This window comes from Sminthopsis crassicaudata, chromosome 1, assembly GCF_048593235.1.
Source record: "Sminthopsis crassicaudata isolate SCR6 chromosome 1, ASM4859323v1, whole genome shotgun sequence".
In the NCBI taxonomy this organism is placed as follows: Eukaryota; Metazoa; Chordata; class Mammalia; order Dasyuromorphia; family Dasyuridae; genus Sminthopsis; species Sminthopsis crassicaudata.
Window position 1 is genome coordinate 694,445,616 of NC_133617.1, and position 60,948 is coordinate 694,506,563.

The following is a 60,948-nucleotide window of genomic DNA, read 5'->3' on the forward strand; positions in this document are numbered from 1 at the left end:
GCATTAGTTCATGTAAGTCTCTCTAAACCTCTCTGTATTCATCCTGCTGGTCATTTCTTACAGAACAATAGAATTATATAACATTCATATACCAAAATTTACCCAACCATTCTCCAATTGATGGGCATCCATTCAACTTCCAGTTTCTGGCCACTACAAAGAGGGCTGCCACAAACATTCTTGCACATACAGGTCCCTTTTCCTTCTTTAATATCTCTTTGGGATATAAGTCCAGTAGTAACACTGCTGGATCAAAGAGTATGCACATTTTGATAATTTTGGGCATAATTCCAGATTGCTCTCCAGAATGGTTAGATCCGTTCACAATTCCACCAACAATACATCAGTGTCCCAGTTTTCCCACATCCCCTCCAACATTCATCATTATCTTTTCCTGTCATCTTAGACAATCTGTCAGGTGTGTAGTGGTATCTCAAAGTTGTTTTAATTTGCATTTTTCTCTGATCAGTAATGATTTGGAACACTTTTTCATATGGGTAGAAATAGTTTCAATTTCTTCATTTGAAAATTGTCTGTTCATATCCTTTGACCATTTATCAATTGGAGAATGGCTTGGTTTCTTATAAATCAATTATCTATATATTTTGGAAATGAGGCCTTTATCAGAACCTTTAACTGTAAAGTTGTTTTCCCAATTTGTTACTTCCCTTCTAATCTTATTTGCATTAGTTTTGTTTGTACAAAAGTTCTTAATTTTATGTAATCAAAATTTTCTGTTTTGTGATCAATAATGATCTCTAGTTCTTGTTTGGCCACAAATTCCTTCCTCCTCCACAGGTCTGAGAGGTAAATTATCCTATGTTCTTCTAATTTATTTATAAGCTCATTCTTTATGCCTAGATCATGAACCCATTTTGATCTTATATTGGTGTACAGTATTAAGTGTGGGTCAATGCCTATTTTTTTCCATACTAATTTACAATTTTCGCAGCAGTTTTTTGTCAAATAGTGCATTCTTATCCCAAAAGTTGGGGTTTTTGGGTTTGTCAAACACTAGATTTCTATAGTTATTGACTATTTTGTCCTGTAAATCTAACTTATTCCATTCATCAAGTAGTCTATTTCTTAGCCAATACCAAATGGTTTTGGTGACCACTGCTTTATAGTACAGTTTTAGATCAGGTACAGCTAGACCACCTTCATTTGATTTCTTTTTTTCATTAGTTCCCTTGAAATTCTTGACCTTTTGTTCTTCCAGATGAATTGTTATTTTTTCCTAGGTCATTAAAATGGTTTCTTGGGAGTCTGATTGGTATAACACTAAATAAATAGATTCGTTTAGGGAGTATTGTCATCTTTATTATATTCACTTGACCTATCCAAGAGCACTTAATATTTTTCCAGTTGTAAACAATTTGTGTGGAAAGTGTTTTGTAGTTTTGCTCATATAATTCCTGACTTTCCTTTGGCACTTAATGTCTTTCCAATTATTTAAATCTGAATTTATTTTTGTGGCAAGTGTTTTGTAATTTTGCTCATATAAATCCTGACTTTCCTTTGGTAGATATATTCCCAAATATTTTATACTATTGACAGTTATTTTAAATGGCATTTCTCTTTGTATCTCTTGCTGTTGGATTTTATTAGTGATGTATAAAAATGCTGATGATTTATGTGGGTTTATTTTGTATCCTGCAACCTTGCTAAGCTTGTGGATTATTTCTAATAGCTTTTTAGTAGAATCTCTGGGGTTCTCTAATTATATCATCATATCATCTGCAAAGAGTGATAATTTGGTATCCTCATTACCTATTCTAATTCCTTTAATCTTTTTTCATTTCTTATTGCCGAAGCTAGCATTTCTAAAACAATATTGAATTGGCAATGGAAAATGGCAACTTTGTTTCACTCCTGATTTTATTGGGAATTGTGGAACACAAGTTTTTGCAAAAGTCAATGTTGAAGGAGAAATACAGAGAGGCTTGGAGAGACTTACATCAACTGATGCTGAGTGAAACGATCAGAACCAGAAGATCATTATACACTTCAACAATGATACTGTATGAGGATATATTTTGATGGAAGTGGATATCTTCAACATAGAGAAGAGCTAATCCAGTTCCAATTGATTAATGATGGACAGAATCAGCTACATCCAGAAAAGGAACACTGGGAAATGAGTGTAAACTGTTACTTTTACCTTCTGAATCCAATTCTTCCTGTGCAACAAGAAATTTGGTTCTACACACATATATTGTATCTAGAATATATTGTAATATATTTGACATGTATGGGACTGCCTGCCATCTGGGGGAGGGGGTTGGGGGAGGAAGGGAAAAAATCTGAACAGAAGTAAGTGCAAGGGATAATGTTATAAAAAATTACCCATGCATATGTACTGTCAAAAAAAAAGTTATAATTATAAAATAAAATAAAAATTAAATTTAAAAAAAATACAAAAAAGTCAATGTTGAAAAATTATACATGTATATATTTTGAATATAAAAAGCTTTAATTAAAAAAAGGAAAAAAAGAAGTTGGTTGGAGAAAACAGGACACTTAACAAAAGCTTTTCTATTTGATTTCTATTTGATAGGCAACTATTACAGATTGTTGAATAGGAGAGTGCAATGATCAGATCTGTACTTAAGGAGAACTACTTTGGTAACAAAGTGAAAGGTGGTGGTACTCTCAAAAGAAATAGTGAGATTTACAAGAAGGATAGATTTATGGCAGAAGATAATCATTCTATTTTGGAATTGCTGAGCTTGAGATTCCCAGGACCTAAAAGAAGAAACATCTGGCAGGAATTTCACAATGCATGAATAGTTTTGCAATGAGATTGGGGCTGAAGATACAGATGAGGGAGTTAGATCCATAGAGATGATAATGGAGAGCTCAAGAGTTGATGAGATCCTCAAGAAAGAGTTGTGCGGAGAAAAGGGCAGAAGAGCTAGGACAAATCTCTGGGAAACACTGTGATTAAGTGGATAAGAGAATTACAATAATTTGGAAAAGGAGAGTGTATCCAGGAAGAAGTGATGAACAGCATCAGAATTTTCAGAGAAGTCAAGTATGATGAGAAAAATCCATGCTATTCAGCAGTTAAGAGATGGTTGGTAGCTTTGGGATGCTAGATTTAAAGTTGGGACTTCAAGAGTCTTTTAGTCCAGTGTCCTCATTTTTTTAGATAAAGAAACTAAAACCATAATACAGAAACAGGGGCCAAACTTGTGGGAAAAGTTGGAATTCTTTTTACTGAACCACAGCAGTTTCCACTGATCAGTGGGTTCAAGAGCCAGATTACAAGCAGTGGAAAATAAGTGAGGAGATAGAAAGTGAATGTAGATGATTCTTTCTAGGGGTCTATCACATATGGGATAATAGCTTAAAAGGGTTGAAATGATTACTTGATAATGCAAGAATTTTCTCTCCCAGTCCTGCCCAGAAAGTCTAAAAAAGAATGCCCTAACACTACCCAGAATCATCTTTGGTGGGAACCTCAACCAGGTCTTTCTCTTTTTTTTCAATAAAACCTCACCTATTCTGTAAATTATGAAAAGGACACAAAACCATGAGATAATAAGTTGGATGATGGAGGCAGGATCCAATAGGATCTCAACAACCAAGAACAACAGATTGAATTTAAAAGGAGAAAATTTAATGAGAATAACATGAAACTCTAGGTTTCAAAAGTGGCTATTGCACAAGTACCAGATGATGATAGTGTCCTTTGATCATATTTCATCTGACAAAAAGGTCTGTGGATTTCCTGGGCTGTGAGCTCAATATGAATCAACCGTATGACATAGAATTCAACAAAGTAAATGCCCTAATTTGCATCGGGAACCATAGTATCCAGAATAAGAGAGGTTCACCATCACCTGTTCTGGTAAGAATATTTTCAGATTATTGTGTTCAATTCTGGTTACTACATTTTAGAAAGTTTTTTTGGAAGACAGCCAGGATGGTGAGACTCCTAGAAATATGTCTTAAATGAATTTGGTCAAAGCAACTGATGTTTAACTTGGAGAACAGAAGAGTAAAGGGTGTCTGAAAGTATTTGCATGGCTTTTTTGTGGAAAGAGGATAAAATTTGTTCTGTCTGACCCCAGAGGGCAGAAGAGTAAAACTTTTGGGTATAGAAACATATTTCCATATAGATATAAACATATTTCCTGGATATGTCAGGAGAAAAAAAACAACAACAACAAAAACTAAAAACTTCCTAACAATTACTCTTACCCCAAAATGGAAGAAAATTTCCAGAGATATAGTGGGGTCTCCTTCACTGCAGGCTTTGAAGCGGATGATCCCCTAAAAAGGAGGTTAAGGAAGGATGGAATTCTTCTTCAAATAAAGGTTGGATGTGATTGCCTTTGAGGTTCTTTTTTATCTCAAAATTCTGTATTTGTTTTCTTCTGAGTCAGCTTCTTAGTTAATTTCTTCTTTAAAAAGCTATCTTATAGAAGTGTTCTATATCTAAATATAAAATACTTTTCATCAGGGAAACACAAATTAAAATAACTCTATCTCATATCTAACAGATTGTCCAATTTGACAAAAAAGAAAGTGATAAATGTTGGAGCAGATGTGGGAAAATTGGAATACTGATGCAGTGGTGGAGTTGTAAACTGATCCAAACATTCTGGAGAACAATTTGGGACTATGTCCAAAGGGTAATCAAACTGTGCATACTCTTTGAACCCCAATATTAATAATAGGTCTGTATCCCAAAGAGATCACTCCTTTTTGTGATGGGACAAATATTGGAAATTGGAGGGATACTCCTCAATTGAGGAATTACTGAACAAGCTGTGGCAAATGAATATAATAGAATACTATGGTGCAATAAGAAATTATCTACAGGTAGATTTCAGAAAAACCTGGAAAGACTTGTATGAACTACGAAGTAAAATGAGCAGAACCAGGAAAACATTGTACACAGTTCAGCAATACTGTGAGATGATCAATTATGATTGACTCAACTGTTCTCAACAACACAATGACCCAAAACAAGTATAAAAGACTCACAAAGGTAAATGTTGTCCATAAGCAGAAAAAGAATTGATGGACTCTGAATGGAGATTGAAGCATATCTTCTTTCCCCACTTTATTCTTGTTTGGTTTTTTTCCCTTTTGATCTGTTTTTTTTACAACTGTGATTAATAAGGAAATATGTTTTGCTTGATAATAGATGTATAAACTATATTAAAGTGTCTACATCTTCAAAAGAGGGGAGGAAGAAGAGAGGTAAAAAACTGAAACTCAAGATCTTATAAAAATGAATGCTAAAATTTTTCCTAACTTGGAACTGGGGAGAAAATGAAATACTATTAAAAATAAAATAAAATAAAAAGCTACCTTATAAACTAATTCACACTCGAGTGTTAACAGCTAATGACCTGAAATAAATTGAAAGTTATATAATCATTCCTTGGACTAGATTCTATACTCCAGTCCCATAAAACATGATGCTTTAACCCAAAGGAAGAAATCTTGAATGATGCTAATTTTATAGGACACATAGTTTTGTTTCCATGCTGGTGACTATTTCACTTACACATGAGACTAGCTCTGATCATAGTTAATACTCATCAGCAAAATGTCTTTGGCTGGGGTCACCTTCACTGTCACCACCAATTTTATCATTATATTCCCTATAATTCTCTATTTTTATTAATGTCATCATTTTTGCCATATTGTTGCCATCACTGTGTCTTCTGTCAGGATCACTGTCATCATTAACATAGCTGTTATCACCATAATTATCACCATTATCATTAGCACCTTGAGCAATACTTGTTCCATGGAGCTAAAAGTAGGAGATTTGATTTTGGAGCAAACACTTAGGAGTTTTATGGAAGAAATGAGACTTTAATTAAGCCTTGAGAAAAGTGGTCTCTGAAAGGTCCTATTTTAGAATCTACACAACAGCGGTCTCAGAACATCACTGATTACAAACCCTTAAACCAAGAAACCTTTCCATCCCACCAACCAAGTTACTATTTGCACTAATATCCCCAAGATGCAGAGATGTAGGCATCTTTATTAATCAGCCATTACAACAAGTCAGCAATTGAAAAAAAAATATGCCTTTGATCGTCCCTTCTGGCAGGCTGTCAGGGATCATTCCCCATATTACACATTTATTTTTCCCAAACAAGGTCTTATTTCTTTCTAACAACATTATTTCCAACCCCAAAAGTTTTACATCTGGAGGTCTTAGGGACTAGTTGTTAAAAAATGTTTTCCATTTGAATGTCTTTTGGTTCAATTCAAACCTGCTGTGACCCAACACCAAATGACTAAACACCAGCAGCCAAGCTGTGGTTAGGGATCTCTTATGCTGACTCTGTACAAAGGTAGGTGGGAAAATCAACTGGCCTTGTCAGCTCAGCCCTTAATACTTGCCAGTATTAAGCCAAGGAACCATAAGTAGAAATCTATCTCATAAAACATTTCTTTTTTAAAAAGATAAATTATCTTTAAGCCATTAAGATAGGATTGTCCTGAATCATTTTTCCATGGAGATTTCACAACTGAAGAAAATTAATTCATAGAATACCACACCTACTGTAAACTATAGTCCCCACCAAACAATTCATTTTTGTTTCACAGTAATAGGTGTTTTGCAGTGGGTAGAGTATTGGTCTTGGAACTGGGAAAATTCATCTTCCTAAATTCAAATCTGGCCATAGACATTTACTAGCTGCGGGAAGCTGGGCAAATCACTTAATCCTGTTTGCCTCAGTTTCCTAATCTGTAAAATGAGCTGGAAAAGGAAATGGCAAACCACTTTAGGATTTCTGCCAAGAAAACATCAAATGGGGTCACAAGTGACAGGACAGGATTGAAATGACTTAACAGTAAACTTTAAGTCTTCTGATTGTTGGAGTCTTTCTCCAACCACTTCAAACTAAGAATTCTTAAGGCTCTCCAACTCTTTAGCCATAGCTCCAAGAGCTTTTGCTTTCATTTTTCTTGCCTTGCCTGGGGATTTATCACATCTATTAGATACCTAATAGATGTGATAAATCACATATCAGAAAGTGTCACCAGCAGCCACCATGTAACACATGACTTATTCTACTATGAACATTCTTTTTTTTAATTTGGAAATTCCTATTTCCATCTAATAAATGAATTACCTCTTTGCCAATACTAATAAATTCATTATTCCCCTTACAAAGTTTAAGAAATTTTATTGATGTCTTTTTTGCTAGATCAAATTCATTTGAAATTATATTCTTTGGGCGCAGCTAGATGGTGAAGTGGGTAGAGCACTCGTCCTGGAGTCAGGAAGGCCTAAATTCAAAGCTGTCCTCAGTGTGGTCCTGAGCAAATCATTTAAGTCCAATTGCCTCAAAAATATGTATAATTTTCTTCTTCTTTATATCAAGTTTCCTTGAATTGAGGATAAATATATAATTCAACTTTCTTTACTCCTTCAGGAGAAAATAATAGAAAAGAACTCCATAAATGTTTATCAGGCTAATGGACCTACTGCCCATGGATTCTCTACGTTATGTTCATGTGAATAATTATTTGATTAGTAACTCATCAGACTTTTTCAAATCCCTAGATAACTTTAAAAGGTTAGAAAGCACTTTCTCATATCTTGAGGTAGACAGATCAAATATTATTATCCAATTGTTTAGAGGGGGAAAATGAATAAACCAAAAGTCATAGGAGATAAACAAATTGCTAAAGATTATATAGCCAGTTAAGGGCAGAATCAGCATTCAAATATGAGTCTTCTTATGACAAGTCCTGCCCTTTTTTCTCTATTCTGTCACTTCTCTTGTTGAAGCAACATAGAAAAGTGCACATCCTAATAAGAATACTTATCCACAATGGCAAGATCCAAAATGGCATCCAGCTAAGCAGCTTGTTATTCTTCAGCCCAGTCAATAAGTATTTACTAAGCACCTACTATGCGTCAGGCACTGTGTTGAGTGCTTGGGTTACAAAGCTCTTACGGGGCTCACCCCTCTCTGTCAGACTCTGGCTCTTCATTTCCTGGCTATTTTAGTACTTTGGTCCCTAGCCCACATCAAAGAATTGGAGCTCTGTTTGGAATCAAGCACACTAAAACCAGAAATAAACTTACAAATGAAAAGTTGAGAGAAACTCGTCTATCCCAGCCACCTTCAGTTCTCTGAGCTCAAGAAAGTGATAAAAATGTGAATTGGAGAAGCAGGAAGTGCTGATAGTAAGAGTCCCAATAAGATAAAGATCCCAAGTGGCAAAAGCTATGATGCTTAAGGTGGGTTCCAGGCCCTTCAATTTTCTCCAGCTCCTTTCCTGAAAATAAGTAATTTCCATATCTATTTGACACTGTGGAGACCCCCATATGTAAAGAATATAATAATTTTCCTTTACTGCTAATGACTTCTTCTGATCTTGGGTTTTTGCTATGCCACAGCAACTGGCAAATATTTAGAACCTTGATCCTTTGTGGGGAGGAACACTGAGCTCCATTTGTTAACAAATGAAAAACATTCACAAGCACAGTCAATGGGTAAAATTATAATTACCATCTTCAATCTATAGCCAGCACAATCATGTCTGAACAAAAGGAAGTACAAGTAATCCACTTATATGTTTCCAGCCTAACAAAGTGACTTAAATCTGTAAATAATACTAAAAGTATACTGACCATTTCTTTCAGTTCTCAAAAGCTGGGATGTTTGGATGTTTCCCTTGCCCCCAGGATTAGGGGCAGCCCCTTTTATTGTACAAACGATTTTGGATTTTTTTTTCACATCACACTCACTGCTGAAGAAGTCTTGAACATGGGCTCAAATTCTATCTCTGACACTTCTTATGTGTGACTATGCTCCAGTAACCAAATTTTCTTGAGCCTGAGTTTCCTCATCTAAAAATGGGATACTAATAGCATGTGGGAGAGTGTGTACGGTAGTTGGAAGTTTTGTGGCATATTGGAACCATCTGAATATGGTAAGAAGAACTGATTGCTAAATTTTCAGTGTAAGCATCTATACCTTGGAAATCAGTAGATAGTATAATTCAGGATTTGATTTTTAGTTTTGTTGATTTTCTAGACTAAGGAAGTGATAAATAAAATGTTAATAATGCAGATTTAATTTAAAAGTATGTTGTGGCTACTTTTGGTTTCCCCCCACCTCAAGAGCTGCTTAAATATTTACATTGCATTCCTAATGGAAAGCCAGTCTCAGAGTCAAGAAGACTTGGATTCAAAAGCAGTCTCTGGCAGACATACTGGCTGGCTGTGCACCCATGAATAAGTTTATTGGACTTCTCAATACCCACTGTCAGTTTTCTTAAACAGGAAGTTATAGACAACTTGTAAATGTAATTCTCTGCACAGACAGAGAAAATTTCCACACAGGTAGTTTTCCATGGTAATAAAAGTGTAGGATCACATTTCTAAAATATATTGTGTACAATGCGATGAACCAGATCAGTTCCATTTGTCCAATAATGAAGAGAACCAGCTACACCCAACAAAAGAACTATGGGAAATGAGTGTGAACCACAACATAGCATTTCTACTCCCTCTGTTTTTAATATGCTTACATTTTTGATTTTCTTCTCAGGTTAATTTTAGCTTATTTCTAAGTCTGATTTTTCTTGTGCAGCAAAATAACTATAGATTGTATACATATATTATATTTAACATATACTTTAACATATTTAACATGTATTGGTCTACCTGCCATCTAGGGGAGGGGGTGGGGGAAAGGAGGGAAAAAGTTGGAACAGAAGGTTTTGCAAGGATCAATACTGAAAAATCACTCATGCATATATCTTGTATAATGAAAATAATAAGAATAAAATAATCAAAAAATATATTGTGTAAGTGTTGTTGTGACATATATGAAGGGCTTTTTAAAACTTTAAAACACTACATAAGTATCAATTATTATGCTAGATCCTCAAAAAATGAAAAAAAATTTAAAAGAAAACATTGCTTTAGATGACCCATTGTTCCAAATGAACTTATAATACTCTTATCAGGTCAAACAATCCCTCCTTCTGACTTCTCATTTTTGTTAATGACCCAGTCACTCTTCAAGAGCCAAAACCAGAGTTTGGCTATTTTCTTTCCCTCACATCCCACGGCCAATCCAGATGATTCTACCACTCCAATGTCTCGGACGCCCATTCCATATTTTCCATTCCCATTGCCAGAGCTCTCAATCAGCCCCTTCTTACCTCTCTTCTTAGACTATTGTGACCAGCTTCCCAACTGATCTCCTTACTTTCGATGTTGTCTTTCTTTTCCAAATGTATTATCAACAGAACCAGCATTTATAGAGTACTTTGGGGACTGCAAAGTCCTTTAAAAATATTATCCATCCCATTTTATACTCACAGCAACTCTAGGAGGTAAAAGCTATTATTATTCCCATTTGGTGAATGTAGTGAGTCAAAGGCAAAGTAACTTACCCAACATCACACAGCTAAGAATACATGTCAAAGCTAGACTTGAATTCCAGGTACAGGGCTCTGTCCACTGAACTACTTTGCTGCCCCTAGTATGATATTATAAAAGTATCTCTGGACTTGTCGTCAGAAGATTTGGGTTGAAATCCTGGTTCAGCTACTTGGACATAATCTTGGACATGTTGTTTAGGTTCTCTAGTAATTCAGTTTACTCCTCTATAATGTGTGTGTGCACGTGTGCACATGTGTGTAGCTGGAAATAGGTTCTAAACACTATGATTTGTTTCTTCTGTTTCATCCTACACACCCTTCCAGATGTTTTTATAAAACAAAACTCTTGTCATGTTACTCCCTTTCTCAAAAACATTCAAGCTCTTCATCTCACAGAAGAAAATCCCACACTCCTTAATCTAGTGTTCAAGGCTCTTTATAACTTGGCGTCAGTCCACCTTTTTCCCTCCTTTCACATGTCCTTGCACAGATACCATGGGCAGCACCACAAAACTCTGGGAAATGGTTCTGTCAGCCAGGGGAGTTCTATCCTTCCCTTTGAAGCGGGGGCCAGCTGGATGAGTTGTGTATGCATGAACTCCCAGGTTACTGAACTCATCTTCCCACTGTAGTGACTCATGGCTGACAATAGTGAATCATGCAGAATAGTGTTTGCAAAAAAATTATCACTGGAGACAAACCAAGAATGTCTCTCCCCTCCATGGAACCCCCATTCTAAATCTGGCCATTATTCTCACAGACAGCCTTTGGCAAGAATTGTTTCCTCCCATATCCGGCTCCATCTTTCAGCCAAGAGCACCAACTTTGGGAAAGCAGAGAACATACCATGTGTCCTACAGTCTGATCCTATGAGATAGACATCATCTCTCTAACCACTTCACAACCGTGGGCCAGAAAGTCCAATAGGGCATGCCCGCTGGACACCCTGGAATTGGCTTTACAATTAAGATAGAAGGTTATCCCATCATTTGGATTAGTAGAGAGTAAGGTAAATGTGGAGAGAACACAAATCTGTTTAATCCTGTCCAAATTTCTCCTTGTAAAGAGGATCTTTGAAAGTCCATACAGGAATAATGATGGAGTCATCTTTGAATCAGAATTTCTATTTCCATTCCGATGTCAGCTGTGACTTTGAATAGTGAGCTGAAACTTGAGTGGGAAAATGTAGGTTCAAATCCCACCGCGAAATCATAATCAAGTCATTTAAATTTTGACCTTCAGTTTTCCCATTTGAAAAATGTGTGAGGGGCAGCTAGATGACACAATGAACAGAACGCTAGCCCTGAAGTAAAGAGGACCTGAGCCCAAATCTGGATTCAGACACTTTACACTGATAAGCAAGTCACATAACTCTTTCTCATTAAATAGTAATAATAAGGGATAACACCAATTAATATGGATAAGATGCAGCAAAGGTAGTAAACTTATGGCCAAGTGGCCCAGCTTGTATTGCCCAAACAAGACTAAAATGTAGAAATATTTAGCAAAATTAAAAATGCAATGTAAAATAGATAATATTAATTTGTGGTATTCTAAAGTCAATATGTGACTCACCTTTCTATATTTGAATCTGACATGGCTGAGATACAAGATCCTCATGGATCATGGGATCCACATAGTTTAAACATGGATCAGTGGTTTCTTCTACAAAATAGAGGCCTGAACCTTATAGTAATAATTCATATTCCTAGGTTTATAAAGCCTTCTCCCTACAATGACTTAGTGAAGCAAGAACTGCATTAGCTTTACTTTACAGAGTATCTCTAAGGTTCTTCCCATTTTCTAGGATCCACTCTGATGATTTCATGATTCAGATTAAATATGGAACCACAGCAATTATTCAGCAAACATTTATTAAACTATTATCTCAATGCCTGAAAGGTACTGGACATGCAAATACAGAAATAACAGTCTCAGCCCTCCAAGAGCTTACTCTTTACAAGACAGGACCCTTTGGCTCAAATACAGTGCTATGTAGGTTAATAATAAGGGCAGTTCCCAGGTAATAGCAAGGGCATGCTCCAATGGGACACCTCCCTCCACTCCCCATCCCTGCTATTTGTTGACTCTCTGCAATTTGAAGTGGAGTTAGATCTCACCCAAGGGACCCAGCAGTCACATCTGGCATCGAGACAGGTGGATTTTGAAGCTAAAAAGAATAATGTTAGTCAGGTGGTTATGCCCAAGAACAGTACCAAGGGCCAAAAATTGGGCACAACTGCTACCTCCTTCCCATTCCTTCCAATGTTCTTTCTCCCCACACAGAAGTGCTGGAGATCTACAAGCTATATGCCAGATACTACAGACTTCTATGAATAGCAGGGGTCTGGGGACTACTTGCCAGAGGGTTAGGCATCTGGAAGGAAAAGGCAACACCATTCCGCCCACTCCCCAGAATAATACAAAGTAGCCAGGATCAGTTAAAATTATTTTACTGATTTCCAAAAGTGACAGAAACAAGTTAACCACAAAGCCAATTCCCACTCTCCCCACCCCACCTATGAAAGACAAGACGGTGCTAGCATTGCATTTTAGCTTTATATAAATAACCTTATAAAAAATAACAAAAACTCATCAAGTACCACGAATCTGACAAATCTAGAAAACAAGTTAACAGGTCTCAAAGTGCATTGTACGTGGCCAAAGTGGGGAGTGAGGAAGTGAGGGAGCAGGGGAGAGGGCAGGTACCAGTTGGTGCCCAAAGCCCCTCCTGCATGATGGGAGCAGGAGTCTTTGGAACCTGGCACACTTCTGGCCAGCTGTCCACAAGGGGTCCTATCATCACGAGCAGAAAAAACTAAGTAACCCTATTATTAATGATATTAAAAATAATACCTTACATTTAAATAGTGCTTTCTTGTTTTTCAAAGTGCTTTTTAAATATTATTACTATTTAATTTGCTTCTTGAGACACCCCTGCAAAGTAAGTAGAGCAGGTATTAACCTCATTTGACAGATGAGGAAACTGAGGCTCAAATAGAATTAAGTGCATTACCCAAGGTTACATGGTGAGTTGGTGGAAGAGATTTCCAAATTTCTTGATAGGCAGCAACACCAGAATCTTATTTAAGAACTAGTGTAACCCTCTCTTTTTGCAGATGTTTCTTACCCCAGGATGGGCAGTCTCTCAAATCAAAGCAGGTGCTCTCCTTCATTTAAACAACAGCCATTCACCGGGTAAAGTCATACTTAAAAGCTGCCAAAATCAAGTGCTCAAGGAATTCCCCAGTGAATGGCGATAAGGAGATAGCTTAGAGTACCCTCTCAGGACCAATCTGCCTTCAAATGCCCTCATTTATGTTGAGGGGAGGTCACAGTATCACAAATCTAGAACTTGGATGAATCTCAGAGACCATCTGGCATTTGACAGTTGAGGAAACTGAGGCCCTGGAAAACAGCATGGTTTGTTCAGTTTCATCTTTTCTAGATGCCTCAGTATAATAGCTTCTACATCCCCCTCAAGTAAATATCCATCAAAGACAATAGATTATGGAACCTTGGGCTGCTATGGGTCCTTTCTCTGGATCTCAGTTTCCCCATGTGTAAAATGATTATTCAACTGGATAATATCCAAGGTCCCTTCTAACTCTGGCATTCTATATTCCAAGTTCTCCTCTATCCTGAACTTTCCAAGGTTTTTGATGAAGTCCCAGGTACATGCCCTGTGAGCACATTGGAAAGGAGCCATTTTCCAAGACCCTTTCAGAGGAAACACTTCTCTATCGGTGAGCCTTTTTCCTTCTTAATAGCCAATAAATGTGTCTCTGGTACTCTGGTAAGAAATCAGAGGTCTAGGATTGCCTTAACCTTGAGCTTCTTTCTCATCTGGAGAACACCCAAAGATGAGGCCCTATCCCAGAACCACTTTTTCAGGTCTTTAGAGATATTTTTAGCCATGGTACAAACCCCATAATGCACATTCTTTTCCCCCAAAAAACATTCTCCTCACCTTGGATAGGTGAGAGTATATTGGAGAGTAATGCCTTTACATTCTCTCTCTCCCTCTCTCTCTCTCTCTCTCTCTTTCATCTCTGCTATAGCTAAATACATGAGGCTGGAGAGAGTTTTTACCTTGAGCTTTGTCTAAGACTCTGTTGCCTGCCACTGATCCATTTTAACAGGAAGTCTGTAGGAATCACATTTCAACCTTCTCTTTGGCTCGCTTTGGGCAAAGGAGTCCCCACCCAATGCCCTCACAACTCTCTCTTGATTCAAGAACAAAGTCCCAGCCCAAACAGGTATCCAATGGACAGTTAGAATCTCATGTTAGTCCAGAAAACAAGATGTAAAATCCAGGGGTTCTGAGATTGTGACCAGACCCCATAACTTCAGTTTGCTTTCTCTAGTGTCTGCAATCATGGAAGGGAGCCTTGTCCAAAATGGGAGAGACTGAGATTTTCCAGCTTCTTCTCTACATTGGGAAATACCCCAGTTTTACCCCTTCCTTTCTCAAAAAACAAAACCAAAAGAAAACAAAACCCTAAGAACTCCCAAATCCATTTTATTCTCTTCTTTCATCAGAAGAGTTGATGAGACAAAAAATGAGGGTGGGGAGAAGGAAAAGGAAAAGAGAGATAAGGACAACCAAAGAAGGAAAAATTAAGAAAGAAGGGAGGAAGGAGGCAGGTAAGGGAAATAAAAGGGGAGTGCAGATTGGAGGAAAACAGAAAGAAGAGAGGGAAGGAGATCACTGATAGAAGGGGGCTTTTCCCTACTACCAGTGGTCTCCTAATTCTTGGTTCCCAAGAAGGCTTCACAGGAAATTAGAGCTCTATTTCTTCCTATATCTCACTTTGCCCCTGCCCCTCATGACCTCCACATCTTTCCTCACTACTTACCCATGACTCAGCTGCAAGCCTGATCTTGGACTGTTCCTTCCACATGCCTTTCCTTTATTCCCTCATGTAGTTTCCAAAAATCTAAAATTGGATCTTACCCCACTGTCACTGTCCATTTGAGGATTCTCTGGCAAAGGCCCTGCTCTCTCTCTTATTCTCTCCACCTTCCCTCTCCTCACAATCTTCTCCCTCTCTCCCTAGTCAGCTCATGCAGCAGTCACCTTACCTTCCAGTCTGGGATTTTACCACAGGCCAAGAGACAGAGGGAAAGGAGAAAGTGTAAAGTTGGCAGTCCCTCTGTTCCTCCCCCAGAGACTCAGACAAGATTCAAGCTATCCCCCAGAACAAGATGGAGATCTACGTGGAGACAGATCAGCCAGAACAGGTCCTTCCCCTTCTATTGTCTTTAAAAATGTTAAAAAAAAAAAAATGAATTTTACAGGGCCCTGGCTTCAGATCTGTTGTATTGCAGCTGACCCTGACACCAGTCTCGGGTTAAAGTGTTGCCTGTTGTATCTGATTTTTAGAAAACAAAAATTTTCCGGGAGAGGGATGGCAAAGGCTGCCTGTTAGATGGTCACAGTCATTTACACGGTGCTCTGGGCTCCTCAGACTGCATCAGTATGGTCAATGAGGCCCAAGTTGAACAGGTTGAGGATGGAGTCAGCTATGATCCGTGCTGACTCTTTCTGGTAGCCTCCTGAGGTCACCATGAGGATAGGGATATTGTGCTTTCGGGCAGCCTGGAACACCAGTTCATCCCTCTTCACGATGCCCTGGAAAGGGATGGGTAGGAGAAGTCTGACATTATTTGAGAGAGGGGACTCGACTTAGGAGAAAGATCAGAAAGATTAGAATACTTATTCTGGAAATAGCTGGATTGCAACAAAGGAGAGTCATAAACTGCCCTTCCTTTCCCTCCAAAGACCCTCAAAAATGTATACTCTTTTGAGGTCACAATTGTTTAACTCTGGGTTTATTTTTCTTGTGCAAAAGGAAGTAGTTGGATGAGATGGTACTGAAATTTCTTTGAAATTCTAAGATTTACAGCCATAGGCTCCATAAGAGCACACCCTCCATTCCAAGTGCCTTCAGGGCCCAGGACACTGCCCTTTCCAACATGAAATAACATCACTTCACTCCCCAGTGATCTCCTTGTCAGTAGTGCCCCAGGCCAAATTCTCTTACCTTAGTAATTCCTGCTCTGGGGTCTCCAATACTGATTAGTGGTTGCCTCTGTCACCCACTCCATCTAGGTCCGGATCCAGTCACCTTTCCCTGGATGGCCATCTCTTTTCCAGCCACCATGTTCTCCACCCCCACCCTCTTTCTAATTCTGAAACCATATACAAATCAACTCTATCATTACCCTTATGGAGAGTCAATTTACTTCCTCCCAGCTTCACTCATCATCTCAGTAATCTCCAAGTAAAATGCTTCTCCTGACCTTATGGGTGTCTCTCCCACATAAGAAAGTCAGTCAATAATCAGGCAATCAATCAATTTATTAATGTGCTGGGCATTGTGCTAAGTGTGAGGGATACAAAAAGAGGTGAAAGATAGTGCCTGCTCTCTGGGAAACAAGAAGGAGAAACAACATGTAAATAACTATGTATCTACGAGATGTATACAGTGTAAAGGGAAGATCCTCTCAGAGGGAAAACACTGGCATGGAAGTTGTCTTAGAGAGGCGAAGGCTGCTTAGGATAAGTAAGATTTGAACCAGCTCTTGAAAAAGGGTCAGGGAAAAGCTATTAGACAGAGGGGAAGAGAGGGAACATTTCACTTTGGGGCACTGTCAAGGAAGAGCAAACAGACCAGGGCAGCTGGACTGTCAAATATTTGCAGGGGAGTGATGTGTAAGAAGTTCAAAAAGGTGGCGTTTTCGGGGCCAAACAGCAAGGAATAGGAAGTCACTGGAGTTTACTGAGGACAATCTCTTTCACAGCTGAGGGGAGGAGAGCATGGACCGTGGTGGAAGGACGTAAGTTCTCTGAGGGAAGTGAGTGTTTTTACTTTTGTATTTGTATTCTCACCATTCAGTACAATGAACAGCATATTAAATGTTTCACAAATGCTTCATTCATTCATTCATTCATTCCTCCCTCCATATCAGTAAGGTCTTCTTTAAAGGTAATGCAGAATGCCCCACTGTTACTTTAAATCAGTTATTTGGTCCTAATCCTAAGGGGAAATATGACTGCTTTTCAGAGACCTCTGAAACCTTCTGGACTAAGCCCTGAGGGCTGGGACTCACCCTGGCAGAAACCGAGAGTCCTCCCAGAGGGTCACCCTCCAGGACGTCTGTGCCCGCATTGTAGATCACCACATCAGGCCTGTGCTCTTTCAGCGCCTCTTCCACGTGTTGAGACACCTTCTGCAGGTACTCTCTGTCTCCTGTTCCCCACTCTAGCTCAATCTTCCGTTTGATGGCACCTAAAAATCAGGGACAGCTAAGAGAAGCTTTAGCAGAGGCCGGGACTGCATGTGGTTAACACAATCATCTCTGCAAGGTAGACCAGGGGCTTGCTGACCAGTTTCATCCCACTGGCAGCAAAATGTCAAGGTAGCAAAGATGTGCCTCTGGCACCTTTTCCTCCCCACCTCAACTCCAGGTGCCCTTGCATCCTTTCCTTGCACCTCCACTCAGCAAAACTTTCCTGTCTGATCACCCATCCCCTTGGGGCGCTGCCTTTTGATAGAGGAAAGGAAGGGAGGGGGTGCCCCAAAAAGGCACCAAGAAGCCAGAAGGAGTAGTACAACACAAAGAGAACTGGGTTTGTATCTAAAGGTGGGGACTCAGCTTGGCCATTTAAGCACTTTTCAGGGCCTTAGTTTCCTTCTCTTTAAAATGAGGGACTGTGGGGGCAGCTGGGTGGCGCAGTGGATGGAGCAACAGCCTTGAATTCAGGAGGACCCGAGTTCAAATCTGGTCTCAGACACTTAACACTTCCTAGCTGTGTGACCCTGGGCAAGTCACTTAACTCCAGCCTCAGGAAAATAGATAGATAGATAGATAGATAGATAGATAGATAGATAGATAGATAGATAGATAGATAGATAAAGTGAGGGACTGGATAATCTCTAAGGTTTCTCCTAGACCTGATATATACTGTGTGTCGAAAGCAGCAGGTAAAATAGGAAGGGAATAAGCATTTATATAGCACCTACTTTGTGCCAGGTTCTGTGCAAAATACTTTTTACAAATTGGATCTCATTTGTTCTTCACAACAACCCTGGAGAGATAGATGCTATTATAATCCCCATTTTACAGTTGGATAAACTTAGACAAGTAGAGGATGTGTCATACAACTGAGAAGCATGAGGTCACATTTGAAGTTAGGTATTCCTGACCCAAGGCACGGCACTTTAGCCATTGTGCCATCAGCTGCCCAAGCAGGGGGAGAGGCAGCTTAGTGGAATGGATAGTGTAGATTTGGGAGTCAGGAAATTTGGCTTCAAATCCATCCTCACTTATTGTGGTTCTGGACAAGGCACTCAACCTTGTTGCCTCAGGTTCCTCATATGTAAAATGAAGCTAATCAGAGCAAGTACCTCAGAGAGCTGCTATAAAGATCAATAATATATGCAGCGGAAGTGTGCCAGAAAGAACACTGGATTTTAAATCAGAGGACCCAGGTTCCAATATCAGCTCTGCTATTTACTACCATGTGATACTGAGCAAGTCTCTTCTCCCTCCGGGCACATCTATAAAGTGAGGCGAGTGAACAAAAGGATTTCTATGGTCCTTCCCAACTCCAGATCCTATATTCTCATAGATGGTAAACCTATACCCATCTGAGCTGTATCAGCTGGAATTGCTCCCACTTCACAGTCCCAAAAGAAAGTCCTACTCAGCATAAGGAGGAGGAGAGGCGATGATGCCTCTTCCCATCAGGGAGTCGGGAAATGCCATAAAAGATCCAAAAACTAAGGCTTTAAAGCCTAAGATGTAAATATCTACTGCTTCCCTACAATATGCTCACATGTAAATAAAAAGGGAATGATCCAGAGCAGGGGATGGGAAAAAGATTTTCTTCTGAGATGTAGCGACAATGAAGCGGCAAGTACACTTCCTGCCTCCCAAATTCCCAGATGGGACTTAAGATATATTCTCCCACAGAAACAATGAGAAGCTCTAATAGCAACAGTCAAGTATTTCATTTATAGTGGGACTAGATGTCTCTAGGGGATCAGGTGGGGACCTGAATAGCCCCTCCATCGTTATTCCCATGGGAAAATGAACTCAGAGTTCCAAACAACTGGCCTACAAATGACCTTTCACACCCCAACCCAGTTGGGTACATGTGTTTGTGGGAGCATAGGGGAGAGGGTGCCTGTGCACTCGTTTTTATGAATTTTAAAAATATACATTGGTCTTTTTTCCCAACCATACTTTGATATTGCTACCTTATGCCAGTACCACAGCGCCTCATCCACAAAGAAATCACACTCCAGGACTCAACAATTTAGCGGACTTACGTTTAGCAAAACTATCTCCTGGATAAATGTTGCGATTATAGATATCCATGATGTACACCCGACTGTCGTCCATGAAATCCCTCTCGTGGCCATTCCCCTAGGGGAAAACACACCACTAGTGATCTTCTGGAAGACCATGTCAACAAGTCAGCAATGCCAAGGCCAAAATGGAGAATACCAAAACGTACAGTGTCAGCCTTCTAGGTTTGTTGTGAGAATCAGATGAAAAAATGGGCATACCCAAGGAAATACTAAAGAAGGGAAAGGGACCTGTATCTGCCAAAATGTTTGTGGCAGCCCTTTTTGTTGTAGCTAGAAACTGGAAGATGAATGGATGTCCATCAGTTGGAGAATGGTTGGGTAAATTATGGTATATGAAGGTTATGGAATATTATTGTTCTGTAAGAAATGACCAGCAGGAGGAATACAGAGAGGCCTGGAGAGACTTACATCAACTGATGCTGAGTGAAAGGAGCAGAACCAGAAGATCACTGTACACTTCAACAACAATACTGTATGAGGATGTATGCTGATGGAAGTGGAAATCTTCAACATAAAGAAGAGCCAACTCACTTCCAGTTGATCAATGATGGACAGAGGTAGCTACACCCAGAGAAGAAACACTGGGAAGTGAATGTAAACTGAGAGCATTGGTTTTTTTTGTTTTGTTTTGTTTTGTTTCTCTTCCCAGATTATTTTTTTACCTTGTGAATACAATCCTTCCTTTGCAACAACAACAAAAAAAAAAAAGAAAAGAAAAGAAAAAATGGGTATAAAGTACCTCACAAACGCTAAAGTTCTGTTCAAAGAGGAGCAGCCATCACCATCATTGTTATCATATCATTATTATTATGTATAGGGATGGGGGCTGCAATTTCATTGGCATAGGGCAAAATTTCTTAAAACCCTCACATGGGGTCATGTAACTGAATGCAGGGGACATGAACTTATGATTTATTATTCATAAATGTTTAATTTATATTCCTATTTTATACACCTGGGGCTGTGAAAGATTTCTTGGTTGCGAGTAGAAAAAGTTTAAGAAGCCCCGGCATAGGGCATGAGCAGGTACTTGCAATCCAGCACCGCCCTTGCTTGTTGTCAGAAGGGAACGCCACACTTGGATGTAGATGGTGACCAAAGATGGTGAGCCCAAGCCTTTCTCCGGCTCTCCCTATGACATTCGGCAATGTCTCATCCCTGGATAACCCGATGCCTTCTGACACTGTGTAGGTGTGTGGACAGGAGTGTGTTTGTGTGGAAGTTGTACTCTCCTGATAGTGCATGTTGATGGGGAGAAAGGATCATGGGAAAGCATGAACTGTGGAGACAGGACACTGATACCCACGTGGGATAGGGCACCCACCTGGTGTGCATCCAGGTCAATAATGGTGGCTTTTGAGACTCCTTCCACTCGTTCAAATAGAAACTGCCAGGACAGAGGAGGGAGAGAAAGGGTAAGCAGAGAAATAAAACATTCACCAGGCAAATAACTGAGTAGATGATCATTTAAAATCCCCAGTAGTTTAGGGAAAGCTCTGGGCATTACATCCTTGACCTTATAAGATTCTTACCTAAGAACTGAATGGCCAACACTTTCAGTGAGATGTTCAATCTGCCAGTGGCTTTCCTTTGGAGGCTTTGAGAGGGCATTTGGGGAAAAGACCCTCTACTAATAATTCATTGACAGAATTCAAATCTGAATGTTTCAAAGCCTTGTGTTCATAGAGGGTGCTATATACATACCAGCTACTATTATTATTTTCCCTTCTAGCCTAGAACCTAGTGAAGACTCAGATCCAAAATTTTGGCTTTCATCAGCTTCCAGCTATACACAGCATAACAATGAGAGTACTTTTTAACCAAAGGCATGTTCTCTATCTCACAAGTTATGATTAAATCCAGAGTTTCAAAGAATTAAGAGGAGTTCATTCTTTCTAGACTTTTTTTTTGAGGGGGGGGAAGGTCAGATTTGCCTTATAGCCTCTTTCCTGTGTCTTTATCTCTTCTTGAGAATGCACTCCTGCCTCCTCTAAGCCAGTTTAAATCCAACACTTCCCAAGGCCTCAGCGAACTGATGCTGGCTCAACTACTATGTTCTCTAGGCCTATTTCAATCACTGTTGGATAAAATGCTTTTAAGGTCCCTTTAGTTCTAAGCCTTCTGATCCAGATAGTCCCCTTCCCTGTGGCTTTCATTGAAAAGCATCGTCTCCACAATCTTACCTTGATAGAGAGTGAAATATCAGCATAGGCACAAAATCCCCCTCCCCTGTCACTGGAGCAGTGATGGAACCCACCACCTGCAGGGAAAAAACCCATCACTTAATTGGTGGTTCTCTTTGGTGCCCTTGTTCCCTGCTGCCAGAAAACATCCCTCCCTCTCCTACCAGCTCTAACTCCCTAGTACCTCAGTTTCAGATAAGGGTCCTAGGAAAGGAGTAAAGGCTTTTCTAGTTACACTCTTGCAGTATTCTCATCCCTTTTCAAGATCCTCTCCTCTCTAAATGGCACTGGCAAGTTCCATTGACTGATCTTCCATGAAATGAATGATCCATGCAGAAGAAAACTTGAATACGGTCAGGGCAAATAGACCTCTCATAACCTGGTTTCCCTAAGTTATCTCAACAGTCAGTCAATAAGCATTGATTAGGCACCTGCTGTGTTCCAGACACTCTGGCGAGCATTGAGGTCACAAAGAAAAGCAAAAGAAAAGCTCTCAAGGAGTCACATTCAAAGTGAGGTGAGATAAATGCAAAACTATGTACTATGTACAAGCAAGACACAGAGATACAGACATGGATATATGACTATATGCATATGTGTACATGTATATGTGTGTTGTGTATATGTATATGTGTGCACAGTACAAATGGAAGGAATGTCAAAGGAAGAGAAGGCATTAAGCAGTGGCTAGGGATGGGGGGAATCCTCACTTCTGGCTGTTCTCCACTGCAGACTACCCCATCCAGAACAGCCATTCTCCTTATTCCATCTTTTCTACCTCTAGCCCTTTTGCACACTATTCCTCACTTGTTCTATCCCCAAGTGACTATTCATAACATTTATTTCTAATTTCACATATAATAAAGTATTAGAGTTGGCGGGCAGGAGAATTTATTAAAAGCAAGAAGGAGCCTTACAAACTACCTAGTCCAACCTCTTCCCATTACAAATCAGTAACGTGATAAAGGATGATGACCCACCAGGTCACATAGTCATTCACATGCTTCCCACTCTTCAAAGCCCAGCTCCAGCAGTGCTTTCTGCAAGAGGCATTTTCTGACTACTCCAGCACCCACCGAGCTCTCTCTTCCTTTACTCCCCATCGCATTCATAGCCTATACCTTGTGATCCAGCACTGGCGTTGTCTGTGGATCTTACCAGTCTGACAGACAAGCTCTTCAAAGGCAGGGTTTATGGCCTCTCCAGTCCCCATGATGCAGGCGAACAAAAGGTTGAGTATCCAGCAAGTGCTCCCCAAACACTTGCTTACATACCATTCTTTCTATGACTGGGCCCCTTTACACATTCTACAATCTGGGCAAATTGTCCTTGCTGATGCTACTCAAACGGGACACTCCTGCTGCCATCGTCTCCCCACTCCCATATCCTTGCCTTTGCACTAGCTTTCCTACAAACCTGAAATGTCCTTCTATCTCATCAACACCTCTTGGAATCTCTAGCTGCCAAATGAATTCCAAGATTCAATGTAAGATATCCCAAATGAAACCTTTCTTTATCCCACCTATTTCTCATGGCTTCTTCACCAAATGCACCTTTTATCTATTTTTGTCTGAGCCTATATATATAAATGCTGTGGATTGGAAGTTCCATAAGAGAAGGGGCTGTCTTGTCTTTGCCTTTGGATTCTTAGATCCACAGTATCTAATGCAATATCCAGCACATAGTAGGTACTTAAGAAATGTTGGTTGAGTAACTAATGAGGCAGCACTTGATATAATTGGAGTAGAAGGGCCAGGAGACATCTTGGCATCTGGGGGTAAAAGGATTTCCTCATGCCTGAATCCTCCACCCAATCACCGTGACAAGGATGGAGGAGAAGGATTCTCACTCAAGCACCGCTGCTGTGAATCCCAGATTTCAAGTTTGCAGCCCAAGCTCTCGGTACCTAATCAGGTCAATAATGGGCAGACAAAGTGCACCCTCTGGTGGTCTCACTGATCTACAGCAGCACTGCAAGCCATTTAGTTTAGAGGGGAGCTTGTGCAAGCACAGGAGACCAGAGTCACCTTCACTTCCTAACTTTCTGTCCAAGGCCAGAATAAAAGAATCAAACCAACCAAAATCTCCATTCCTCCCCATCTCCCTTTTTCCCAGTGCAAATGATAACAATAATAATAACTTCATATTTATATGTTTACATAAATATACACATATTTATATGGTGCTTCACATTTACAAAGAGCAGTCAGTGAAGACTCAAACACTGTGGAAACATTCACTTTACCTCTCTCTAAACCTCAGTTTCTACACCTGTAAAACGGTAATATCTGCATCACCTAACTCACAGGAGTGCTCTATGGAAACTCCATAGAAGTACTGTAAGTCCAGTACATGTACTGGAAAAACTCCAGTAAACAGCTACATAAATTGAGCTCATTAGTAGTAGAAGTAGTAATATTCAAGATAACAAAAGACAACCTATTGGGTCTTGATTTTAATTACTGAATAATAGGATGAATCATCATCAGAAATCCCCCTACACACACCTTGAGGGGGATAGCAAAAATATATCCAGTCAACCTGCCAAGATTTTAAAATATTGTTACATCTGACACTGTGGCCCCACTTGGTTTTCTTGGCAAACATAACTGAAGCGGTTTGCCATCTCCTTCTCCGGCTCATTTTACAGATGAGGAAACTGAGGCCAACAGGATTAAATGATTAGTGAGTATCTGATTTTTAAAAGTACCAATGTGGGGGCGATAAAAGGGAAGGGGAAAAAGGCTTATGAATATTTCACAACGAGGCATTCATGAAGCACTTACTCAGTATTACTGTTTGAAGTGTAAATGTAGAAAAGACACTGACTGGAAATCAGAAATGTGAGGTGCAACTCATTATCTTCTACTTGCTTCCTGCGTGACCCTTGGCTAAGAGATGAAGCATCCATCTCTCTCGATCCTAGCTTCCAAATCTATAAATGAGGGGATGGACTAGTTGCTCCATAAGATCCAGGTCTAAACCCCATACACAAAGCCAGACATTGGAGAACTGGTTTAGTGGATAGAGGGCTGAATTTGGACTCGAGAAGCCCTGAGTCCCAAACCTGCCTCACCTATTAGCTATAGTGATTTTGGGAAAGTCATTTAACTTCTCTCGGGGTTCAATGACCTTATATATAATGAATACTGGGAAAATGAATCAAACAAGAAAATATGTAAAGCACTTTTCAATCCTTAAAATGTTGTATCAATGCTATTTTTATTATATTAATAACCTCAAACTCTATTGCAGTGCTACCATATTAAAGTTAGCTCTGAACTCTCTATATATTTTTTAAATACTGTATTCTTTTCTCACTTGTTAAAAATGTGGTATAGTAAAAAGCTCTTTATTACCCTAAAATGTGTTATTCTAGTGACTGACCCAAGGTAGACCAAAGAGGAGGTGCCAATAGTTTTGGATGGAAAGTGCCATCCATATCCAGAAAGAGAACTATGGAGACCAAAAGTGGATCAAAGCATGTGATTTTTTTGTTGTTTGTTTGCTTGGTTTTTTTTCTTTCTCAGTTTTCCCCCCTTTGATCTGCTTTTTTTTTGCCCAAAATGACAAATATGGAAATGTTGAGACGAATTAAACATGCTTAGCCTGTATCAGAATGCTTGCTGTCTTGGGGAGGAGGTTAGGGAGGAAGGGAGGGAGAAAAATTTGGAACACAAAGTTTTGCAAAGGTGAATGTTGAAAACTATCTTTGCACAATATTTGGAACAATAAAATACTATTTTAAAAAACCGGAATAAAGAAGAGGTATCTCTCCTGGACATAAAGACAGAGAGAAGTTGATAACAGTAATCATATGGGGAAATCCTCCCAACCTTGCAGGGAGCCTCAAGAAACAACCCAGAAATGTGGTTAGGATTTAATCCTCTCCAAGGTCTTGTTTCCTGCTGATGACAACAGAGTCTTCCCCAAATATAGTTCCAGTAGATAAGAAAGCTCTAAAGGACACACTCTCAAGATATGATATTAATTAGTTAGCTTAGCCTGACCCCACAATTCATCTTCTCTGCCTGCTTATGCAACCTGATGAATTCTTGCCAGAGCCACAGTTCAACCTGAATGTTCAAATAAGAAAGAAGCAGCAGTTTCAGGCTCCTCAAGAAGGAAATTTCAAATAAGTCAGTGACAATAGATGAGTACGGCTTCCCTGTGGTGAAGAGCTGACCTTAAAACAAGAGGCCAGTCCAAGCTCCAGTCCAGATCACCAGAGCTGCTGCTGGCTTTGCAAGCTGGAATGATGGCCTTCATTGGAGAGAGACTGCAGCTGATGACAAGGGCAGGCTCCTCTGTGACAGCTGCTACCAAGAGCACTCACGTACGTGTGCATCCTTGGCAACCGCTGCATCATTCGCCCCTCTGGAGTTAGTGTGCTTTCCCCTCGTCCCTTAAGTCTCTGCTACTCTTCCAGAAGTCAGACAATTATTAAGTATTTAAGTGGTTACTTAATATGCCAGGCAACATACTAATAAGCATTGTACAGACATGAAAATAACTATTTACATATTAGATATATTGTGTAAATGGAAGGTCATGTTAGAAGGAAGACATGAGGGAAGAGATGAAGGCTGGGAAAGACTCCTACAATTTGAATGAAGTGAGGAACTAGAGGTGGCATGGGGGGCAGGCAATGAAAAGGCATGGGGTCATACCTACATTAGATCTATGTAGCTGAACTATTCAGTATGTGGAGAGGAAGGTATGAGAAGACTGAAGGACAAGAGGGGTCCAGGTTGTGAAGGGGATTAAAAGTCAAATTTTATATTTACATTTTATATTTGAATCTAGAAGTAATAGGGAACCACATGAGTTTATTGAGAGGGAGCAGAGAAAAGGTAACATGGTCAAACCACTTTAGGAAAATCACTTGGCAGCCAAGGGAAGAATGGATTAGAGAGAAACCGGACTTCGCGCAGAGAGGGCGAGCAGCAGGCTGCTGTAACTATTATAAGGGCTCAGCCAGGAGAGAGTGGAGGCCTGCAGCTGACGAGAAGGGGACATACACAGAGGTGTTGTGAGGGTGGAAATGAAGAGCTGAGTGTGAGTGAGGGGAAGAGGATGATATTGAGGACCCTTGATAAAACAGGAGGGGCTTTAGAAGACTGGAGAATATTGTGGTTTCAGATCTGGGAAGGAGAGAGTTTCATCCTTCTCCACCTGTTGTGTGGCCATGGCTTGTGTGTGTGTGTCCTCCTACCTAACAGAATGCATAATCTAGGATGATCCTAGCTCCAGAAAGCTTTTAAGAAATGACAGTAAGAGGAGGCCTTCTAGATTTCATGACAAACTAATGGGGGAAGAGACCTTTGGGCACAGGGATCTTATTGGGCCCCACAAATTATACGTAGGTGGTGGCTCATTCCTCCCACATATGAAGCCAAGCCTAGTGGCAAGAGTTATCCATGAGCATTTGGGGAACAATACTATTTATGGGAAAGAAGCCTAGGCCAGAATCAGAGGGCTCCAGTTTGATTCCTGGGTCTGTGTGACCTTACCTCTCTGGACCTGTAAACTATACTCCCTGAGTACCTGTAAACTCCCCTAGTACTGGGATTTTGCAAAGGGACCACTCCAATAAAAGCTCCAAACTGTAACCTCTCTAGAGTCCTGAAAGTCAACTGACTGAAGGAGAGACAGGGACACACATACTACTCTCTCTCTCTCTCTCTCTCTCTCTCTCTCTCTCTCTCTCTCTCTCTCTCTCTCTCTCTCTGTCTCTCTGTCTCTCTCTCTCTCTCTCTCTCTCTCTCTCTCTCTCTCTCTCTCTCTCTCTATATATATATATATATATATATATATATATATATCCTTCTTCTCTTTCTTTCTCTCTCTCTCTATCTCCCTCTTTCTTCTCTCTCTCTCTCTCATACACACACACACACACACACACACACACACACACACACACACACCCAGAGTCCCACAACGAATTCCCTGTTGTACTTACCTATATTGATGGCCCATCCTCGTTCAACAGCCAGTTTCCCAGCCTTTAGGAAGAAGCACAAAGAAAGAATGAATATCAAGACATTTTACACCAAGTCTGCAGGCGCTTCTCCTCCTTTACCCAACAATCCAGAAATGGCAATACTCTAGGCCTCCTGGGCAACATTCTTGGCCCATTGGTCAGAGAGCAATGGTGCACAAAGAGGGGAGGTCTAAAAGGAGCTCTGGATTGGGTGTCATAACACCTAGTTTCTAAACCCAGCTACTGATTAGCTATGAGTTGGGGGCAAATCAGTTTTGCTCTTATTAGCCTCCTTTCTTTGTCTTGTTTTGCCTTCCTTACAGGATTACTGTGAAGAAAGCTCTTTGAAAGCCATGAACCCCTAACATGATGGTAAATTATTATAATATTTTAAGGGAGAGATGGAGGAAAGGAACAGAAGACCGGCCATAGAAAGAAGCCACCATTGTTCATTCCAAATCCTTCAAAGAGAGAGAAATGACTACTCATTAGTATCTGCCTCTATTGGGAACTACTTTGTTCTCCACTTCCCTTAGGATAAATCTACTGAATTTACCTAATCCTGAAAACTATGTAACCCTTTTCTGATTTAGTTAAATGGATATTAATTGAAGACCTATTAGTACAAGTCCTGGGCAGATAGCACAACAGACAAAGAGCTATAAAACATAGTCCCAACCCAAACAGGGATTGCAGACTAGTAGAGAGAAATAAGGCATCTTATCTTTGCTGAACCAACTGGGTGACCTTTGGAAATCATGCTATCCCATCTATGATTCTCATGAAAAATGGGAATACCTAATCCATGGGAGGTTGTGTGGGTCAGTGGAAGAATATCAAACCTGCACTCACATCCTGGCTCTTACACTTATTTCATGTATAAACTTGGGGAAAACATGTGACTTCTCCGAGAATGTGTAAAAGAAGGAGATTGGACTGGATGAACTCACAGGTCTTCCCAGCTCAAAAATCTATGATCCTGCAACTTATCCCACAGGGCTGTTGGGAAGTTTATATGAGATCATATAAATGAAAAGAATTTGCTTCCCTTTTAAGGAAATTGTTAGTATTAGAATTATCCTGATTAATCAGTCTGTGCTATATAAGCATGTTTAACTTGTATTCCCTAATTATAACTTGTACATTTACTTTATCTCCCCTCTAAGTTTTTTGAGAATAAGCAATGTGTCTTCCCCTGAACATAAAGCTGAGGAGGGAGTAGATGTTCAACAAGTGCTTGACAAATCCATCTAGCCCAAAAGGAACACACACCTTTCCAGGTATCCAAAACACTTTCTGCGATGGCCACAGACTCAGAGATAGAAGAGAACCATCCATATCCAGAATCTCACAATTCTAGAATCTCTAGACCAGAAAGGCTTACAGGCTCACAAATATAGACTGCAAAGGACCTCAAAGGCCATTTGGTTTTATTTCTATTATAGGTAAGGAAACTGAGACTAAGAGGTTCAGAGATTTGCCCAGATTCACAGAGGTGACTCCCCAGTGTCAGAGGGGAGATATGATCCTAGGTTCTCTGACTGCAGAGACTTTCCAGTGTACCACAGCTGGTCATCTAATCTAATCCAGCCTACAGCAGGATTCCTATCACATCTCTCTCACAGCTTGTTCTTCAGCCTACTGTGGAAGAGACCTCCAGAGACAAGGAACTCATTACCTTCTGAGGCCCATTCAACTTTAGTTTAGACAACGGGTTTTTGGCTCTCCTCTTCCACATAAAAAGGTAATTAGTATGGTCATTTATTCCTTAAGGAGCTTCCAGGTTCTAATACTTTCGAAATTCTAGTTCAGTGGTCCTCAAACTGTTTAAAGAGGGGGCCAGTTCCCTGTCCCTCAGACTGTTGGAGGGCCGGACTGTAGTAAAAACAAACTTCACACTCTGTCTCTGCCTCTCAGCCCATTTTCCATAACCTGGGGGGCGCCTAAGTGTCCTCAGCAGCTGCATCTGGCCGGCAGGCCGTAGTTTGACAACTCCTGTTCTAGTTGTTTCCTGTTGGGTATCTACCTTTCTTCTCAATGGGCCAAAAATGATGTCACACAGCTGCTCAGACCTGCTGATACAGCACAGCAGGAACTCATCTGCTTGCCTTCATGCCTCATGGACAAATGGTTCAAGACTTCACCCAGACATTGGGAAAACAAGGGATCTGTGCTTTGGTCCCAAGTAGCCCAAGAGCTGAAAGTAAAAGGGAAGATCAGGTGACATCTGCCTCTTCTTTCTAGCACCATCTTCCTCCTCATCACTGAGCCCCTAGTCAACACCACTACCACCTATGAGAAGGCAGAAAGAGCACAGGTTGATCTTACCATAATGGTTCCTCCTGTCTGGGTCCTTAGCGGCCTAAGAACATGTCTCTGCACCAGGAAATTAGGAAGACAGATGACTGGTGGAATCTCCGTGATGGTTGCCACTACAAAGGACCACTGGAGAAAGAGACAGAAACAAGGAGCATGCTCAGTGCTTGATGAATGCTTAAAGACTGTGAGCTAATTTCTCCCCAGATTCAGGCTAGTGAGGAAGGAGTTCTGCTGTCTGCCAAAAGATGGTTTACAACAGCAGTGCTCCACATGGGCATAAATGAAAACTGAATTTTTATAAAATGAACTTCCGAATGCTTTGGAAGAACTGGCTATGTAAAGATGTCACATCCAGAATGTTTACTTAGCAAGTTGGATGGTTCCTTTGGGGATAAAAATAATGGCTTCCCTCCCTTCAATTTACCTGATTTGTAACTGCTGATTTGACATGGCAGAATACTCTAAAGTGAGTTCTACCCACTCTCCCGAGGCTCTGAGGTTCCATCTAGATGTACCCCTAAGGTTCTGGACTAGTTACAAAAACTTTCCAAATGGCCTCACTCCCATGAAATAGTATCATGAATACAGAGCTAGATGGGTCCTTCAAAGATCATTGAACCTAACTCCCTCATTTGACAAATGAAAAAACTGAGACCCTAAGAATTTCAGCATCACAGAGACAGCACATATCAGAACCAGTATTTAAACTTGACTCTCTTCCAAATTTATATCCCTCATCCCAAAACAATGTTTTCCCTTACAAATTTTCCTCCTAGGAAATAGCAAAGCGCAGGAAGTGAGGTAAGAGGGTTGCCCATTATGAGGGAAAGGAGATGATAGATCAACTATTTCCATGTAGAAATGCATTTCCAATATTCACCAAATGACCTCTGGGTGCCTGGATCAGGCCAAGGCTTTGCTCTGAGATGAGAGGAGCCCACTCTTCTGATGCTACAGCATTTATATAGATTTTAAAGCAGAAGATTTAGAGTGGGTATGGATCTTCAGGAGTCTTTGAATTCAAGTCCCTCATTTCACTGGGAAGGAAAGTGGGTCTTTGAGGAGTGGGGAGGGAGTATATTCTCTTCCCATACAAATAACAATGACCCAGAAAGACACAATTTTTTCCAGGTGTTGGATTGGATGGGATTGTCAGGGATTGATCGGACTCAAGAATAAGTAGATTGTTTAGGTCACTCAAGGGCATCAGAGCTGATAATATGTTCAAGACACACACACACACACACACACACACACACACACACACACACACACAATCCAAAACTGATATTACACTCCATCTAAGACTAGCCAGTTACATTAGCTTAACTTCAAAACAGACAAACAAACAAAAACAAAAAGCTCAGATCCTTTAAAAATATTAATTGTTAGCTTACATCACTGCCTCGTTACAGAACTTCTGGGACAAGGTCCATAAGAGAAGCCATACGTTCTCTCCCAGGATCCAATCCCACATTTCTAACTGCCTGCCAGAGATCTTCACTGAGGAGTACCACTTGTACTTCAGATTCATCAGGTCCAAAACCAAGTTCTTCATGTACTCCCTCAAATCTGTTTTTCTTCCTGACTTTCCTATTTTTCTAGATGGGATCTCTAACTTTCCAGCCTCTGTCTCTGGGAATTATCTTTTATTCTTGACTTTTCACATCTAATCATGGCCAAATGCTAAAAATTACATTTTCACAACATCCCTTATGATGATGCTTGTTCCCTGCTCCCATCTCAGTTCAAGTTGTCATTACTTCTCACTTAGATAACTACAGTAGCTTCCTAATCTTGTTTTCCCTATTCCAATCTCTTCCTTTGCAATGTTTTGACTCTCACTACCTACACTCCCAACCTATATGACCTCAGGAAAGTTACTGAAGTCACTGGGTGTGTTTCCTGGTATAAAATGAGGGTGCTGGATATCAGATAACCTTCAAGGTAGCTCTAGGGGAGACAGCACTGGGCCTAGAATCAGGAAGACCAGGATTCAGATCTAGCATAGACACTGCCACAGGTTATTTATCCAAGAAAATCAGGAGAAAGATGAACACAACCAGTCCTGGGCACCCAACTTAGGATCCCCCATCCTGTAACATTATCATGAAGAATTTATAGAAAGGAAGAGGTAAGGATCCATAATTACTTTAACCCTTCAGAAAGACCTGGACATCATCACAGTGAGCACTCCCTTCGCTAACACAAGAAGTGCAACTACTCCATATGCTATAAGACAGTTTTCAGGAATTGTTGTGGTCAAAAACAAATCATCATGGTGGTGGATCTTCTGGTGATGAGCCTCTCAACATCGCATTAGGCTGATCCCATCAACAATCACATTTGATTACCAGGGCTGTCCTCTGAACCTTTCCAACGTAGTGGACCTACCAGAGCATTCTTTATGTCAACATATCCTTCTAAAGTTCAAGGTCATCTTTATGTCAAGACAAAGTACCAGGAGGAAGACTGGAGCAGAAGAACTTGGGGTATTTCAGAAATAGTCATCTCCCTTCTCCATGTCTCAGCTTCCTCTTCTCTAGGATAAAGAAGTTGAGATAATATCAGGTGTAAGGCACCCTCCAGCTCTAAATCTAGGCTCCTGAAGTATGGACACTTGTAGTCCCTATCATTAATGAAACAGGAAGAGGAGAGTTTCATTTGATAATGGATAAAAGATGTATTTTACTCAAAAGATCACAGGATTTAAAACTAGAAAAGGAATAAGGAGATCTTCCTCGTGTAAAGATGAGGTGGAGGTCCAAAAGGTTAAATTTCAGCCTCAGGTGACACAGCTCAGATCCAGGACCCCATTCCAAGTCCTCTCCCTCCCATAGCCACTATCCAGAGCTCTTTGAGCACTATCTATGAAGAGAGGGCATGATTGAAGTCTTGCCAATCCTCCAACACATACCTGGAGAGTAAAGATGAACTTAAGAATCATGTAATGTCAGAATTAAAATAGATCCTAGGATTGAATAAGAAAGTGAGGGTCAGAGAACTTAAATAACTTAGACTGCATAGTGAAGGAGCCTGTAGTAGGGTCCCCCTTCTCTTGGCCCTCTTTTTATTTATTTATTTATTTATTTATTTATTTACTTATTTATTTATTTATTTTATAATTATAAATTTTTTGACAGTATATATACATGAGTAATTTTTATAATATTATCCCTTGTATTCATTTTTCCAAATTATCCCCCCCTCCCTCTACTCTCTCCCCTTGATGACAGACAATCCCATACATTTTACATGTGTTACAATATAACCTAGATACAATATATGTGTGTAAATACCATTTTCTTGTTGCACATTAAGTATTGGCTTCCGAAGGTATAAGTAACCTGGGTAGATAGACAGTAGTGCTAACAATTTACATTCACTTCCCAGTGTTCCTTCTCTGGGTGTAGTTATTTCTGTCCATCATTGATCAACTGGAAGTGATTTGGCTCTTCTTTATGTTGAAGATTTCCACTTCCATCAGAATACATCCTCATACAGTATTGTTGTTGAAGTGTACAGTGATCTTCTAGTTCTGCTCGTTTCACTCAGCATCAGTTGATGTAAGTCTCTCCAGGCCTCTCTGTATTCCTCCTGCTGGTCATTTCTTACAGAACAATAATATTCCATAACATTCATATACCATAATTTACCCAACCATTCTCCAATTGATGGACATCCATTCATCTCCCATTTTCTAGCCACTACAAAAAGGGCTGCTACAAACATTTTGGCACATACAGGTCCCTTTCCCCTCCTCAGTATTTCTTTGGGATATAAGCCCAATAGTAGCAATGCTGGATCAAAGGGTATGCACATTTTGATAACTTTTTGGGCATAATTCCAGATTGCTCTCCAGAATGGTTGGATTCTTTCACAACTCCACCAACAATGCATCAGTGTCCCAGTTTTCCCACAGCCCCTCCAACATTCATCATTATTTGTTCCTGTCATCTTAGCCAATCTGACAGGTGTGTAATGATATCTCAGAGTTGTCTTAATTTGCATTTCTCTGATCAGTAGTGATTTGGAACACTCTTTCATATGAGTGGAAATAGTTTTAATTTCATCATCTGAGAATTGTCTGTTCATGTCCTTTGACCATTTATTAATTGAGAATGGTTTGATTTCTTATAAATTAGGGTCAGTTCTCTATATGAAATGAGGCCTTTAACAGAACCTCTAACTTTAAAAATATTTTCCCAATTTGTTACTTCCCTTCTAATCTTGTTTGCATTAGTTTTGTTTGTGCAGAAACTTTTTAGTTTGATGTAATCAAAATCTTCTATTTTGTGTCAATAATGATCTCCGGTTCTCCTCTGGTCATAAATTCCTTCCTCCTCCACAGGTCTGAGAGTAGACTATTCTCTGTTCCTCTAATTTATTTATGATCTCATTCTTTATGCCTAAATCATGGACCCATTTTGATCTAATCTTGGTCTATGGTGTTAAGTGTGGATCCATATCTAGTTTCTGCCATACTAATTTCCAGTTTTCCCAACAGTTTTTTTCAAATAATGAATTTTTGTCCCTAATGTTGGTATCTTTGGGTTTGTCAAAGATTAGATTGCTATAGATGTACCCTTTTTTGTCCTTTGTATCTAATCTGTTCCACTGATTTACCGGTCTATTTCTTAGCCAATACCAAATGGTTTTGGTGACTGCTGCTATATAATATAGCTTTAAATCAGGTACACTTAGACCGCCTTTCTCTGACTTTTTTTTCATTAGTTCCCTTGCAATTCTCGACCTTTTATTCTTCCATATGAATTTTGTTATTTTTTCTAGGTCATTAAAAGAGTTTCTTGGGAGTCTGATTGGCATAGCACTAAATAAATAGATTAGTTTGGGGAGTATTGTCATCTCTTGGCCCTCTTTTTACTGAATCATGTGGTTTCAACTTATAAAAGAAGTCATTTGGTATCAACTGCTTATACTACCATACAAGGAGGGTATAAAAGCAGTAGAAAAAAGATACATTGCCCACCTTCAAATTTCTATGTGAACCTAAAGTCCACATACAGAGACATCAAGTTCAGATGATGGAATAGTTGAAAAACAAATTTAAGCATCTTAGGAGAAACTACATAAATACGATACCTAAATGTGGAGGGAATCCAACATAAAAGGAAACATTGCTATAGGTTGGGGATTAGTCAAGTTTGCAAAGATTTCATGGGAATAGGTAGGATTGAGGAGATGCAAAATATCTGAATTATTAGGGGGAAAGGGAAGACCTTATGGGTAGGAAGAACAGCATGAGCAAAAGTACAGAGGTAACATGAACTTAGTGTGTTCAAGAGAGAGAAGAAATTGTCTTGGCCACAGCAGAAGGTCCATATTAAAAAGTAAGAATGCAATGGATAACATGCCAGGTCTGAAGTGAGGAAGACATCTTCCTAAACTCAAATCTGGCTTCAGACACTTAGTAACTGGGTGACCCTGGGGAAGTTTGCCTCAATTTCCTCATATATAAAATCATCTGGAGAAGGAAATGGCAAAACCCACTCCAGTATCTCTGCCAAGAAAACCTCAAATGGAGTCAGGAAGAGTTGAACATTTCTGAAAATGACTCAAAAACAACAACACATAAGGTTGTGTGAGATGAAAGTCATGTCTGTCCAGATGAATGGAGCTTGAATTTAATGTGGTAAGAATAGGGATCCATTATAGATTCTTGATCAGAAAAAAAAAATTGATATTTTAGAAAAGATTAGCAGCCATTTAGAGTCAGAGGGGAAAAGGACAAATAAAATTTGCAAAGATCATAGATTTTTATCTTAATGGTCATTTAATCCCAATCCCTCTATTTAACTGAGAGATTGAGGACTGAGTCCCAGAAAAGTTAAGGAAGGAGTCCAAGAACACAAGGGCATGTGACAAAGCCAGGATAAGAATCTGATACTTGAATACTAAATAGAAATTCTGAATCAATCTACTTTGTAACCACATAAGAAGCTGTGGGGCAATTCAGGCTTGATCTAGAAGTTAGTGACAGTGGAAAGAGCTAGAGTAAAGCACAAATCACAGCTGAATGAAGATAGGAATAAGAGAGTGAAGAGTCAGCAATGCCGGTAATTACAAGTTTGAAGGACTGGGACTGGTACAACTGATAACCAAGGAGAAGCTGAGACTAGAAGGGGTTTGGAGGAAAATGAATTAAAAGTTTCAAATAATAGCGAGATATCCAAATACACCATGTGTCTTAAAAGTTTTATTGACATTTTAAGCTTTAATACCTCAATTAGAGCTATTTGTAACATGCTGTACATTTGGGAGTCAGCAGTACATAAAATAACCTAAATTGTGAATGGAAAACATTTCTGACAGTGAATGTTGGTTTTGATCCTTCATTATTGAAGAGAACCAAAATGACATCACCATGTTAGAATCAAGTTTCAATGTGTCTGCCTGTGGCTGATCAGATCAATATAAGCTCGGAATGCTCTACCACAGGTTCACAAATAGTCCCCGTGGACTTCCTAAATTTATACCTCTTGCATTTCTTTGAATCTTCTTCGATTCTGCTTTGTTCCTAGAGCATAGCACCTTGTCCACTGAAGGTATGCTATGCTAGGTATCAGCGTTTCCCATGTCGTACAATCAATTCCAAAATTCTTGAGACCTTGAGAGGGTCCTTGCATCACTTTTTTTTTTCTGACCACAATGAGAGTGCTTGTCTTGTGTGAGTTTTAAGAAAAAAATCTTTTTTTTTAATTAATAATTTTTTATTATATATATATTTTTATAATATTATCCCTTGTATTCATTTTTCAAATTATCCCTCCCTCCCTCTACTCCCTCCCCCCGATGACAGGCAATCCCATACATTTTACATGTGTTACAATATAGTCTAGATACAATACATGTGTGTGAATATCATTTTCTTGTTGCACAATAAACATTAGAATCCGAAGGTACATGCAACCTGGGCAGACAGATATTAATGCTAACAATTTACATTCACTTCCCAGTGTTCCTTCTCTGGGTGTAGCTACCTCTGTCCATCATTGATCAACTGGAAGTGAGTTGGCTCTTCTTTATGTTGAAGATTTCCGCTTCCATCAGAATACATCCTCATACAGTATTGTTGTTGAAGTGTACAGTGATCTTCTGGTTCTGCTCATTTCACTCAGCATCAGTTGATTTAAGTCTCTCCAGGCCTCTCTGTATTCCTCCTGCTGGTCATTTCTTACGAAAAAAATCTTTTAAGCAAACATACATTTGGCATCCAAACAGCATGGTCAGCCCATCACAGTTACACTCTCCACAATAGAGTTTGGATACTTGGCAGTTTAGTTTGGGAAAGGTCCTCAGTGGCTGGTGCCTTATCCTGCCAGGTCATCTTCAGAAGCTTCCTGATAATTCAAAAGGAAGCAAATCAGTTTCCTGGAATGGGGCTGGTGTGCTGTCCAGATTTCATAGGCATCCAGCGATAAGGTCAACACAACAGCTCTGAAGACCTTCAGATGGCAGTCAGTCTAATACCTTTTCTCTCTCATATTTTCCTTTAAAGGGGCAGCTAGGTGGCACAGTGAAAAGAGCACCAGCTCAGGAGGACATGAGTATTAAATCTGGTCTCAGACACAACCCTTCCTGGCTGTCGTGACCCTGGGCAAGGCACTTAACCCCAATTGCCTCAGGAAAAAAAATTTTTTTTTTTTGGAGCTTCTCAAACACTGAACTAGCTCTGGCAGTGCAAGTATCAACATCATTGTCAATGTGAACCCCACCCCCCGCGGCCCGCCCGCCCCGAAAGTATACTGCCAAGGAAAACTTATCCACGGCATTCAAAACTTCTCCATTCACTGTAACCAATGGGTCTACATATGGACAGTGTGATGCTAACTGATGGGGAGCACCTGTGTTTTCTTGGTGTTAATTGTTGGGCCAAATTTAGCACAAGTAGCAAACATTCAATCCATATTTTCTTGCATCTCAGCTTCAGAATCTGCATTAAGTGCACAATCACCTGCAAACAAAGAAATCATTTATCATGACTCCTTTCACTTTAGTCTTGGCTTGTAGCCTCTTCAAGTAGAATGATTTACTGCCAGTGTGATAGCTGACCATGATGCCCTGTTCATTCTCCCTGAAGGTGTTTGACAAATGGCTCCCAAGCTAAAAGCATGGGAGCAAGCACTCCATTTGGTGACTGGGGAAGTGCAAGAATATAATCCATTATCTACAATCTGGGCAAGCACGGCATCATGAAAATTAATGCACTATACTGATGAACTTCTTTGAACAATCAAATTTTGACATAATTTTCCATAAGCCCGACTGACAGCATCAAAATCTACAAACATGGTGTATGATCTGCTTCTGGCATTTCTCCCAGAATTGTCAGGCAATAAACCTGATATTGACCATTCTTTAACCATTTCTGAAGCTTCACTGGCTCTCAGGTAGATAACCATCTTCCAGGTAAAGGATCAACCTATTAAAGAGGACTCTAGGAAGAATCTTGCCAACAGTGACTGAGAGAAAGACCCATCTGTGACTGTCACAAGACAATCTATTTCCTTTACCTTTTATAGAGATGTACAGTGGAGGCATTTTTGAACTCGCTGGGAATAACCTCTTGCCATATAACCCAGAAGATTTTAGTGTCTTTTATATGAGCCATCCTTATAAATCTCAGCTGAAACCGCATCACCAGGAGCTTTGACATAGGAGAGGAGCCTAATAGCATTCTAAATTTCTTCTGCAGTTGGAAATTTGTTGAGAGATTGACTTCAACCTGAGGTAAATGGTCAATTGATTTAATTATGATCTGGTTAAGAGCATTATGGAAGTGTCAACCCAATTTCCCAAGTTCATGTCTTTATCATTAATCAACTCGGCTCCATGAGCACTGAGTAGTTGAGATGTGCCATATATCTTTGACCCATAAATAGCCTGCAGGGCATCATAAAAGTACTTTGGATTGTTATTATCAGCATAAAACTGAATTTCATCTGCCTTCTTACTGAGCCAAGAATCCTGCATCTTTCTAAGTCTCACTTGTATTTTACTTTTGACAAGAGATAAATACTGCCTTCTTAGAAATAGATGAACTGCTCTGCTGGTAATTTCTTTGGAGGTCTCATTTTTCATTAAGCAGCTTCTGAATTTCATCATTTTTGTCGAACCAGTCTTGATGTTTGCCAGTGTTCTGATCCAGATAAGCAAATGCAGCACTATACACCAAACCTCTGAAAGCTTCTCACTCCTTTTCTGCTCCACTGTTTCCACAACCTTCCCTTTAAGTTAGCAGAGAAGGTCTAATCTATTGACATGGAGTCTACTAATAATCATTTTGCTTTGTCACTGCTTTTGTTGAAAATGAATATTTAGCTTAGAGAGGTTAAATCTATGATGAGACTAGCACTCTGTGTCACTCTCATATCTTGTCTGTCTCTTCTCCTTATAATCACATAGTTTATTAAAAAAAATTATGTTTGCCGCAAGGATGAAACACAAAGTTTTATTGCATTTAGGTAAATGGAAAATAGTGTTGGTAATAGTGAAGGTCATGAGATGCACAAGTTTTAGATAGTAAGTGACCACTGATTTTGTTGTTTCTGATTCTATTCCTCCCAAGGACTCCCTGACATGTCTGATAGTCTGTGCCTACCCCAGCATTAGTCACCCAGAATTATAAGTTTGTCCTCTTTTAGAATATTGATGATGAGGATCTCTAGGTCTTCATATAATTTTTTTTTTAACTTCATCAAGGTGGGATCAGAGGCATTGACAATGGGAGTATGATGTTTTCCTGAAAGTGGTAATCACATTGTCATGAACCTGTCACTCATTCCTTTTGACAAGAATTCAAGCTTGTTGATTAAATTAGTTTACATCTCAAAACCTATAGCAGCTTGATGGCACTCCACTTCACTGTAGCCACTTAAGAAAAATATGTGTCCAGCTCTGACTTCAGTAAGCTAGACTTCATCTGTCAGCCTTGTTTTACTCAGGGCTGTCTGCTATTTGAATGCATTATTTGTTAATTTCTCTCACAAGAGCTGTTCACCTTTCAAAAATATTGGATTTTATGTCTAGATCCTTCCTCATGTCAGGAGGTAAGCAGTGCCATCCAAAAGGCTGCTCAGACACATGGGAGGCTGCCAAATCCTACTATTGCTTCCAGTGAGAAGATAACCCCATGGTCTGGGTCACCTGAGTGAAGAATTGTGAATACAGCTCCCAGTTGTCCATAGCTGCTGTTTCATCACTTGCCTGTTACCACAGAATTTTGAGATAGGTAAAAATGGTAAAGTGGTATAAGTGATATCTTTTGATTCATGCATTAATTGGATTTAAGTGAGGTAGGATTCCAGCATCATAATCAGTGGCAGGACAGAGTCAAGATAAATGGTGATAGCTCAAAATGCAGTGAATGACCTTGGGATCTATGATGAATAATGAAGCTTTATTATACTCTGCTGTACCTATTGCAGCTGCCTTCGTGGCTATTAGAACAAATCCTTCTCATCTGCCTATTCCATTAGGGGAAGTATTCACATGTTTGAGGTAGACACTTCCCTAACTCACTGATGATTTTGAAACCCCTCAGTTACTTCAAACTGTTTTAGCCTATCTGCTGAAATAGTATGTTGGGGTGTGACTGCTGCCTTGCTACAGCTTCTTGGAGTCACAGAACAGAGATGGATCAGGTAGACACCAAAGGTGGAAAGTGTCTCTGAGTCAGCAGCCCTTACACCAGAGGTACTAAACTTTCTTGATAATACTTTAAATCCCAAGACAGGAATGTGACCAAGGTGGGATAGATAGGGAGTGAATTTAGGGAATATTCAAACTAGAAGGCCCCTACTGGAGAGAAAGGGGGAAGTAGTTTTTGAATAAATAAAAGGAAATAATCTTCTATTAATCTCTATTTCCAGATCCTTGCTTTGGCATGACTCTGGACTCTCAAAAGTTATGACTGTGGAATATAAGTTCTGGAAAGTCCTACTGAGAGATAGAAATCCAATGATGGGCCTGTTTTCTTAAACTATGTTAGCAAAGGTTTATCAACAACAAGATTTCATTGCAACAATCTCACTGTTCTTCTCATCTCTTCTTCCAATAGTGATTCTCCAAGACTAGCTGTTAAGTTAGGGTGGGATTGTGACCCACAGTTATGGATGGAACACCCACATCAATGACTATAACATCTCCCTAAAGATTTACAGTAAAAGGAAATACAATGCAGAATGGGAATACTTAGAGAACATATTACTCCAAGAGGTTAGCTATAGCTTCAAAAAGGGTTGAAATAAAGTCACGAGTGATAAGAAGATGCAATAATACATTAGCATAGGGAAGAGAGAGCTGGATATTTGAGGAAATATCTATAATTTCTGAACTAGACATTAAGGAGAAAAGTCAAATTTTCCCAACACATCCTTGACAAAAGAATGAATGAATTCCAGAAATTAAATTTAAATGAATAAACATTAAGCATATAACACTGTCAGGAATGTTAGAAAAGGAAGATGGCATAATAGAAATACTCTGAATAAAACTAAACCAAGACAATTAACAAAATGGAAATCAAGTTGTATTTGGACACAGGGATGGGGTTCAAATTTGATCCCTATGGGATTTGGGTTGTTATTTCTTATTCTCTGGGATTTTATGAGTTCATCTGTGGACAGGTTTTTCAGAATTCTGGATGTGACCTCAGGTGGACCTTTTGATGATTATTAACATTTTGATTAACATTCAAAATCTCCTAGCCAAACCTCCAAATGTATCAGTGGATGAACTCTACTGTGGAAAATCCCCAGATCTTAACTATACTATACACACACACACACACACACACACACACACACACACACACACACACACTCTTAACTATACCAGACCAGTGCATAAGTACCTAAACAGGCTTGTTAATTAATTAAACATCCTCCTCTTTGGGACAGGAAAGAGAGATGATTACTGGGATTTTCTCTAGTATATTCATCTGATCCCTTCATCTTTTATGTCACCTTCCTTCCTAAGGTATCCCCCTAAAACCATTAAGTAAACCACCCACCAGCCTTCTGAATATCTTTCCAAAAAATTTAGACACCTGGGGACAAGGCTATGTATAGTCCAAAGTGATCAGAGATTAGGATCCAGCCATCAAACATGTTTCTATTCTGTCACAAATCTAAAAAGCAAACATAGAGAAAGGCCATATCTTCAGGGCAAGTAGTTGAAGGAACCAATAAAGTTTCATTTCAGAGTTTGTTTGGTTCTTCTTAATTCACAGCTGCTGAGGTAGTAGGATTTCTATTAAATTATAATGGGGAGAAAATATGAAAAACCAACACTACATCCACCTGACATCTATTTTATGTTTGATTGTACATATGGGTACACAGTTAGGAGTAGACAGGAGTAGGGATAATGGATAAACTGCTATGGGTACAGCTTTAGCAGGTGATAAATGAGAGTAGGAGGGAAAAAGAAATTAGAACAAATTGTTTTTGTTCTGATGGGATTTGGGATCTTGGACCTTGGCTAAAAGAAGCCTCAGGAACTATTTAGTTTAACACCCCTCCTCATATTACAGATGAGGAAACTGAGACTCCAAAAAAGGGTAGTTCCAAGGACACACAGGTAGTAATATTGCCAGAGGCAAAATTTGAATCCAAGTTGAACCAAAATCTTAAATAAACAAATGCAGAATATACCTCCAAATCTGAGTCTACCAGAATTTATCCTCCTGATTTTTGCCCCTAAAATCTCTTCTTTTAGGTCCAGAATTTCTGCCTTCCTAGTTCCAACACTTGAACTCTTTGTTTTTCTCCTATATATCCTTGGATGGTGTGTTCCTACTCCTGATAGTGATTCTTGCTATTCATGGACAGAAACAAAACTGGGGCTGAAAAAGCCTTTGAGAAGCTGTGAATTTAGAGTCAGGACTCTTTCAACCAACAAAACTCTCTGGATTTTCTAAGTCTTCAAGTCCTTGTCATGTGGTTGACTTGGCTTCAAAGGGAATAACAAAAAGTACAGGGTAGAAATTACAAAAAGAAAAAAATTAGGCTTAATATAAGGTAAAATTTTCTGATAATTACTGGTACCCAAAAGTGGAATGAGCTGTCCTAGGAAGCAGAGAGGAGGGAGAAGAGATTGGAGACCTTCAGGGTAAAAGATGGATGACCATTTTGAGGTATGTTGTAGAAGAAAGTTTCTCCTCAGTGAAATTCTTTAAACAAAGGTTGGATGATTTACTTGTCAAGTAAACAGTAGCATTTTTTTAAAAAATTTGGATATAAGCTAGGTTAGAGTAGATGTCTACTGGGATCTGTTTCAAATATTTTGAAATTCTGTGGTTCTGCTAGGATTTTTCAAACTAACTCTGAAAAAGCCACTATTTAAGGGTGGTTATATCAATATCTATCAACACCCTTTCTCTATAATCACCCTAGAAAAGTTCAAAAGTCTAAGAGAACACCAGATTCTAGACACTGCCCAGCCCCAACTTATATCACAAACCATAGCTAATTCCATTATATTCCAGTCCAACTAAAGAATATAGGTAGTAGTTTGGTGGAAATCATTGTTATAGCATTTAAGTCTTTATATCAAAGGAACTGATCTTCACCAGGACTTGGAATCAAAAGAAACTATTAAAAAAAAAAAAAAAAAAAAAAAAAAAAACCTTGGTCCAGGTGAGATCACTAGACTCATTACAATGAGCCCCCTTCCTCTCACTCTCCCTCTTGAGTTTTTACCCTCTCTTTCCTGGATTTAAGAACACCAAATTCAAGTTCCTATTCCCCCAAAATTCCCCCACATGTATGTCACCCATAGCAGTAAATATAGTAAACTTTACTTATCAACCAAAGGCCAGAGCATGTCGCTGTCCAAACCAAACCATCACTGTAGGATTGTTTTCTCAAAGGCAAATTCCAGTATCAATTAGGCTTTTATTAATTCTTTTATTACCATTGTTATTTAAGCCCTGAATACAACACCAATTCACATCACAAACAAAACAGCCATGCAGGGAAAAATCCAGGCGAGCCAACTGCTACCAAGCTGAGAGACCCATGAGATGAAGGACAGCCAACAGAATTTTGTATCTCTCTCTCTCTCTCTCTCTCTCTCTCTCTCTCTCTCTCTCTCTCTCTCTCTCTCTCTCTCTCTCTCACACACACACACACACACACACACACACACACACACAGACAAAAGAGGGGGGAAGAGAGAGAGAGAGAGAGAGAGAGAGAGAGAGAGAGAGAGAGAGAGAGAGAGAGAGAGAGAGAGAGAGAGCACTCAATGGCCTGCATGGGATTGTGATAGCAGCTTGATTTGTATTCCCCAAAGGGAAGAGGATATACAGAATAGAGACATTTTCAATCATGGGGGTACTTCCAGAGAGCTCTCAGAATAGAGTTTTGAGTTCTACCGAAGGCGGGGGGAAAGTAAAAGAAAAAGACATTCAAAAATCTGGAAAAGATAAAAACATCATGTTCTAAATTGACAATTATTTAATTAAGGAGATCAGATATTATGACACCTGCTGAGATACCCAGAAATGGGAGTCATTCGGCACCAATTTTTGAGTGTCACTGCACTTTCTGCCTTTGTATTCCCAGTAAATTCTATCCACATGTGCACATTGGTTTTCATTAACCTGGCAGGTTTTCCTAGCCTTCCTTCCTTCTCTGCACATGGAATTCTTGTCATGTGCCATTTCAGCCAAATACCAGGCTGCCAGCCAAAGAGTTGCAGGTCTTTTTCAAGAACTAAGCTTCAGTCTCTTCTCTTTCATTTTTAATGAGTTTTCACGGTAGTTGGCCCATCTAGAATTCTCACAGCTACTGGCCAACAAAGGAAACTAGTTGCTGCCACCAGGAAACTAAACAACAGAACAACCTGACATAGAGCTGGGAATGCTATAAATATTTCTAAATATCCCACATCGTATTTCTTTTGACTGAACTCCAGTATCCCAACTCTGACCAGCATATTTGTTATCCTGAATCTTTCATTTTATGTGAAATAGAAAATCATCAAAAGTACTGAGAGAGAGAATGTGAGAGAGAAAGAGAGAGGAAAAAGAGAGAGAGAGAGAGAGAGAGAGAGAGAGAGAGAGAGAGAGAGAGAGAGAGACGAGAGAGAGAGAGAGAGAGAGAGAGAGATGCTGAGTTCTTGCAGTCCTAAATAATAGCTCTTCTCCTAGGAACAGAATTACAGCTCCATGTACCTATGTACCAGTTGGTCTCATTGGAGAAATTGGCCCTTTTGTAAACCAAGCCATAGATAATTCAGAATTCGAGTTGAGATATTTTTCTTATTAAAGGAAAAACTCACTTCCCAATCCAGGATCAGGCTACCAAGGGAATATAGGGGGCTTAACCTCTCTTGGAAGCCCTAGTAGAAGCATTGGTCAAGGCTGGCCAGAACATTATTTTTTTTTAATAATACTTTTTACTTTAAAAATACATACAAAAATAATTTTCAATATTCACCTTTACAAAACCTTGTGTTCCAAAATTTTCTATCTCCTTCCTCACCTTCCCCTTCCCCTCAACAGCAAGGATTCCAATATGGGTTAAACATGTACAATTTTTCTAAACATATTTCCACATCTATTATGCTGCACATGAAAAATCAGATCAAAAATGAAAAAAGAAAAAGAAAAAAAGCAAGCAAATAACAACAAAAATATGAAAATGCTATGTTGTGATCCACAGTCAGTCCCCATAGCCCTCTCTTTGGATGCTCTCTGGGTGGCTCTCTCCATCACAAGTCTATTGGAATTGCCCAGGACATTGTAAAGAATAAATGATAATAGTACTCCTGGACAGGACATGAGATATCTTCTTCCCCTACTCTAGATTTTTTTCTGAATTATCTCCTCTCAACCATAACTTGGTAAACCATTTTCTCAAAAACCACTAAATGGACAAATTCAACTTCTTATTTCTGCCTTAGTTTCCCTCCCCTGTATAAGGAAACAACATTAGTACTTCCCTATCAAGGAAACTAAGGCAGATGACAGAGTTTAAGTAGATCCTCATTATTTCTCAGCTAGATTAATGCAAAGATTTCCTTATTTTTCTCTCTGATTCAAATCTCTTCTCTTTCATACCCATAGATGCCATAGCTTCTTTAAATGGAGATCTAACCCCTAGTCAATAAAAACCAGTGACTTTCTATTGACTCTAGAATACAACACAAACTCTTCTATTTGATTTTTAAAGCTTTTTACAATCTGGACCCAACTATATTTCTAGTTTCACTGCTTATTTCTCCTTATTTAAACTTTAGCATAAACATCTAGAGGGCACAGTGGACAGTGGAGAGGATACTGGGCCAAGAATTAGGAAGATTTCTCTTTCTAAGTTCAAATCTGGCCTCAGACCCTCACTAGCTATGTGACCCTAGACAAGTCACTTAATCCTTTTTGCCTCAGCTCATCAGTAAAATAAACTGGAGGAAAAAATGGCAAACACTCCAATTACTTGACAAGAAAACCCCAAATTGAGGCATGAAGAATTGAACACAACTATAAGAACTCAACAATAAAACTCTAGGATCCAATAAACTGACAATCTTGCTGATCCTCTTATAGCTCCCAATCCTACCTCCATGGCTTGAATGCACATTTCCTTCCCCTCTACCCCAACAACTCCCTCTCTTCTTTCAAGATACAGTTTGAACACTAGTTTCTACATGAAGCCTTTCAACTTCAACTTAAGTTCCTTTCCTTCCAAACTCATATATGATGTGTTTGTATGTATGTATGTATACATATATAAACATATGTATTATATATATATGTTTATTTATTTATACACACTTTTTCTCTTTATATTTATTCTGCGTACATTTCCTTATGTACCTATTGTCTCCTCCAGTGGAATGTTAAGTTCCTCCATAATAGGAAATGCTTCATCCTTTGTATTTGTATTTCTAGCACCTAGCACAGTGTCTGGCACAAAACAGAACCCAATACATGCTACAATACATGAGAAGACCTAAATGCATCCCTGCTTCTCATCTTCCAGAGATATCTCTCCAAACCCAACTAATAAAATTCCCATCTTTGGGTTATGGCAGCAAAACTGCCTGTTCAATACATATATTAAGGATAATGTACCACAAGGTTTTATTAGCTACTTTGTCTTAAATATTATTAGTAAGTTATTATTAGCAACTTTGTATAAAGTAATAGTACTTTGGAAACAGAAAAATTTATCAGATTAGTCTTAAGAGAAATAAGGAAATTAAGAGGATTGGATACAAGGCCAGGAGTTTTGATTAGAGGTTCAAAGATCTGGAGATTTTGATAGTACCCAGGTAATTAATCTATGCAGAAGTGAAATAGAGGAAAGACTGTTGAGGAAGAAGAGGGTAGTGAACACACTAAAAGAAAGAAAACGTTAGAAAGTCAAATTTTATTTTTTAAAATTTATTTTTTGCTGAGGTAATTGAGGTTAAGTGACTTGCCCAGGGTCATACAGTTAAGAAGTATTGTGTCTAAGACCACATTTGAACTCAGGTTCTCCTGATTTCAGGGCTAGTGCTCTGTCCACTGTGCCACCTAGCTGCCCCAGAAGAATTGGCCAAGGGATAAAAATCGCTTTGCATGTCTATCTCACTTCTCTCCTCCTCCTCAGCCTTCTTCTCTTTCATTAGCAGTTAATGCTACTGTCATCCATTGTCCTCAAACTATTGTGGGAGAGAGAAGGGACTGATCCCAAGTTCCCAAACAGAATTATTTTAGGACAAAGACCCTTCTACCACTGCTACCCCCACACCACAGAGGTGTGAACATTCATTCATTCATTCAGTAAGCCTTTATAAATTGCCTACTATATGCCAGGTACTGTGTTAGATACAGCGGATGCAAGTCAAAAATTAGACAGTGTCCACATTAAACAAGTTTACATTCTATTGGGGAAGAAGCAAAACATGAACAAATAAATAAATAACATATGCAAAGTGTTTCTAGTGAATGAGAGTAACTAGAACCTGGAAAACAGGTATTATTTAATAAAGACTTGCTGATTAAATTGATGACTTTCACCAATGTTGACAAACCTTCTCTTCTACTGAGTCTAACAAGTTAAGGTGACTGATTCTCTCAGAAAAGTCAAGTTCACCTACCTACCATCTATCATCACTATTTCAATTTCATTGCCTGACCTAAAACTATCAATTGGGACTAGGAGGCTCTTTTCAAAAAGTTTTTTCTATCTGTACCAGGAAAATGCAAGCTTCATTTTCAGACACAAAGAAAAGGAGGCTTTCCCTTTTACAAAATTCTTTTCTGATTCCTTACTATATAATACTGATGACCCAGGATTTTCAAAAGCTATTTCAGGAGGTGAGTCTGTCTAATTTTTATCTTGGATCTACTTTCAGACCACTGAGGAGCAGCATTCAATTAAAATAAAGGATAAAGATGAGAAGACAGCCTTGAGAACATATTGCCTGACCTCTACAAATAAGATGGGGCCAAAAAAGGTAAATGAAGAAAAACAAAAATTTTGACTCTAATTATTACAATTTTCTACAAAAGCTTAGCCATTGTAAAGTAGTTGCCACAGTGAAGAGGCCAAAGGTACCCAGAAATTGCTAAACATTTGTAGTTAACAAACATATGTGCCTTTGCCAAAGGGCTTATAGAAGCTAAGGGTAACAAGAAGTTAGCTTATAAATTCATTTGTAAAACAAGGAAGGAAGGTAATGGAAAATAACTAGCATTATGACCTCTTAGAAGCAAAAGCAAGTCTTCAAAAATTTGGCATGAGCCCCAACTAAACCACACCAATCTGAGAGCACTTAGGGGTAAAACTGGCTGCGTAATAATGAACAGGGGGAAAAAAAAGGAACAAAACTTCCAATGTTTCCATGATGATCTATTTTTATCATCATCAGTGACTCCACTTAAATCCTATCCCCTCAGTCCTTAACTACACAAGGAAGTTGACATGGCATTTAAGACATATTAGAAGAAACAAAACTTTGAAATCCTCAAAGGATCATTTGACAAGATATTTCAGAGAGGGAAAGAAGATCAAAACAATGGAAAAATTAATGGACACTTTGACTATCCAAAAGAAGCTGTCAAAGTAACCCTGGTAACTAACAACTCATATAACTACATTCTCTTTATAAAAATCACTAAGAGAATAATCTACAAACATACAAACATCATACAAACATAAAGGATAATCTTTATGAAAATATAAGAAAGGAATAAGCAGACTTTCAGAAGTAGTAATGTACCACAAAACATAGCTCATAACTTTACACTTACCCAATTCTCTGAAAGGCAAAGAGAAAACAAGATATCTTGCTATCTTTTGTATTTGTTAACTTACAAGCACATAAACAGGCACACACATCCCCCACACAGAGACTTAAAGGCTCTCATGTAACAAGGAATCCTCAAGTGTACATTAAAATCATATAAAAGTCCTTGGCAAATGTTAACCACAGAGGTAACTGTTCAATGGCTCCCTGCTTATAAATATCAAATGAAGCATAAAAAAGAGAAATGAATGATTATCAAAGTTGTCTTTCCTACCATGGAGGATGACCTATTCAAGGTTCAAATTCCTATAGATGGCAAGGTCCTTCAGGTGCAACTGTTTGCAGATAACATTGGGCTGATTGTTATCCAGTCCCAGAACATTACAAGAATTCCTCACTGGGAGCCATAATTACTCAAAAGATATAGATTTCCATCCATATAGAAGAATTAAACAGATGAAAAAAATTATCATCTATACAATTCCAGTTAATTCTTCAGTCTCTACATCTGAAACAAGTCTATAGAAGTACAAAAAAATCTGACTTCAGAACTGGAGGAAGTAGGCAGGCTAAATGATACATGGGATAGTGTGGTACTTTTAACAATCACAAGCTGCTCTTTAGTGCAAAAACTCATCTTTTAAATACAGTTATTCTCTTGGTTATCAAGCTTGCAAAGATTACAAAACTCGGAATACCACAATCTTTAAAGATCTAAAGTTGAGAGAGACACAAAGCATAATGAAGAGATATGTTTTGGGGATAAGTACTCAACATATCTGTAACAGTGATTCTGCATGTAATAGAGACTTGATAAACATATGATAAGTTAACTATATATACAAGAAGTGCCATAAGGAATATCTTCCAGGAAATGTATAATTATAAAAAGAGGTCAGTCATGTGTTGAGAATAAGGAATAATAAATGACCTAGGGACTCCCCTGGGACCCTTAGAATGTACAAATACCTAGAAGGAAGATCTCTAGCATAGTAGATGAAAATCATATATTGGAAGGAAGTCTAGAAACTCAATCCCTGGAGAGAGAGCAGACTTCAAATACTGAGGAGACCAAAAGCAGATTGTCTCCAGAGGAATCCCCTACCTAAGGGGGATAGGAGCTGCTCCTCAATACAAAAGAATCTCATAGAGGAAATCAAAAAGGCTCTCACAAGAGAGCTAGAAGAGAAATAGAAAAAGGAAAGAGAAGCTTGAAAAGAGAGCCTGGAAACTCAATCCCTCTTAATTACTCACTTCCTTATATATCTATGAACTCTCATCCTATTTCCTAGAAACACACCTTGAGCTAGTTCCTAAACAGGAATCTATTATCACTAGTCTTTGGTACACCTTACTGGACAAAGGTCCCAAACTACTATAGAGTGTGACCAGATAGTGCTCTGAGTTACCTGTGCCTTTTAGGCACTCCAAAAACCTGCTGTATTGAACTGAATCTTTTTAATAGGCTGACAGAAACTTCATGCCAGAACTGTTAGATGTCTGTGTGATAAGAAAAAGGTGGCTGATTGCTCAAATAGAAAATTAATGGCGGATGAAAGGGAAGGAAGCTCTTATTCAGGGAAAGTTGCCTCTTTTGAAGTAAAGGAACATGAAGTCCCTGTCTGACAGCTATGTTTGGTGACTAACAAGTTATTTCTAAAGAAAGATCTCTTTAAAATAGGATGATGCAATGGGTTACATTAATGGGCAACATATATGGCTCCTGGGATGAACCTTGTCCTTCATTCATTTCCATCCTCAACTAGACTATAACTAACTGTAACTCTTTAGGGTCTTTCCAAGATCTCAAGAAAGAACCTCAAACATTGCCTTTTCTCAAGTCAGACCTCAAACAATAGCTAATGGAATAAAATACAGGAAAGACCAAAAGAATCACTTTAACTTTGGTCTCAATCTAAAGTAACTACCCATGGTGTCTCAACATACTGGACACCCAAAGGAAAGGATTGCCCAATTGTAGAGGCTCCAGGCCTTCAAATTATCTCCTTCCCAGACTTGGAAATTAGTGGGGAAATAGAGAAGAAAGTCAAGAAAGTACATAGGAAATAGCAAGTGAGATTCATGCCTGGAAAACCATTCCAAACAGGTATGGCCAAAGGGACTCCATTCCTCCTTACCTTCAGCTTATTCAAGTATCTTTGTGTGTGTACCACCCGCAGGTCTTCCTCAGTAGCTTCTCTAGCTTCCACAATCATGACATCAGTAAGGAAATTTTCTTCTGTAACCAAGATAATAAATCACATCCTTTATATTCTTTCAAATATCAACCTTAGAGGAAAATGCCCTTGGCTTACCAGCCTAACACCCCACTGGCCACATCCTGGAGGCTTTCAAATCAGCCCCCAGTTTAAAACAGCTGTTATTATATATACATGAATTGAAGTGCAGAGACTAGATCCACAGGCTGCTGATTCAATTTGATTCAAAGTACTTATTAAGAGCCTGCTACAATACTTGTTAGGGCTGAGGATATAATACAAAAATAAATAGTCCCTTACCCTTAAAGTTCTACTTTTACTGGAGGATAGTATCACATTCAATAAAAATAAGACACTGATGTTCTCAGTGACAGGCAGGAAGGACAAAAGAGGTGATATAGTAAAAGGCAACAAATATTTACTAAATATCTATTGTTTGCGGAGCATTTTATTGGGAAAAAACATAAAATTTCTAGCTAGAGAATTTCAAAACAAAGTGTTGTATAGAATCTAAGGGGGAAAGTTCTCACCAATAAAAAAAAGGGTCAGAGAAAACTTTGTGGAGGATATGGCATTTGAGTTGGGTATAAATGAATGATTAGAGAAAAAAAAGGTCATTCCAAGCAATAATGCTGGCTGGCTATTGTTAGTCAATAAATATTTATTAAATACTTATCATGTGCCAGGAACTGCACTAAGCATTGGGAATACCAAAAAGAAAAAAAAAAAAGAAAAAAAAAAAAGAAAGAAAGAAAGAAAGAAAAGAAAAGAAAAAGGGAGTACGTGGTCTCAAGATGCTTATATTCCAAAGGAGGAAACAACATGTAAATTAGAAGGTACAAAAAGAAAAGAAAAAGAAAATAACATACAGAATAGATGGAAGACACAGAGATAAGAGGAACTGTGCAAATAGGTAAATGTGCAGTGCTCTGTCTATAGTGGGTGTTTCATAAATGCTTGTTGTTGCAAACTTTTGCTATTTCATCATTTTCAGTCCTGTCTGACTCTTTATGACCCCATTTGGGGTTTTCTTGGAAAAGATCTTGTAGTACTTTTGCCATTTCCTTCTCCAGCCTATTTTACAGATGAGGAAATGAGACAAACAGGATTAAGTTACACATCTAGGACGTATCTAAGGCTGGATTTGAACTCACAAAGATGAGCTTTCCTGACTCTAGGCCCAACATCCTATCCACTGCAGCACTTAAATGCCCTGTTGTGCAAAAATCATACTTCAAATATGGGTGAATTTAAAAAGAATACAGGAAAACACATTGAAAAGAAAGATAGAGATCACTGATAACAGATTCACCTGAATTTTCTATAGTTTTGCCTTGGATTACTCTGATCATGTCTATATTTGAGGTCAAGGAGAAAGTCTCTGATTTTACCTTTCAAAAAATGGACGACTTTCCCCCATTTCCCAGCATCAAAAGGATGAAGCTTCTCCAAACCCATGAATGTGATGTTGTATCTTGGTGAGTAGACAATGGGCCAGCAGGTCTTTGACACCTCTTGGTATAGCTTGGTGTCGTGAGGCCTTGAGGCACAGACAAAAAGAGAAATGGAAGAATACCAACTTAAAACACACAGAATATGGAATCTTTTTGTTTATTATTGATGAGTAATAATATTTTTTAAAAATTTTATTTAATATGTGCAAGAATGTTTGTGCAGCCCTCTTTGTAGTGGCCAGAAACTGGAAACCAAATGGATGCCCGTCAATTGGAGAATGGCTGAATAAGTTGTGGTATATGGATATTATGGAATATTATTATTCTGTAAGAAATGACCAACAGGATGATTTCAGAAAGGCCTGGAGAGACTTAACATCAACTGATGCTGAGTGAAATGAGAAGGACCAGGAGAACATTGTACAATACTATATGATGATCAATTCTGATGGATGTGGCCCTCTTCAACAATGAGATGAACCAAATCAGTTCCAATAGAGCAGTAATGAACTGAACCAGTTACACCAGCTAAAGAACTCTGGGAGATGACTATGAACCACTACATAGAATTCCCAATCCTTCTATTTTTTTCCACCTGCATTTTTGATTTCCTTCATAAGTTAATTGTACAATATTTCAAAGTCCAATTCTTTTTGAACAGCAAAATAACTGTATGGCTATGTATACATATATAGTATTTAACTTATGATTTAACATTTTTAACATGTATTGGTCAACTTGCCATCTGGGGGAGGGGGTGGAGGGAAGGAAGGGAAAAATTGGAACAAAGGGTTTTGTAATTGTCAATGCTGAAAAATTACCCATGCATATTCTTATAAATAAAAAGGTATAATAAAAAATTTTATTTAATATTTTATTTTTCCCCAATTACTTGTAAAATGAAATTTTAAGATTCATTTTTAAAATTTTTGAGTTAAAAATTCTCTCCCAGCTTCCCTCCACTCTCTTCTCATTGAGAAAGCAAGTAATTTGATATGGGTATACATGTGCAGTCACACAAAACATAGTTTCATGTAAGTCATGTTATGAAAAAAAAGACTCCCTTCCCTTCTCCAAAAAATAAAGAAAAATGTTAAAAGTATGCTTTGATCTGCATTCAGATTCAATCACTTCTTACTCTGGGGATGGATAGCATTTTTCATCCAAAGTCCTTTGAATTTTCTTGTATTATTGTATTGCCGGGAATAATTAAGCCATCCACAATTGATCATCATGCATTTTAGTGTGTACAATGTTCTGGTTCTGCTCATTTTACTCTATATCAGTTCATGTAAGTCTTTCCAGGTTTTCTTGAGAGCATCTGACTCGTCATTTCTTATAGTACAATTTAAAATCATGGAATCTAAATCTTGAGGAGGGGGGAAGTATGTAGTGGCTCTTCAGAAATCATCAGGTCCTAAACTCCCCAAACTCTTCTGATTCCTAGCAGGCAGGCTGTAAGTGCTTCACCACTTCCTGGCAAAAGCATGTTAGAACTGGAATTTTCCAGAAGAAGGTCAAACTTTCCAAGTTCCATATGTCCACTGCCTTTGAAATCAAGAGGACCAAGATTCATATCCACCCTCTACTACTTACTACTTGCAAATCAATTGATCACTGTAAGCCTCAGTTTTGTCATCTGTAAAAAATGAGGGAGTTGGACTTAACGGCTCTTCTGAAGTTCCTTCCTCCACAAAATCGATAATCTTTTGATCATCACAATTGGAAGGTACCACAAGAATTATTATTCCCATTTCACAGATAAGGAAATTGGGGCCGAACAAAGTGAAGACATTTCTCCACAGTCCTTTAGCTGGTTGGTATGTGTCTGAGACAGAACTGATAGCAAAGTCTTTCTGATTTGATGCTCAACACTGTGATTGATGCCAGAGCGTATACTGTTCTATTAAAATGTTCTAAAAGTCAGTTTCAACAAGACTACTTTGAGAGATAAGAGTAGGGTTTTTTTAAGTCATCATAAAATAGTGACAGTACAACTTCCCCCTCCCCCTAGGTTATAAAGAAAACAAAATAGGTAAGGAGGCATTTGGAAAAACATGATACTTAAAAATATTAAAACTACATAAATGAAAAGATTGAAGCTAGTTATCTTAGCCTTTCTGTTACCACATTTGTTTCATGCATATGATCAACCCAACTGCTAAGGATGCCTCAGTCGTTCTAACCCTAAATAAACACCTGGTTCTCAGCAATATCTCTATTACGGGCCACCAGATGATTAATTCTGGAAGGAATCTTAGAGATCACCCAGTCTAGGCTTCTTACCTCAGGGAAGAGAAAAGTGAAACCCAGGAGGAGAAAGTGGTTTCCCCAAGATCATAAATTCATAAGAAAGCTCGAAATAGAAGCCAGCCATCCCTGGTGCTGTGCTCTTTCCAGTGCACCATGCTGTGATTTTTAGGGCTGCTTCAGAGTGTTCTGTGAGGATGGAGAAGCGGCCTAAAGATGAGGAGCAGGATGGCTTTCTTTGCAGTAAAAAAGATGAATTTGGAAGAAAGTGACATTTCAAACCCTGTCTTTGACTATTACTACATGTGACCTTGAGGAAATTATCTACCTCTTATGTTCTCTTCTGGAAGGTAGGTTGGGATCCCGGCTGGGCTACCTAAGTTCTCTTCTAGACCTCAAGCTACCAATTCCTAAGCCAGAGACCCAGGCTCCTGGAGAGTCCATATTTTCTCTCCCTGGTCACAGCTGCCATATGTTCCCCTTGTCCTGGGCTCAAAATCGCTCTGGGCCTTGGCGTTTGCGCTTCCCTCCCCTGCCCCATCTTTGGAACCAGTCGCTGGCTGTCATTCTGCAAAAGGCCCATGAATCCCCTGCCAACCTCTGGCAAGGGCCACCGGCCCAACTCCCTCGCCCTTTTTGTCTTTCTTCCCAGAGAACAGAAAAGGCGTGGATTGAGGCTACATTCCCAGAGTCCCTTACTGCCTGTGTCAGGCTTTCCTCCCTGGGAGCAGGGGGGGGTGCGTGGGAAAGAAGACTGGGACTCAGAGCCACCTAATTCCCCAGAGAGCCTCGCGCCTGGGGGGGAGAAAGCCCGCGGGAGGAGACGTGCCTCTGTGGAGGATGCAATATCTGCACCCCGGCAGCCCCCACCAGAGACAGGGCCTGTCATCTAGGCCCGTCACTTCTTCCTGCCCCCGGCCCTGGACCAGCTGTCAGTCCACGTGGTGGCCCCCACCTCTCCCCTGCCCGGAGGAGGAGGAGGCGGGGGCATCCAGCTTCCACTTTCGGAGCCAAGCTCCACGACTGCGATCTGCTGGGTAGGGAGTCAGGGGGGATCGGGGCCCGCAACGCCCACGTATTTGGTCAAGCTGCCAGGCAAAGGGACGAAAAGCCTCCCCGCTCCCCCAGACCCTCGGGTCGCTCCCCCGGGCCGCGGCGCCCCAGCTCGGGCCCAGCTCGCACGTTACTCACATCCCCCCGCCGGGCCTGCGGCAGACCCGCCACCTGCAGTCACCGCCCGGACTTTGCACTGGGCCAAGCAGAGGCCGGTGGGGCGAGCGCGGGCGGGGGCAGCCAGGGGGACACGCCCCCTTACGTCACCGGGGCCGGGGCTTGAGAGAGCTGTCGGCCCCTCCGCAAGGCTGCATCACAGAAGGCTGAAAGCCCAAGTCACGCCCAGTGCTGAGATACGGCCCCACCTCCCTCAAGTTCTCCTCCCCTTCTCAATCTCAGGAGGAGGGGCTACGAGGAGGCCCTCGCCCCCCCGCGAGAAATCCACAGCCTGAAGGTTTCTTAGTGGGCTTGTTGCTGTGGTTTCTCCTCCGTCCTTGAAGACGATCGTGTCATCGGGGAGGTGATGCTAGGATGTGCGTGTGAGCTGGCCGGAAGTGAGGGAGCTGCGCGAGGTCCCCTGCCTCACTTTCCCCTCCAGGGCCGTCCACTGACCAGCCACAGACCCGGGTGACTGGAGATGGCCCAAGATGCAATGGAGATCTTGGCCTTTTTAAGCCAATTTAATTGGTCTTAAGTATGATGGGCAAAGCTCCCAGTGGGGTTCAAGACACTCACAGTGGAAACCAGCCTCGCACCGATGGGGCAGCCTCAGAAAAGCCGCAGAAAAGCATCCGCCTCTAAGGTTCTGGAAATCTCGATCTAAAAATGGATCAAACGATCTGGAGGTGGAATAGAATTAAGGAAACACTTACCCCTGGATCTACAGATGAGACAACTGAGGCCAAAAAACGAGAGAGAAAGAGCAGGGGTGACAGCGGAGGGAGGGAGGAATTCAAATCCGGTTTTTCTACTTCAAATCTAGTACACACTCTATCTTCAAACTTCAGTCACGGAATGTTAGAGCTCTTTCAGACTGCTGCAGAGTTCACCTAATCTAGATCCCTCTTTTTATTTTTTAAGTGAAAAATTTTATATTTTATTGTGTCCAGTTACATGTAATAACAATTTTAACATTCATTTTTTTAGATTTTGAGTTCCGATTTCTGTCCCTTCTTCCCTTTTCTTTTCCCTCCTTGAAAAGGAAAGCAATTTGATATAGATTATACATGTGCACTCATCCAAAACAGATTTCCATATTTTCTTGTTATGAAAGAAAACATGGACCAAAATCAAAATCACACACACACACACACACACACACACACACACACACACACAAGTTGTTTTTAAATTATCCTTCTTTTTTAAAAGATGAAGAAACTAAGGATCAGTATGAGGGAAGGAACTGATTTGGCTCCTCTGCAGTAACTCAATGAACTTGTAGTGGATCCCTGCAGGGATTGTTGGTGCTCAGGTTTTCTCACTCCCATTTCAATCCTTCTTTACAGTGGTCCCCACAGAGTCCTGCAAGGGGAGAACTCCACGTCCCTCCTTGCCTGAGCTCTTTTCTTTTATGCCTTGTAGATAGTCCTGAGTTGTAGAAAGAGGAGATAGAGAAGAAGGAGGCTGGATAGCAGGATTGCTGATAGGGGAAAGGAGGAGGGAAGGTCAAGCCACTCAGAATGAAGGGGCACTGTCCTGAGCAGGCGACATGGAGGAGAATCAGAAACAGGAAAGAGGAGGTAAAAGAGATGAAGGAGAGCTATCATAGGAGTTATGGGGGAGGGGAGGGGAAGAGACAAGTCAAGTAAGGACAGAATTTCTTATTTGGACCTAAAGGGGCAAGATAGTAAAGTGAAAATTAGGCCTTGATCCCCTGAGTCTTTGCTTTGCCTCCATCTGAGTGGTAGCAAAACTAGAGAGGAACAAAAAGGAAGGAAATGAACATTTATATAGTGCCAGGCACTTTACAAATATTATCTTGTTTGAGCCTCACAACTACCTTGGGGTGTAAATGCTATTATTCCATTTTATAGTAAAGAAAATTGAGGCAGTCAATCCCAGACTCTCATCAATTGTACCACCTAGCAAATTCTAGTAGAGTGCAGTAGAATGGGAAAACAACTAGATTTGGAATTCCACTTACCACTTAAGTAATTTCGAGTAACTTCAGGACTCAGTTCCTCATTTGTAAAAAGAGAGGACTGGATTAGATATTCTCTGGGAATTCTTGAACAAAATGATCTCTGCAGCCTCTGTCATCCTTCTTATAATTGATTCTCTTATGGACATGTTTCTTTTACTTGTCTTTCTCTTAAAGTCTTTTGGTCTTCCTAATAGTGCATCCTGGCAAATTATACCAAATAAATGATACTACCACTGATATTTCCTTGAAACCAGAAGTTTGGGTATATTAAGTATAAAGAATTAAAATAGACATCAATCATATTGATGGAATTTGTCCTGGGACATGACCCTTCGTCATATAGAGAATGAAATTACTTCCTAGGAAGGAGTCCCTTCGTGACAGCCAACCAATTTACAGAAGAATGGGGAGCTTATTTAGGCATTCTGGGTATTTTTCTAACTTGTTCAACAAGGTTATAAGGATGTGAACCTTTAGTTGGATCTTTTGATGACATTTCTCTTTGGAGGCTGTGTATATATCTTTTTAGAGATGCAGGTTAACTATTGGGATGTACTTCATGGTATCTCATGGAGAAGAGATCTCACAGTTTAAGGCTTATTTGGGTGAGAATTGTGGATGTCATGTCTTTCTTTGTTCTGGGTCTGTAGGTCGGGATGGTAGAAGAAAAAGGGGAAAACCTATATTGTCACTGAAGCCTAAAAAGGTACATGGATATTGGATGTATTCTTATCCAATAGGCCTTAGAATTCCTGGATTCTATTATTTTAGACAGAAGGAAGAATTTCCTAGATAATGTACATTTCATAGAGAATTTAGGGCTCAGCTTTCTTGTGCAGAAAGAAAATTACTAAGTATCACCATCCTGAGACTTTCCACTCTGCAATTTCAAATTTAAGAGTTCCAGGATCTAATTTTCTAGAGGGAGAAAAGAGGGTGCTTTAGCAGGAATATCCTTTAAATAAGATTACAGCAAAGTAAAACTATATATAGTCCTTAAACCTGAAGGACCAGATCTACTACATAGGTAAACAAAAGATTTAGACTTTATCTTTCACAGTATTACTGTGTATCACTCAGTAAGTATTTCTAAAGTGCTTTCTTTGCATCAGGGTGAGTTATTAAAATATTTCTGGTCTACTGGGGAGTTCCCTTTCTAGAAATCCTAAATTGACTTCCTTCCATGGGAATCCCAGAGCTCAGAAAAATTATATAATACCATAATTAGTGGAAGCTTACATATCTCTTAGTGGCACAAGTGAAATTCATCAGAATCTTTAAGGGTTATCCTTCTAGACATCTTAAATTCATTTCCAAGGTATCCAAAGGATAGTGTTATGAGCCTAAGGAACCATTTAGAATTATGAGGAAGATTGAACTTAGCAGAGGAAGGAGAATCGTAGCAAGTTTGTTTTGTTTTTTGGTTTTTTTCCCAAATGCCCTAAAGATAGTTTTCAATATTTATTTTTGTAAAGTTTTGCATTCCAAATTTTTCTCTCCCTCCTCTCTCAAAACAATCATTCTAATAGAAGTTAAATATATACAATCCTCTTAAACATATTTCCATAATTCTACCAAGTCTTTATGGGTCACTGTGACACCTCTGGGTTTAGGTTTTTGGTTTTGATTTTGGAGGGTTTGATTTGGAGGCTCTATGTAATACTTATGTATGTGTGTGTGTATCTTGAGTGTTTGTATGGGAACATCAATATCTATGGAGATCTAAACATTAGATTATTTCTAGAAGCCCATGTTCCGATTGTTCCCCAACCTCTTTTCTTCCATACATCAAAACTTACATGTTTTTGTTCTATTCCTTCTACATCTAGCTCTCTATTAGACATGCAATAAAATTAGGTCTAGATATTATTTAATAGTACAATCTTTAAAATCCATTCAACAAACATATTTTGAGAACTCACCACATGCAGAGCATTTTGTTTAGGACTTGAGTGAAATAGAAAATTACATAAGACAAAATTCCTACTCATGGACTTTATGGCGTAGTAGAAGCATACAACAGTTATAAAAAAGCCAGAATTCAAAATAATATGAAAAGAAATACAAATTAAAAGGCTAGAATTCAAAATGCAACTTAAAAGACTGAAAATAAAAATAATTCAAAAGAAATACAAATGAGAAGGCTAGAATTCAAAATCACAAAAAGAAATACAAATTGAAAAGGTATAAATCAAAATAATACAAAAGAAATACAAATTAAAGTCTAGAATTCAAAATAATGCCAAAAGAAATGCAAATTAAAAGGCTAGAAACAAAAATAATACAAAAGGAAACATAAAGTAGTG

General features: G+C 39.4%; 1 protein-coding gene across 2 annotated transcripts; it reads right to left on the reverse strand.

Annotated features, from left to right (window-relative positions):
- Positions 1-15,692: 15,692 nt before the first annotated feature.
- HDAC11 (histone deacetylase 11) lies at positions 15,693-56,716 on the reverse strand. 2 transcript variants are annotated; one of them, XM_074283673.1, is made up of 10 exons: positions 56,635-56,716; positions 53,131-53,279; positions 51,659-51,759; positions 30,267-30,383; positions 27,918-27,960; positions 21,953-22,029; positions 21,094-21,156; positions 19,728-19,824; positions 17,503-17,681; positions 15,693-16,021 (listed from the first exon to the last, which is right to left on the reverse strand). In XM_074283673.1, coding segments are annotated over exons 1-10 (996 nt in total). In that variant the 5' UTR covers positions 56,637-56,716; the 3' UTR covers positions 15,693-15,853. The 2 variants fall into 2 exon arrangements, with proteins under 2 accessions (XP_074139774.1, XP_074139775.1); XM_074283674.1 differs by lacking the exon at positions 30,267-30,383.
- Positions 56,717-60,948: the final 4,232 nt, after the last annotated feature.

Bases quoted from the DNA above. Each gene is read 5' to 3' on its own strand.
- HDAC11 (XM_074283673.1), bottom strand. The intron at 30,384-51,658 runs GTAAGGAGGAAT...CTCTTTCTCCAG, and splicing joins GATACTTGAATAAGCTGAAG to TGGTCCTTTGTAGTGGCAAC. The intron at 17,682-19,727 runs GTAAGTCCGCTA...CCTGATTTTTAG, and splicing joins AGGAGATAGTTTTGCTAAAC to GTGCCATCAAACGGAAGATT.